This window comes from Microcaecilia unicolor, chromosome 6 (genome assembly GCF_901765095.1).
Source record: "Microcaecilia unicolor chromosome 6, aMicUni1.1, whole genome shotgun sequence".
In the NCBI taxonomy this organism is placed as follows: domain Eukaryota; kingdom Metazoa; phylum Chordata; class Amphibia; order Gymnophiona; family Siphonopidae; genus Microcaecilia; species Microcaecilia unicolor.
This window is the reverse complement of record NC_044036.1, coordinates 93788040-93860128: the sequence shown is the minus strand read 5'-3', so window position 1 is coordinate 93860128 and position 72089 is coordinate 93788040. Positions and strand designations below refer to the sequence as shown.

The 72089-nt window shown below is 43.3% G+C and overlaps 1 protein-coding gene across 4 annotated transcripts; it reads right to left on the bottom strand.

Annotated features, from left to right (window-relative positions):
- Positions 1-19062: 19062 nt before the first annotated feature.
- On the bottom strand, positions 19063-69527 carry RNASEL (ribonuclease L). 4 transcript variants are annotated; one of them, XM_030207098.1, is made up of 7 exons: positions 69336-69526; positions 58660-60226; positions 53489-53583; positions 35770-35978; positions 27217-27346; positions 25214-25344; positions 19063-19606 (listed from the first exon to the last, which is right to left on the bottom strand). In XM_030207098.1, exons 2-7 carry the CDS (start codon positions 60026-60028, stop codon positions 19432-19434), a joined length of 2109 nt encoding a protein of 702 aa, XP_030062958.1. In that variant the 5' UTR covers positions 60029-60226; positions 69336-69526; the 3' UTR covers positions 19063-19431. The 4 variants fall into 4 exon arrangements, with proteins under 4 accessions (XP_030062958.1, XP_030062956.1, XP_030062957.1 ...); XM_030207096.1 differs by having other exon boundaries at positions 27217-27349; positions 69336-69525; XM_030207097.1 differs by having other exon boundaries at positions 27217-27349; positions 58660-60033; positions 69336-69525.
- Positions 69528-72089: the final 2562 nt, after the last annotated feature.

Below are 72089 nucleotides of genomic sequence, written 5' to 3'. Positions count from 1 at the left end.
TTTTGATACATTCCTTCCATTCATCCACATTATGATTCGTCTTAGTCTTCTATTAGGACATGTCCCGAGCCTTGGAAAACTGCAGCAGTGTACCCTAAAATGAAAAATCAATCACAATCATAGGTTGATTTTAATAATTTCCATCCAATAGCAAATCTTCCATTTCTAGCCAAAGTAGTGGAAGCCTTAGTTCATAATCAATTTGCTAGCTTTGTCCTTAAAACTAACGTACTTCTCCCACATCAGTCCAGTTTTCACCAGCAGCATAACACAGAGACTACTCTTTTAGGTATCACTACATATCCATACACAACTCAATAAATCACTCTCTGCTTTTCTCCTATCTTTAGACCTTAGTGCCGCATTTGACTTAATGACCATTCCCTCTTATTGCACCGTCTCCATAGCATCGGTCTCTCAGGTATAGTCTTAAAATGGTTCCGATCTTATCTGGCAAACTGCAAATACTACATCAACTACAACAACTTAGTCTTTGCTCCCTATTCACCCACTTCCAGAGTTCCTCAGGGATCTATACTATTGTCTATTTTATTTAATATATTTCTCTCATCTCTGCTCACGCTAGCTCAATCCTTAGGGTTTAATTTATATGCCTACGTGGATGACATCCAACTCCTTGCAATGGTAGATCATCCAACTCCTACCAATATAAAAAATCTCAATGACAACCTCTGTAACTAACAGATTGGATTCAAGAAAACTGCCTTATTCTTAATCCTGATAAATCTAAAGTTCTATCCTTCACTAACCATTCATCTAATACTCTCCAAACGCCTATTACTCTCTGTAATACCCCAATCCCTCAGCATTCGGCTACTCGAATTCTCGGGATACTTATAGATACTGACCTTTCCTTTCATTCTGAAATAGGACAAGTAGTCAAACACTCTCTTTTCAGATTACGTCTCATTTGTTCCATCCGGTCACTTCTAGGTTATAAAAGGAAACTTCAATGTATATTAAATCATAATTTGTACTGTTTATGTTTGTGTAGTTTATATTATGTACTTAATTCTGTATTTGTGGTGTTTTCCTGTATACTAAATCATGATCTACACTGTTTTTATCTTATGTAGTTCATTTTGGTTTTGCTGTGCTTTCCTGTAATGATTGGAGTTCCATTGTTTGTCTAAACTGTACATATAATGTTGTATTGTTCTTTTTCTATTTTACAAATTGTAAACCGTTCTGTCTTGCAGTTGCAATAAGATACAGTATATAAATTGACGAAAATAAATAAAATAAAAAAATTCTACAACCTTCAGAAATTAAATATCTTGACGCATTCTCTTGTCATATCACAACTCAATTACTGTAATTCACTTTACAAAGGTCTTAGACTTAAAGATCTACATCGCTTACAATTAGTATAGAATACCGCCATTTGAATTATTCACAAAGCCCGGAAATTTGATCATATCACACCCTTTCTGAAGGAATCTCACTGGCTCCCTATCTCTCATCGAATCATTTATAAGCTGCTACTTATAGTTTTCAAGGTCTTGACTTCTAAAGAACCCCTTCAGCTTTACTGACTATTGCTTCTATACTCTCCAATGAGTTCTCTTCACTCTCAAGATCAAAATCTACTTATAGTTCCAACCTATAAACAAATCCAGCACGAACACACTCGAATCTCAATATTCTCAATTCAAGACCCATACTCTGGAATCTCTTACCCACTTCTTTGCGACATAAGACCTCACTCTTAACCTTTAAATCAGACCTCAAAACGTTTCTTTTTCAAGATGCTTTCAGTTAATCTTTAATTGCAGAATGCCCAATTGAATTACCAAAAGCACCCCTATCGTTCTCTCCCTCCCCCACTTTCTCTCAACAAGATGGAGTTCCTTCCCCTCTCCTCACTTTCAATTTTCTGTTGATATACACACTTTGTTACACTCTACTTTTAAATATTGAATACATTGTAAGCCGCCTAGATGGTACTCCTGACTGGCGGATTAGTAAATCTTAACAAAACTTGAAACTTGAAAGGGGATGGGATTTGACATACCGTCTTTCTGTGATTACAATCAAAATGGTTTACATATTATATACTGGTACTTATTATGTCCCTGGGGCAATGGAGGGTTAAGTGACTTGCCCAGAGTCACAAGGAGCTGCAGTGGAAATAAATAAATAAATTATACCTTTAATGAAACCCTAATCAAAATGCAAGGCTAATAATGAGTACTGGGTGCACACTGCAAGCCATGTTATAACCAGCAAAACAACTCCAACTAAAAGCTGTGGATACTTTACCTGCTGGGAGCATCAGGTGGCCAAGCCGCAGCCTGATGCTCATGGGCCACATGTTAAAGGGGCTGACATCCCTAAGAAATCATTGTGTCCTAAGAACACTCCCAAGCAAAAACCTTCTCTAGCACTCCCTCCCCAAATCAATATCTCCTCTTATAGTGCTGCCCTAACCAAAATGCCCCTCATTAGTGGCCATCCCTCAACAGGAAGTGCCCCTCCCCCAACAAGACCCCCTTCCTCTGGGTGGGAGGAGGGAGCCTTGGGGGTCTGCAAGTGGGGGAAGGAGCACTTGGCATTATTTCTGACAGGGAATCTAGCAGAGACATTTTGAAAAGAATAGAGAAGTTACAGATTATAGCACAAAGGTTAGATCCAAGTTTAAATGAAAACAGTTTGAGTCAGAAGGATTTTGATAGGTTCATACTCTGCGCAAGAATCATTTCCTATGTTAAGAATAGAGAAGTTTCAGATTATAGCACAAAGGTTAGATCCAAGTTTAAATGAAAACAGTTTGAGTCAGAAGGATTTTGATAGGTTCATACTCTGCGCAAAAATCATTTCCTATGTTATGCTAGTAACTCTAAACACTGTTACTATACATTTCTATGAGTGATGGCTGAATTCTAATTCTTGAACACAGTCCCATTTTCTGTTTTGTTAATGTTCTGTTAAATACACTAGAAACAAAGCCATGAGAACATGGCTAAAAACATGGAGGCAACAGAGTAGCCAACCAGTGGAAAATAAAGTCACTCTAGTGAAATGCAAAGCTCTGAATAGTTCTTTCTGAGAAAAGTCAGTATAAGTCTTTATGTATTTTTATAGTGCAGTAGCTGAGTGATTTTTCACCCTGTAATTCAGCAAAGGTGGTCTGAAGGTTGCAGCAGAGTGCTCCACAAGTGTGCTGTGTGTGTATATATGTGGATAAGTATGTCTTCATGTCCCTATGTACTTTTCTTCTTCTTTGTGCATTCAGCTATAGAGTGTTCTTTTACTCGCAGTGGAAGAAAATTCTCCAGAAGCAAGAGAGATTTGTACGTTTTGTTCCCTTCCTTTCATTGAAGAAGCAGCTCTGAAGTCATCAGTGGGGTTTACTTTGAGGTGACAGAGATAATACCCCAGCGAGATAGATCACAAGACAAATGTGCAAAAAAAACAGAAGGAAGGGTTTTTTCATTCAGCAAAAGTAATAATATATGACCCTGTACTCAAAACAATTTTAAACAGGCAGAAGCAGTGGCAAAGCCAGACCTACCATTTTGGGTGGGCCCACATTTAGGATAGGTGCCCTTACAAAACTTCCTCTCCCCCATCCTGTATTTCTCTCCCTCTCCTCCAACCTCGGATCCAGCATTAGCCTCCCACTCGTGACCCGGCAGCCTCCCCGGGCTACCTCAGCATCTTCGTCAGCGCAACAGCGATGCACCATCTTTACCTGCCCCAACCTCATAGGCTTCCCTTTGCCGTTTCCAAGAAACAGAATGTGACATCAGCGAGGGTGGGGCATAGCAGAAGGAAGCTTGCAAGACCGATGCTGGCAGTGGAGGTGCTTCACTGCTGCGCCATTGAAGATGCTGAGGTAGATCTGAGAAGGAGGGAGGAGCTGCCAAGCCACAGGAGGGGAATGCCGGATCTGGGGGCAGGAGAGAGCAGAGTGAGGTGGTCACCACTGAACTTTTTTGGTGGGCCATTCAGGGTGGGCCTGTGCCCACCCAGGCCCACCTTTAGCTCTGCCACTGGGCAGGAGAGGCACCTATCTGCTTAAATCATGCTGAGTAGGTCAGAACAGGATATTCAGTGGCACTTACCCAGGCAGTACCACGTAATATCCCCCCTGACCGCCTCGGCACTCCCCAGTTAGTGCTGGGGTAGTCCAGAGGCAGAGACTGGATGGAGCCAGGAGTTACAGTGGTGGAAATAAGTATTTGATCCCTTGCTGAATTTGTAAGTTTGCCCACTGACAAAGACATGAGCAGCCCATAATTGAAGGGTAGGTTATTGGTAAAAGTGAGAGATAGCACATCACAAATTAAATCCGGAAAATCACATTGTGGAAAGTATATGAATTTATTTGCATTCTGCAGAGGGAAATAAGTATTTGATCCCCCACCAACCACTAAGAGATCTGGCCCCTACAGACCAGGTAGATGCTCCAAATCAACTCGTTACCTGCATGACAGACAGCTGTCGGCAATGGTCACCTGTATGAAAGACACCTGTCCACAGACTCAGTGAATCAGTCAGACTCTAACCTCTACAAAATGGCCAAGAGCAAGGAGCTGTCTAAGGATGTCAGGGACAAGATCATACACCTGCACAAGGCTGGAATGGGCTACAAAACCATCAGTAAGACGCTGGGCGAGAAGGAGACAACTGTTGGTGCCATAGTAAGAAAATGGAAGAAGTACAAAATGACTGTCAATCGACAAAGATCTGGGGCTCCACGCAAAATCTCACCTCGTGGGGTATCCTTGATCATGAGGAAGGTTAGAAATCAGCCTACAACTACAAGGGGGGAACTTGTCAATGATCTCAAGGCAGCTGGGACCACTGTCACCACGAAAACCATTGGTAACACATTACGACATAACGGATTGCAATCCTGCAGTGCCCGCAAGGTCCCCCTGCTCCGGAAGGCACATGTGACGGCCCGTCTGAAGTTTGCCAGTGAACACCTGGATGATGCCGAGAGTGATTGGGAGAAGGTGCTGTGGTCAGATGAGACAAAAATTGAGCTCCTTGGCATGAACTCAACTCGCCGTGTTTGGAGGAAGAGAAATGCTGCCTATGACCCAAAGAACACCGTCCCCACTGTCAAGCATGGAGGTGGAAATGTTATGTTTTGGGGTGTTTCTCTGCTAAGGGCACAGGACTACTTCACCGCATCAATGGGAGAATGGATGGGGCCATGTACCGTACAATTCTGAGTGACAACCTCCTTCCCTCCGCCAGGGCCTTAAAAATGGGTCGTGGCTGGGTCTTCCAGCACGACAATGACCCAAAACATACAGCCAAGGCAACAAAGGAGTGGCTCAGGAAGAAGCACATTAGGGTCATGGAGTGGCCTAGCCAGTCACCAGACCTTAATCCCATTGAAAACTTATGGAGGGAGCTGAAGCTGCGAGTTGCCAAGCGACAGCCCAGAACTCTTAATGATTTAGAGATGATCTGCAAAGAGGAGTGGACCAAAATTCCTCCTGACATGTGTGCAAACCTCATCATCAACTACAGAAGACGTCTGACCGCTGTGCTTGCCAACAAGGGTTTTGCCACCAAGTATTAGGTCTTGTTTGCCAGAGGGATTAAATACTTATTTCCCTCTGCAGAATGCAAATAAATTCATATACTTTCCACAATGTGATTTTCCGGATTTAATTTGTGATGTGCTATCTCTCACTGTTACCAATAACCTACCCTTCAATTATGGGCTGCTCATGTCTTTGTCAGTGGGCAAACTTACAAAATCAGCAAGGGATCAAATACTTATTTCCACCACTGTATATGGGCACTGGAAATATTCAGTACCAGTTGAATTTTGACCTAATAAATTATCTTTCATCCCAGGAGTTTTCTGCTGATCCTTCTGGCTTCCAATTTTATGGGAACTGACTTTTTTGAGCTAAAGTGCTATAGTCATTCATTTGCAACTATGTGAGGTTTTTATAGACATGTTGTGCATCAGATGATACCACCTATTGTGGAAGGTCAGTTCATCTGTTTGTATGCAAAGCTTTGCTTGTGCGTGCTCAAGCAAAGATATGAGCATGGAGATCACACGAGAGCAGGAGCCAGCATTGTAGGTAAAGTGAGTAGCATGTTTCAAGCAGGCAGTATGAGCCCAGGACTTGACTGTTGAAGAAGAAGACGAGACAGCAGAGAGTGTTGACAGGAAAAATAGAAGGAACCAGTGGAAGTTTTATGCACCTTCTAGTGAAGAACACCAAGAACCTGGACCAGAACTCTCTGCCACTGCAGAGAAAAGGGTCAGAGAGCAAAGGCAGTGGCATGAACCACCAATCACTATCAGCACAAAAGAAAGGCGAAAGAAAAGGGTAGGAAAAAGAAGGCAAGAGGAAGGGAGGGTAAGAGGGGATGGATAGAGTAGCAGGGAAGTGAATGGAAAAGGGTTAGAGAGAGTGGGGGTGAGGGAAGATGAGTAGAAAAAAGAAAAGGAATGCAAAGAGATGATGGCCTGAATCGAACCTTCACAGTACTCAAACAGCGCACCCCGTACTGTTGAATCACACCCCACCCCTTCCATTCATGCCACACCTGCCAATCATAAGATCCCCATCCACTTACTCTCACAGATCCTTGCCACCCTTACACCTATCCATTCACTTAGCCTCTCTGGCACTCATCTCCTCCTTCACTCATAACCCTTTTTCATCGTCCCTTGAGTTCAGATGGCACTTACTTTTTGCATATTCTTCCACTCTGTAAAATTTACCTCTCTAAGACTTAAATATCTTATACTTTCTTGTGGATTTTATATTGAGATATTCTTATGCAGTTTGTTGCATTGCTATTTTGATCCTGAATAAAAACCATTAAAACTTAAGTAAATATAAATAAATAAATAAATCCTTCCTCACTGGACCCCACCAATGCTCATAACCTCCACATTTACTCAGACCCTGGTACTGATCACCCCATCCATTTTTTTATTACTTCACTGCCCATTCATAACCCCCATCAGCTCACTCGGCCCCACCACCATTCCTTTATTTGGTCCCCAAGCTACTCTTATCCCTCACGTCCAATCATTCACACACATACTCTAACCAAGGAGTGCATGAGCAAAACACGCTTTTCTGCTATGCTTGCAGCATGCACTTTCCAGCTTGTTATACCCTTTTGATACCCCTCTCGTAACTTAGTTGCAAACTTCTTTTGAAGCCCAACTAGATATTGGAGGGAGCCAGAATCATTGATCAGCAGCAATATTCAGTGACACTAGTTAGATAGTGCTGCTGAATATCCATAACCAGCATCGGCAAAGCCATTACTCATGTATTCAGATAATGGTGGCTGCCATCTTGCTAAATGGCTTTGTGTATTAACCTGGTATATTATAGAGCCAGCCTACTGGCAGTGCTGGCTGCTGACATGAGGGTAAGTGTAATGTGTTTGATATACTGCTTTCTTGTGATGCTACCAAAGTGGTTTATATATTATGTACATGAGGGATCTGGTTTCAGTTCCTGGAACAGGATTTTGTTTCCTAGGCCAGCCAGATACAGGGAGCAGGAAAGATAAAGATGCCGAACTTGCAGGCGAGCAGGTGAGGTAGGGAAAGAAACAGAGATGTTTGCTCACGTGGGTGTGGTAGGGTTGGGGTGAGATGCTGGATGTGGTGGTGGAATGGAGAGAACTGAGAGATCAGATGAAGGGTGGGGAGGAGAGCAGAGAGATGCTGGTGCCACTGAGGGAAGGGGGAGAGAGAGAGATTCTGGGATGGTAAGGGGTGAGCAGAGGGAAAGGAGAGAGACTGGATGGTGGGGAGGTAGGGGAAGAGTTGGAGAGACAAAGAGATATGGTGGACTGTGGGGAGGGGCAAGGGGAGAGAGATACTGACACTGGGATGGGAGGTACAGGAGAATGGGGAGAGGCTGGTCACAAGGAGGGATAGGAACACAGATAGGTGATGCTGGACACAGAGGTAGGGGTATGGGGGACAAAGAAGATAGGTGCTGAACATTTATTTATTTAGATTTTGCTCACACCTTTTTCAGTAGTACACTGGATATTTCTCTGTCCCAGGAGAGCTCACAATCTAAGTTTGTACCTGAGGAAATGGAAGGTTAAGTGACTTGCCCAAGATCACAAGGAGCAGCAGTGGGATTTGAATTGGCCACCTCTGGATTGCAAGACTGGTGCTCTAACCACTAGGCCACGCCTCCACTCCACATGGGTGAGGGATAGGGACAGAAAGGAGATGTTAAGACAGGTAGGGACAAAGGGAGAAGATACCGGACCATGGGTGCTTCCTGGAGCTGTGGAGCCCAGGGCAGCAGCCCTTGTCCCCCCCCCCCCCCCCCCACCAACACACACATACACACACAATGCCAGCCCTGATGACCCTGTGAAGTATAGATAGCTCTTCTGGGGACACAGTTGTACTTAATATACTCATAAAGATTATGTACTCATGTGCCATCCTATTCCATTGCAAGCTCATTGCAGTTGACTTTTTGGTTTTTCTAAAATGTTTTCATCAGGTGAAATATTTTTATCTCTTTAGATTTATGTGGAAGGGCATTTTTGATATGATGTCTAAATCCAATTTTGGATGTTTTGTGAAAAACGTCCAAAAATCCAGAAAGAACGTGGCCATTTTCAAACCAGAAAAACATAAGAACATAATAATAGCCTTACTGGGTCAGACCAATGGTCCATCTAGCCCAGTATCCTGCTTCCAACAGTGGCCAATGCAGCTCATAAGTACCTGGCAAAAACACAATTAGTAACAACAATCCATGCTACCAATCCTGGGGCAAGCAGTGGCTTCTCCCATGTCCATCTTAATAACAGACTATGGACCTTTCCTCCAGGAACTTGGCCAAACTTTTTTAAAACCCAGATTTGTTACCACAAGTTCTAGAGCTTAACTATTCTTTGAGTGAAAAAATATTTCCTCCTATTTGTTTTAAAAGTATTTCTATGTAATTTCATTGAGTGTCCCCTGGTCTTTGTACTTTTTGAAAGAGTAAATAATTGATGCACTTCTACCCGTTCTACACCACTCAGGATTTTATAGATCTCAATCATATTCCCCCTCAGCCGTCTCATTTCCAAGCTGAAGACCCTAACCTCTTTAGCCTTTCCTCATATAGGAGGAGTTTCATCCCCTTTACCATTTTGGTCGCTCTTCTTTGAAGCTTTTCTAATTCCACTATCGGGCTCATTTTCGAATGAGGACACCCATCTTTCGACACAAATCGGAACATGGACGTCCTTCTCACAGGGTTGTCCAAATCGGTATAATCGAAAGCTGATTTTGGACGTCCCCCACTGCTTTCTGTCGCAGGGACAGTCAAAGTTAAAGGGGGCATATCGGAGGCATAGCGAAGGCGGGACTTGGGCGTGCCTAACACATGGACGTCCTCGACCCATAATGGAAAAAAAAGGGCGTCCCTGACGAGCACTTGGATGACTTTATCTGGTCGTGTTTTTATTACGACGAAGGCACAAAAAGGTGCCCAAAATGACCAGATGACCACCGGAGAGAATTGGGGATGACCTTCCCTTACTCCCCCAGTGGTCACTAACCCCCTCCCACCCTCAAAAAATATTTAAAAATATTTTTTGCCAGCCTCAGCTGTCATACTTAGGTCCATGTCAGCAATATGCAGGTCCCTGGAGCAATTTTAGTGGGTGCAGTGCACTTCAGACAGGTGGACCCAGGCTCACCCCCCCCCCCCCTATTATGTTTGTGGAGAAAACAGCGAGCCCTCCAAAACCCACCACAAACCCACTGTACCCACATCTAAGTGCCCCCTTCACCCGTAAGGCCTATGGTAGTGGTGTACAGTTGTGGGTAGTGGGTTTGGGGGGCTCAGCACACAAGGTAAGGGAGCTATGTACCTGGGAGCAATTTATGAAGTCCACTGCAGAGCCCCCTTGGGTGCCTGGTTGGTGTCCTGGCATGTCAGGGGGACCAGTGCAGTAGAAATGCTGGGGCCTCCCACGACCAAAGGGCCTGCATTTCTGAGATGGACGTCCTTGGTTTCCATTATCGCCGAAAATCAGAAACGACCAAGTCTAGGGATGAACTAAATTTCAAGATTTGGACATCCCTGACCGTATTATCGAAACGAAAGATGGACGTCCATCTTGTTTTGATAATATGGGTTTCCCCGCTCCTCCATCGGGACGTTTTGTGAGGACGTCCTCAATAAAACTTGGACGTCCCTTTGATTATGCCCCGCCACATCTTTTTTGAGATACTGTGACCAGAATTGACCGCAATACTCAAGTTGAGGTCACACCATGGAGCAATACAGAGATATTATAATTATAATTTCTAGCATCGTATTTGCTTTTTTGGCTGCCAACGAACTCTGGTCAGAAGATTTCAGCATACTGTCTACAATGACACCTATATCTTTTCTTGAGTGCTGACTCCTAAAGTGGACCCTAGCATCAGGTAACTATGATTCGGATTATTCTTCCCAATGTGCATCACTTTGCATTTGTCCACATTAAGTTTAATCTGCCATTTGCCATTTCAGGTTCCTAAGGTCTCCCTGCAATTTTTCACAATCTGCGTGTGTTTTGACAACCATGAATAGTTTTGTGTCATCTGCAAATTTAATCACCTCACTTGTCATTCCATTTTCTAGTTCATTTATAAAATGTTAAATAGCACTGATCCCAGTACAGATCCCTGTGGCACTCCACTATTCACCCTCCTCCATTGAGAAAAATGGTCATTTAACCCTACCCTCTGTTTTCCGTCCAATAACCAATTCCTAATCCACAGAAGGACATTGCCTCCTATCCCATGACTTTTTAATTTTCTCAGGAGTCTCTTATGAGGAACTTTGTCAAACCGGCTCACCTTTATCCACATGTTTATTTATGTCTTTGAAGAAATGAAGCAAATTGGTGAGGTAAGACTTCCCTTGGCTGAACCCATGCTGACTCTGTCGCATTAAACCATGTTTCTATGTGGTTTGTAATTTTATTCTTTATAATAGTTTCCACTATTTTCCCCAGCACTCAAGTCAGGCTTACGAGTCTGTAATTTCCTGGATCACCCCTGGAACCCTTTAAAAAAATTGGCATTACATTGGCCACCCTCCAAACTTCCAGTCTTTCTAAAATGGCCATTTGCTTGACATTTTTGTGTTCATTGCATCTATCTTTCAAGACCATTAAAAAAAAAAGTCCAAGGGAAAAACACACAAAAATAAGCCACTGGGATGTATGGGGAGGTCAGCATTCTTAGAAGATTGGCCACACAGACATCCCAGCAGGGTAGTGGGGCACCCTAGGGGGCACTGCAGTGGATTTCTCCTAAAAGCTCCCAGGTACACATCTCACTGTTACCCCCTTATATTATATGGTGAGCCCTCCAAAATCCACTTAAAACATACTGCACCCAACTGTACACCACTACAATCACCTTTATGCCTTCAGGTGTCACCTATATGTAGTACAGAGGTTTTTGGTGGGTTTTGGAGGGTTCACATGTTCCACTACAAGTGTAACAGAGTGGGATATGGACCTGGGTCCCCTTCTCTACAGTCCACTGCATCAACTACTAGGCTACTCCAGGGACTTGCTTGCTGCTCTAATTGAACTGGCCATAACATCTGAAGCCGTCATAGAGGCTGGTATGTACTGTTTCTTTACATATTTGGGGGGGTGTGAGGGGGGTCAGTGGCCACTGGGGGAGTAAGAGAAGGTCATGCCTTAATCCCTCCAGTGATCATCTCTTCATTTAGAGCACCTTTTTGTGACATAGGCGTGATTGAAACAGGTCTAGACCAAAACGTCTTTTAGCCCTGGATATTTTTGCATTGTTCCATTATGGCAGAGAAACGTCCAAGTTATGGGAACACCCATATCCTGCCCCAACACATCTCCTTGTGATTTGGATGCACTACAGAGAAAAAAGGCTCAAAAGTGAATTTCAAAAATCTGCCTTTATTTATTTACTTATTTTTAATCTTATTTATGTCACTTTTTCCTTATATATGATTTACATTTTATGTTTCTTTCTCTTTTGTAATTTAATTTTAATATTATTTGAATTATGATTTTATTGTCTGTAATATAAATGATATACTTGTATATTTAATGTATATGTGTCTCTGTTTATGTTTTGTATTATTATTAGGTATGGCTTATGTCCCAGAAACTGTGTGTGTGTGTGTGGGGGGGGGGGGGGGTTCTTGCTCCTAGGATGCCAAAATATGTTGGGCTTTTAACATTTATGAGCCTGAACATCATCAATTCACACCTTTGACTGTTTAAAAGTTGCTCTCTTATTTTAATAAAATATTTATTTCAACAGCTGCTGGCATCTCCTGCTGCTTTTTCTCTGGATTAAATTCTGTCAACCAACAATTTTCTCACTTTATTCACGTGTTAAAACCCTTGTTTGCTTCTGTGCCCTGTGGAGGAAAACCAAATGGCATCATGGCCATGCATTTTAATAGACTCTGGGAGTTTTTTTACCAAGCTGTGGTAGCATTTTTAGCTTGTGGTAGAAATCAGCTGGCAGTAATGCTGAGACGCCCATTATATTCCTCTGTGTGCTCATGTGTACTACTGTGCAGAACCTTTTTTGTGCATTGTGTACATATTAATGTGCATGTATAGCTCACAGGAACTGCGTACTTCTGCTTGCGCTAGCTTCCAGCATTGACTTCTCAGAGGGTTACTCAGACAAATCTTTGTTTTTTAAAACCTCCCTCCTGATGACTGCTTAAATTTTGTCTGTCCAATAAAATTTATCTGGTTAAGATAGTACTTGAGTGCCTAGACACTGTTCCCACCAAGTTGAATGGGAGTCCTCCACCAAAAGTCCTGCAGTGGGGGGATGCTGCTCTGCAGGACTCCAGAGAACCTGCCTGTCCCTAGCGATTGAAAACACAATATTGAAACACCACCCCCTACTGACAGCGATGCAGTTGGAGGACTCCAGCTCTGCTTAGAGGGAATAGTGCTGAGGAATGGTTTCAGTTTAGCTCAACAGTAATAATATTCAACATTGTCCAGTTAAACTTAACCTTTTAAATCAAGCCACAAAAATTGCTGTCCTAGTGGTACCTAGATAAGTTTATCTGGATAATTTGAACTGGTTATATTCTGCAGCAGGACTTATCAGTTAAATCTGCTGCATATCCTGTTAAAATTTTCCAAATAACGTTAATGCTGAATGATCACTCCTTGAAGAGTTACCCAATTTCACTGCAAATCACTACTTTCTGGTGCTGGTACAAAATGACCAATGTTAAATATTTTACCACTAGAGGGAAGCATAACCCTATCATTAAAACCGTATGTATTGTAAATGCAAATTAAATCATAGAATTGGATGATTTAATTTACCAATGTGAAAATATATTAGCCATGGTGTAATCTAATACCATTTTAAACTACTTTACAAATCTAAATTAATATGAGAGCTCATTTAAAAGAGGTTCAGTCCAACTAAGTATTATTAACCTTACCAAGTTGTGGAATTTTCTTTCCATGGTTGGATTAAAACCAGAAACAAAGACATTGTTTTTTTGCTGTGAGTCTCAAGATCCAGGGTGGACTAGGGGGTTGAGGTGGGGGGGGGGGGGGGCTCATTTGGCCCTTCTGTATGTTGGAGTGGGAGGGAGGGGAAAGAAATCATTTGCAAATGGCAAAAGCTGGAGTGGATTCATTTAGCACATGACAGTGGAGTGGGCCGGCGTTAGGGCAATTGCCCTGAGTCCCCATGTTAAAGGGGATCCCATACTTGCCTAAAGTTAAAGATAGACAGCCTGCAAGCAAGCTTTGGGGTCCCCTCCCTAGCACCTGCCCTGGGCCCCACCATGTCTAACACTGGCCCTGTTGCCTCAGATGAAACTAAAGAGAGAGAGTTAACTGAAAGTCCACGCACAAACCGGAGCTAAGGGAAGCTGGGCTTCAGCCATAGGAGCCAACTTTTCTAAATGATTAGGGATGCTAAACTCAGTACAAGTTGCCCCTCATTAGACACAGTGAAGGAATTTGTTCAGTATTAGGGGTGCTCAAGTACCTACAGCAGCCACAGAGGGTTTGGACAGATTCCTGAAGGAAAAGTCCATTGAACATTATTGATTTAAATTTTTGTTTTGTTTTGGGGTTTTGCCAGGTTCTTGAGGCCTGGATTGGCCACTGTCGGAGACAGGTTGCTGGGCTTGATGGACCCTTGGTCTTTTCCCAGTAAGGCAGTGCTTATGTACTTATGCTTATGTACTTATGCACCTATTTATTTATTTATGCATTCTTGTATCCCACTATTATCCAAAAACAAGTTTCGGTTCAAAGTGGCTTATAATTTACATTTTGGTAGAGTTACAATAGTGTTGTGCAATATTAAAAGGGCATCTATAGTTTGTGTGATTATTCATAAAGTTTTTGAAGAGATAGATTTGAAATGGAAAAGGTAGTGGTAGCTTTTGTGTTCAGCTGTAGAGTTTTGGTGATATTTATTCATATTTTGAAGAGGTAGATTTGAAAGGAAAGCGACAATATCTTTGGGACTAGCTGTAGAATTTTTTGAAGAGGTAGGTTTTCATTTCTTTTCTGAATTGGAGGAGACTTGTGATGCCTCTATTTGGAACCCAGGCAGCTAAATCCTGCTGTGTAGATAGTTTTGTAAATGGTGTTTTTGCAGTTGGGTAGATGTAGGTGTTGGTAGTTTCTGTTTTCTGGGCTCACATTTGAGGATAGTTCAATCATGTTAAGCATATATTCGGGTGCCATTCCGAATAGTATCTTGATGATTAGGGTGCTCACTTCAGCTATCCAAAACAGGAGCTCCTGATTCCCTAGGACTCAAACCAGCAGGAGGATTTCCACAACAGAGTTGTAGGCTGCCCCAGAACTTCAATACAAGAGAAAGAAAAGGTATTTGCCTTCCCTTCAGTGAAAGACTCTGCTGGGTTTAGAGTTGAACCACGCCCTGCCTGAATACCAGAATCAATATTGAGGGATTTTCAAATAAGGTTACTAGACATCCCCAATTTTGAGGGAACATCCACTAAATTACATACAGGTCCCTAATTGGTCCTCCTTCAATTAGCAGTTATCTGATTGATGAGGTAGTCCCTACTCCTCCCCTTCAGCCTCCAACCAAGCAGCCCAGCCATCACAGCAATGCAGCTGTGCTACACCATGACCCTAGGCAGCACAGGCTATCCTTTACAATCCCAATCTAATATGGATGGACATTTCTATTCCACTTAATCAAAATGCGGCTCAAGCGGATTACAAATATAAGTAGAAATGGACAAATCCCATTTGATTACAATACATTAAAATACAAGAACATTCTAATATTTAAATACCTGTCAGATATTGTCCAAATAAATATGTTTTAACAGGTCTCCTAAGTGCATAATATGAGGTAATTTCTTGAATATCATGCGGTAATTCATTCCATAAATGAGGACCTCTACCTACCAAGTGTAACCCTGTCCTGCTATCCCGTGTTAGAAGGGGCTCGAGAGGCACTGCATAGTATTGTCACTTACTCACTCTGGTCCCGTCAGCTCATCCATTCAGGAACCACACGACAGAGGATCAAAAGACCTGGAACATTTATTAACTCTTAACTGATGGTTTCCACTGCATTGGTCTTCTTACTGTCAATTATAATTCATATTGCTCTCCAAGTGATCATAAGCAATAATACATATCTGAGCTAACATACATGCTTAACCCTTATGTCTGTCCTGCAGCTCAGTCAGAACCCAGAGCGGATTTCACACTCCCGATGTACTTCAATACTTTCAAGGCTGGACTTCCAGTAACTGCATACTCCCTTCAGGCTGCCACCCCGAAGGTTTCGCTATCAGCCAGGGGTACACTACAATTCCACCCAAGCCCCAGTTACGGCCAGACTCCCCAATCCACCAAGTTTCTGGCTCCTATAATGGCTGATGCAATATAACAGCTTACTTCCCAAGTAATTAATCCACTGGTTACAGTGCTACAGGAATTCCTCTTCTCTTGTAATGGATCATCTGGCAGGGGAACTGATGGTAACACCTAATTCCCACATCCAGAGCTGGTTACTTTATCAAGAGGCAGAACCAGAGACATGAAGGATCCTTCCCCCAAGGCTTCCCTTATATACCCTCTGAGCTCCTCCCGAGTCCTCCAGTCACTCCCCTAATGACATGTTACCCGGGGCCCACTCTATCATGATCTTAAAAAAAAAACACGAGTTACACAAGGATCTCAGTCTAATAGTGGATATCCAACAAGCGGAGACTGGCTGTTCTCCCTCCCTTCCCCTATAGGAAAGAAGAAATGACACAACATGAAGCCGCCATACCAGTAGAGGAAATGTGGCTACCTGTGGTATGAGTTCTTCTCCTAGTATGGAGGCTCATCGGTTTCTTGAGTGGAATTGCCTCAACTCTAGGGCACAGTGAGGTGATAAAGCAGCAAGTGTCTCAATCCTTTCTCACTCATCTTCTTCATGGGCGATTTTCCTGGAACATTTAACCAGCTCACAGCTCACTACCATAGAGGACATGAATTGAGGTTGAAGGGAGGCAGACTCAGGAGTAATGTCAGGATGTATTTTTTCATGGAGGGGGTGGTGGATACATGGAATGCCACCCCGCAAGAGGTGGTGGAGATGAAAACAGTAATGGAGTTCAAACATGCGTGGGATAAACCAGTGGCGTAGCCGAAGTCAATTTTGGGTGGGCCAACAGGTTGGATGGGTGGGCACTAGACAGTGGTGTGCTGGTAAATGTTTAACAACAGGCTGTCTCCCTGGTCCACCTCTGCACCCCCCCCCCCCCCCCCCCCCGTCCACCTGTGCACCTCCCCTCAAAATTGCAGAGCTGGCTATAGCTGGGGAGAGAGCCTGGGGAGGGGGGGGCAATGCATTACTCTCTCCAGAAAAAAAAAAATAAATGATCCCAGGTTCCAATTTAATTCATGTTTAATGTGAGATAAAATGCCATAAATAAGTAAATAAATATAAACTTTAATGTTGAGCACCTGATTCTCAAAGTGGACATATTCCAAACACTATAATGAAAATAAAATGATTTTTTTCTACCTTTGTTGTCTGGTGACTGATCATGCTGGCCCAGTATCCGATTCTGCTGCTATCTGTCCTCTTAACTCCGTTTCCAGGGCTTCCTTTCCATTTATTTCTTTACTTTCCTCTTTTCTTCTTCATTTCTTGCTCTATATCCATAAGTAAAAGCTGGGTCCTCCGCAGACTTGACTGTCCAGTGGATCCAGCTTCTGCCTATTTTCTTCATCCTTGTGCAGTTTTTCTCCTCTCTTCCTTTTCCTCATCTCCTTCCTCACTCTTCCATCCCCTCCATCCATGTCCAGCATTTCTTCTCTCTCCTTCCCTCTCTTCCATCCATGTCCAGCAACCCTCCTCTCCCCTGTCCTTCCCTCCATCCATGTCCAGCAACCCTCCTCTCCCCTGCCCTCCCCTTCATACACCCATGTCCAGCAACCTTCCTATCTCCTCTTTCCTCCCCTCCATCCACGCATGTCCAGCAACTTTCCTCTCCCCTCCAGCCATCCATACCTAGCAATTCTTTTCTCTCCCCTGCCTCCCTTTATCCATCCATCCCCAGCAATTCTCTTCTCTCTCCCCTTGTCCCCTCCATCCATCCATCCCCAGCAATTCTCTTCCCTCCCCTGTCCCCCTCCATTCATACATCCCCAGCAATTCTCCTCTCTGCCCTGCCCCTATCCAGCCATACCCAGCAATTCTGTTCTTGCCCCTTCCACCCTCTATCCATCTATACCAGCAATTCTCTTTTCTCCCCTGTCCCCTCCCTCCAGCCATCAGTGATTCTCCTCTCGCCCCTCCCGCTCCCATCCATGTCCATGTGCACAATCACACAATAGCCATACACTTGCTCAATCATAAACATACATTTGCACTTAGTCACACACAGACCTCAGCTATGCATTTGTAGATATGCCCCGGCATTGAATTTTTAATTTCGCCACCAACCAAGGGCGTTAGCTGGGCTCCCTCCTGCAGTCTCAATATCAGCCTCTTGGTGAATAAATGGGAGACACCTCCATGTCCCTCCCATGCTGTGCCACACATACACCCCCTTTGCATTACATACAAAGGCAACTGTGCATGTATGTTATAGAATACTAAGCACGCATCTCGCACTTACGCATGTTAGCATGCATCACAGGGGATATTCTATATGGCGCCTAAAAACTCGGCACGGAAATCAGTGCCGACTAAGCATATTCTATAAGCCGTGCCTAGATTTAGGCGCAGTATGTAAAATACGTTCTTGATATCTCAGTGCCTAAAACTGCACGCCTCCATTTACACCAACAAAAACATGGCATAAATCCCAGTGTGCAGATTTAACTAAACGGGCCACACGGTAGCTGGGCGGTAACTCTGAATTGGTGTGCTTTGGGCATGCATAGGTGCCCACGTGGCTTAGTAAAAGGGCCCCTTAAGCAGTTATGGGTTACCGCATAAAGATAGGACTGTGTTTATGCGTTCCAATTTATGCAGTTAACCTGCCGGTTATGTGCTGAATATTGACACAACCAGCCAAGTGCTGACTCCGCCCTGGAACACCCTCATAATAGCCAGTTTTCACTTAGGGCCCTATTTACTAAGCTGTGCTAAGAGCCCACCAGCATTTTTAGTGCGCATTAAACGTTAAAGTTCCTATGGGCGACTCTTGTGTTTAGCGCGCACTTTTAGCACATTCTAAAAACACTAGCGCACCTTAGTAAACAGGGCCCTTGGCACTAACCACTAATTTGTAGTGGAAATAACAGGTTAAGTGCCACTGAAAATTAGAGGATAGCTCCAAAGAAACAACTTAACCAGTCAGTGGCCATTTCTGGCTGGTTAAATCGCTTTAAATATTGACCCACATTTATTTAATGCCTTGCCTGACGTTAAAAAAAAATTGCAATTACTACTGGGTCTGAATATTGACTCACATATGTTTTAAGGGTGGAGGATCTCCATTTTTCTCTTAGGATCCCTTCCCATATCTTCCTCGCAATCTTTATCTCAGTTTTTCAATACTCCAATACGAAAACAAAACACAGAACTTAATAAAAGCTGATGTTTATTTAAAATTTATAGGAGAGGGGCATTTGTAAAAGAACAGGCAAGCTCAGTAAAGTGCATTTATAAGATTATTTCATAAATTGTAGCAAAATATTTTTAAAATAGAGGGTTAGGTTTGGGTGCATGGGGGATAAAAGATGGAGAGGGGTTTGACTGTGATTAATCACCTTTGCTGCCTGATATTTTTAATGTAGTTCTACTAATTACAAAATCTCTTGAAAGACTGCAAAATAATTTGCAATGAGTAAATATATCTCTAAATAGCTGCTCTGGAGGCTAATGTGATTCTGGAATTCAGGGTCCCTTCACTGGGCTGTTAATGAGACGCTGTGATGGAGGTGCTTAGGCCTCTAAGTCATACCCGAATTGTTGAGCTGCATGCAATTATAGAAGAGAACTACGGGGTTTGGAAAATGCTTAATGTATCCCTTCCCCAAATGTCGCAGAGTTTCATAGACATAAACCGTGAGATCTGGAAACTTCTTGAGAAAATACTGGCAGGGATCTCCAATGATCTCCTTTATTCTGGAAGAAAAGAACAACAGATTGATGTGTAAATGGATGTTTTTGCATTATGGAAAAGGCAACTGCGTCAGTTGTTCTGATGCCAAGTAAATCAATTGAAATATGCAATGTACACACTTATATGCTGGTATTTCTATGTATAAATTTCAAATTAGGGCTTCTAAAGTAATGACCTATATGCATAGGCGGTCGGTGGACCAACTGTTTGGGGAGGCTAAAGGGGGCGGGGTTAGGGGTGGAGCCAGGGGCGGAGCTTATAGCCACAATTAACACAGAAAAAAATAAGTAAAAATAAAATAGTCACAATTAATACCTTTTATTAAATTTAGATATTAGATATGTATCACATGTCAAAGAATAAAGTGGTTGCTCAAAGCATATACTAACCACAATCGCTCAACTGTAAAACACTATGCACAAATTTGTGCAAAAACACACTCAGAACGTTACTGTACCATAACACTAGGTAGACCCTAGTACACCAATATACCACCCATATGGAAAATGCAGACCGTCAACAATATGAATCAAGGGATCATAATATCACAATTATCATGTAGAGCCACAAAACACCCTTTTAGGGTGGATAGTGTTCACAATGAGCTCCTTTTATTAACGACTATATGTAGATCCTTCAAGAGGTAGTGTGTCATGATTTAGGCTCTAAAACCCTTTCCGATGTTTTGGTTCCACCTCAGTAAGGCCAATGCACAATCTCTCCAGTGCAAAACACTATACACAAACTTGTGCAAAAACACACTCATAACCTTAGCAAACCATAACAGCACTAATTCCAAGGACAGGACGAGCTACAACCTTATGCGTGGAAAGGCAGCACTGTAATTACACCGGGCTCTAAAACACCAGTACACAACCTAATGAAACAAAAAAAAAACCCAAAAGGGCTGTAAATACTACACACTAGTAGAATATTGCACCTTGATTACACATGAAAAACACATGACACAACAGATATATTTTTTTTTTGTTACGTTTGTACCCCGCACTTTCCCACTCATGGCAGGCTCAATGTGGCTATGGAGGGTTAAGTGACTTGCCCAGAGTCACAAGGAGCTGCCTGTGCCTGAAGTGGGAATTGAACTCACTTCCGCAGGACCAGAGTCCACCACCCTAACCACTAGGCCACTCCTCCACTGGAAAGTTACCTCAAGAAGTCAGACTCAGCATGCAGCAATACTAGAAAAATTGAAACTTACATGCAAGATATCACAGATGCACATTTCCAAAAGCTGACATATTCCAGTTAATAAATTCTGAATATAATACTTTTTTCTACCTTTGTTGTCTGATCATTTTGTTTTTCTATTCGCTTTGGTCCCAGTGTCTTCTTTCCATTTGATATTTTTTCTCTCAACATGTCCACCATCCTCCTGTGTCCTTATGCGTCCTGTCTACCATCTGTAGCCCTGTCCCTATCCTTTCTCCAGTTTCAGCATCTGCCCTCAAAGTGTTCCAATCCAGCTCTTAAATTCAGCAATTTTCCCTCCATCCATATCCAGCATTTCTCCCCTCCCCTCCATCCATGTGCATGTACTTCCTCTGTCTTCCCTCCCCTCCATCCATGTCCAGCATTTCTCCTCTCTCCCTTCCACTCCATCCGTGTGCATCTCCTTCCTTTGTCTTTCCTTCCCTCCATCCTTATCCAACATTTCTCCTGTCTTCCTGCCCTCCACTCCATCCATGTCCAGATTTCTCCTCTCTTCCTCCCCTCCATCCATCCATGTCCAGCACCTTCCCTCTTCTCTTCTACCCTTCCATCCAGTGTCATCCCTCTTTCTCTCTCCATCCTTCTACCCATTACCCTCTCCCAAGCCTTTTGTCTATTGTCTCCCTCTCCTTCCATCCATTGTCTCCATCTCCCCTTCCTTCTAAACAGTTCTCTCTCTTGACCCTTTTCCATTCAGCATGTCCTCTCTATCCCCATCCTTCCAGTGTCTTTCCTCTTTCACTCCCTACCCTTACGTCCAGTGTCTTCCCTCTTTCTGCCCCCTCCTTCCAGCATTTTCCCTCTTTCTCCCTCCTTTCATTCAGCATTTCTCCGTCTGACAGCTAGAGTTTCCCCCAGTTTCTCCCTAGCAGCTTCTCTCTCTCTCTCCTGCCCATGTCCCCTATTTCTCTCCCCATCTTTCCACTAATCTCTCTCTCTCTGTACCCCTCTTCCATCCAGCATCTTCTCTCTGGCTCTCCCCTGCTCTTTTCCATGGCCCCTCTTTCTCTCCCCATCTCTCTCTGGCTCTTCCCTGCTCTTTTCCATGTCCTTGGCTTTCCCCTGCTCTCTTCCATGTCCCCTTTTTCCTCTCCCCATCTCTCTCTGGCTCTCCCCTGCTCTCTTTCATGTCCCCTCTTTCTCTCCCCCTCTCTCTCTGGCTCTCCCCTGCTCTCTTCCATGTCCCCTCTTTCTCTCTCCATCTCTCTCTGGCTCTCCCCTGCTCTTTTGCATGTCCCTGACTCTCCCCTGCACGTTTCCACTTTCTCTCTCTCTCCCCCAGCATCCTCACGCATCTCTCCTCTCCCTCATGCATCCCACCTTTCTCTTGCCTCCCCTTCTTGCTTCCATCACTCTCACTCCTTTCTCATTGCCATTCCCATGCCCTGCCATTGCTTTCCTTCCTCCCTCTTCCCTTTAGATGTGGCATCTCACATCCTCCTCTCTCTACCCACCCCCCTTTCCCTTTGGTCTGGCAGCTGGCTGGCATCACTTCCCCCCCCCCCCCCCCCCCCCCGGACAGTGCGATCTTTACCCACCCTCCCCCCCACCGTCTAGTGCGGTCTCGCTCTCCCCCTCCGATCCTGTCACGTCGTCTTTCAACTTTGAGGCTTCCTTCCGGTAGCAGCAGCAGCATCAGCAATGATGTAAGCGCTGCTTTCAGCCTGCCCCGGAAGCACTCACTGTACAGCTTCCCGCGTAGGAGGGACACTGTCCAGAGAAGGCTTCCGAGGCAGGCTGAAAGCAGCGCTTACATCATTGCTGATGCTGATGCTGCTACCGGAAGGAAGCCTCAAAGTTGAAAGACAACGTGACAGGACAGGAGCAGAGGGGGAGAAGTGATACCGCACTAGACAGTGGGGGGGAGGGTGGGTAAAGATCGCACTGTCCGCCCACTGCCCCGCCCTTGCTGCACTTCTGGCTGGGGAGGCTTAGCCTCCCCAAGCCTCTTATACCGGCGCCTATGCCTATATGTAATTACTGAGGCTGCTGAATGTGCTACAGCTTCATGGTAAGTTTCCCAGGATCATGAGGGCATCTAGCATGTGGCACCTGCAGTACTGAACACATGGCAAATAACATAGGCTATTTGAAGACTACCAGCACAGGTGTTCTGTCCCCATATTCATGGAGGCAGGTTGTTTAATTTTCATATGTATATGTTGGACATTGTTATATCAGACTGCATTGCCTGTAACAGTTTACATTGCTTATGCCTTTAAAAAAGGCAGGACGTGCCTTTGGACTACAAATGTTGGTCTTCCTGCAGTGCTCTGTAATAGGCTTTTTCTGAGCACATGTCCCAGTTCCCTGTGCCTTGGGACTTTTCTTATTGGCTGGCCTTGCCCCTGTCTATGTGGGCTGGAGCCCACCCATCTTCTCTCCTTTTGGGGTTTGAGAGTGTGACTACAGCATGGTTTTCTAAGGACTGTCAGCTGACTTTGCTGTCCCTGTTGCATTCTCCCCCTCTTTCAAGCTATTGTAAATGACCAGGTTTTAACCATTTAAAGGTATTGACAACATCTACTCATCAGCCAGTGCTGAGATTTCCCGGCTTCCCTGGTGAGCTAGTAGAGGACTGACTCCCAGTTCTGCAAGGCAGAGACATTTGTGCATCACTACAAACTGTAAGTCATATTTGCTTTGTTTGATTGCATTAAAGAAGTTTTGGTTCAAGAGTTCTAAGTCTTGTGGTGTTCTATACTCTGCTTAACTGCATGCTAATCTCCTGAGTAGACAGAGCTTATCAGGAGGCAAAGCAGAACAACAAGGATAATTTATAACAAGTTACCTAAGTTAAGAGGGTAATAGGATGCTTACAGACGAACTCTATTTAGAAAACAGATGGTATAAAACAAAAATAAAAAGTTTAGGACACACTGGAAAGGGCTTCAATAGCAACTTCAGTAACTGGAAATGAGGATAGTGCCGGGCAGTCATTTACGGTCTGGATCCCGCAAATGACAAGACGGATTTGGATAGGCTGGAGTGGGTTTTGACGGCAACTCCAGTAGGACAGAGTTGGGTGGACTTCTAAGGTCTATGTCCCAGAAACACCAAAGAAAGACTCATGATAAAAGTATAAAATATCAAATTCATTGTTGATTTAATCATGAATTGATAATGAGTGTGACTGTAGGGCAGACTGGTCTTAATCTGCCGTCACTTACTATGTTACTATATATATTTTGTAAAGACACATAAGTGCCCTATGACTTTATCAAATTCTAAGAGTAAATGGTACTGGCAGAAACTGAGACTAGATTGAAGTCACAGACATTTACAGCAGCTCAGAAGCTGGTATACATGTACACATGTACAACTGCACAATCACGTGTACTTTGTAAACAGTGCATGTACTTTCTGACTTGTGTCCAAACCCCAGAACGTGCCTACACATGGATGGCAGAAAAGTATATGTGGTCTTGTCACTATACATTCTCCGGTCGATATTCAATGCTACTTAACTGACTATCCATGAATATTCAGCCAGTTATCCCCCGCTATCTTCCGCTAAATATTCACGGTCAGCACATAGTGGCTAACAGGTTATACTGCGCAATATAACCGGATATACGCAAATATTCAGCATATTGCTGGCTAAGCCAAATCGGGCCGACCAAATTGCAGGCCTATCTTTGGCCGCTATTGACTTAGCCAGTGCAGTGGACTTCACATAAAGCGACTCAGGTACAAATCCCATCTTAACACCTTTATTTTATACTGTGATCCCTCCGGGAACACCTAAAAAACTACTGTACCTAACTGTACACCACGGTAAAAGCCCTCTGGTCTGCAGGTGTCTCCTATCTAAAGGTACAGTTGGTGTTTAGTGGGTTTTGGAAGGCTCACAATTTCCACCACAAGTGTACTGGTTAGAGTGGGATATGAACCTGGGTCCCTTTCTCTACAGTCCACTGCACTAGCCTACTCGTGGGACCAGCTTGCTATTAAAATAGGAATGGCCATAATATCTGAAGCTATCACCGAGCCTGGTATGTACTGTCTCTGTCACACCTTTGGTGGGGTAGAAGGAGGTCAGAGACCACTGGGGGATAAAGGAGGGGATTCATGCCTTAATCCCTCCAGTGGTCAGCTTCTCAGTTAGGGCACCTTTTTTGTGACTTAGCTGTGATTGAAACAGGTTCAGATAAAAATGTCCCAATTTTTGCCCTAGAGCTTTTTATCTTGTTCTATTATCCCAGGAAAACATCCAAGCTGGCTCAAATCTGAGTTTTGAAAATTGTAACGTGGACGTTTTCCCATGAAAAACACCCATTTGGCGCTCTGTGCTGCTTTTGAGAACGTTTCTCATTTAAAAAAGAGCACCTTAGTATGCGCTCCTTCATTTGGTAATGAATCTTACAGTTGTTACCTACTCTGTTTTTTTCTCATCGAAGTGAGCACCCAAGTTTCTAATGAACTTCAACAGGTCAGTGACTGTGTCCTGATAATAGATTTTCTTCTTACTGTGGAACCTGTTCATGTCATTCAGGACCTCCTGGTCAACCTGACAGATTAAAAAAATAACAATCAGTTTTGTGGGATAACCAAATGCTACTTCCACAGTTACTGAGGATCAGTGTTAGAGGAAGCTGCTATTTTCTGTCTTCAACTGGATTGCAAAGATTAGTTAGAGGAATGGTTTGTAACCCGCCTTTTGTAAAAAGCCTGCAGGAGTGTATGTGTATTTGCCAGCACATGCCATCTCAAAAATATATACACTGAAAATATGAATGACACGGGCCCAGGAGCTTCCATGTGGACAGCGTATAATTGGACCCTATTCTATGAAGGAATAGATTCTCCCCCCCCCCCCCCCCCCCCACCAAGTGCCAGTGTCTATCCCCCTGTTTACTAAGCCGCGCTAGCGGCTGCTGCGCTGTAATGCCAACAAGCCCATTCAAAGTGAATGGGCTGTCGGCATTAGCGCATGGCAGCTGCTAGTCCAGGCTAGTAAACAGGGGGGTTAGTATTATTACAGTTGGGGGCACCCTGCATCCTCCCTGGTTCATGGCTCTGTCTGGGTGATGATTCCCCACTCTGGAGCCAGCATTATCCAGGGAAGCGCTGTTCTAGAGAGAGAGCCCTTTCTGCCTGTCATGTCACTCTGCCCCCTAGTGGCAGGCTTTCCATCCTTCCAGAAGATTTCTCTTCACCCATTAAAAGACCACACTTTCAAATTTAGACAGGTTGTCAATCTCCTCCTTTCACCTCAGAAGGGTAAATACAAATTTTTCCTACAAAGTTTCTTGGTTCCTTCTGAACAACCACGTTGTGCCTATTTGTTAAGGCTACAGCGGTATATCAAGTTTTATTAAATAAATAAATAAAAATAAATAAACATCCACACAATAAACAGAACTAAACATTCCTCAGGTAAAGTGCCAACAATGAAAGACTAAGAACAATAAAGAACTTCCACAATATACAGAACTGTACGTTTCTCACCTAATGTTTATTTCAAACTTGATAAACCACTTACCTTTTCCAGATCAAAGTGGTTTACAATATAAAATCCATTGTTACAGATTAAGTAAAGAACTCAAGAAAATTAAAGGACAGACCTAAGTTATCATGGAGCAGTAAAAGGTGTGCTTTTACTGTATCTTGATTTAGCACGAGAGCAACCTGTAGTATCTCAGTACCGCAGGTTGCTGACTCCCATGATAAATGAGTTGCTCTGCTTGCGAGCCACCTTACAAGCAGCACTATTCCAGCAGCCCAGGAAAACTGGGCCTCAAAGCCATGACCTGATGTTCCTAGACCAAAGTTTCAAGGGGCCCTGGTACCATTCACCCACCCCCATCACAACCCTCCACTCCCTGATCACACTGCTCTCATCCCCATGATCACATTTGCCCTGATCACAGCCCACCTACCCCCCTCGATCATAGTCCCCCAAATCATAACCTTTATCCTCCAAACTCCCCTGATCACAATAACCTTCACTCCCCTATCACAACCCCCATTGCTTGATTCCACTTCCCACATCCATCACATCCCCCAAAGGACACCCCTCCATCATCTGGAATTACTGGCCCTGTACCTGGTGGTCCAGTGGTCCTAGGGCAGGAGCAATTCCCAGTCACTCCTGTCCTGCTGGTGCCATCTCTAAAATGGTGCACCTAGCAGATATCTCGCATGACTACCACTAGGAGTGGCATTTTGGAGATGGCGCTGACAGGGTGGGACCGACTTACCATATTTCAGGCTGTACTAGAATCCAAATGCTCTCTGGGTTTCTGCTTCACTCTTTGCAATAGACTTCAGGCATGTTACTATATGTTTTATCCTGTCATCACTATGGAAGCCTCATGCACATATTCTATTGAGTTAAGCACATGTTCCCATTTCAAAGGACGATATTAGAAGGGCTTACCTTACAACCCCAGGGGTGGAAGGTTTTTGTCATTGTCACATGAGAATCATTCAGGGTTCTGAAAAGGGCACTGTCCTCTGTGCGCATTTTGACATCATTCTCATTCCCAACATCTTGAAGAAACTTATACCTGCTGTACAGTGAGTCATACAGATTTACATCCAGAGTCCAATGAGGCTGGGATACAATATCATTTTGTTGGTCATCTGAATATTTGACATATGAGGGTAGATATTCAAAGCAATCTAAAAAGCCAGGAGATGGCCCACAATAAAAAGAACTGAGGACGAGGAAGCCATTTTGTTGAAGCAGCCGCTATGGCCAGGAGCAAGTGGGGTTTGCTCCCCCCCCCCCCCCGCATATCCACCAGGGAAGGGGGGTCCCTATCCTTGCCAGGGTAAAGGAGGATCAATAAAGGGGGGGTCTGTTTCAGGGAGGGTAAGAAAGGAATTGGAAGGGGCTATTGCAGGGGGAATGGTAGGAGGAATCAGAAGGGGGAGCATTCAAGGGGGTGGGAGGGGAATTGGAGGGGTTTGAATGTTATGCGCTTCCTGGCAGATATTCAACAGGGGACTGCATAACTGTCTTTTTGTAAGCCCTGGCTGAATATCGGGAGGAACCCACATAAGCTCTAGTGGCCTGCAGGGGTCTGGTGAGCACTGATATTCAATGCCAATGCTTGGATTTGGCCCAGCATTGAATATCGGGGCCTAATTAGCTGATGACATTCAGCATTTTTTAAAAAACACTGACCGCTGCTGGCCAGAAGGAGTCCAGTGAGGTCTGGGACTACTTTACATGTTCCTTCCCTTCTACTTCCTGATTCTCGCCTTACTCTGCTAATTTAATATTTAATGTTGTAAACTATTTTGATTTGAATTGCAGTATATCAAAATTCTGAATAAACAATACCACAATACCACAGAGCCCCTTCTAAAATACCACCAGAATTAAGCATGTCCCGACCTTGATGTCTGAATTTCTGTCTCTATACAAAATCCCAACATAAATCACCCAGTTCTGTAGATACATTCATATAAAATGCCTAAAATGCCAACATGTGAAGAAATCTTTGTGGATCTCTCAACCATGGCATTTTCAAGTCAGTCTTCAGTTTAGAAGAGATACTCACACACCATCCCCCAAGTTCTATAAATGATGCTCAAAATTGCACTTGCAAGTTAATTGCATAATAAGCCAGTTAGCACCAATAATTGGGGGCTAATAATCAATTATTGGAGCTAATTGGCAACAATTTGTATTTATGCCTGGCCAGGACGAACAGACGGATGCGGAAATGTTAAAGGAAATCAGGGACGCAAACAAACTGGGCAACACAATAATAATGGGGGATTTCAATTACCCGCATATAGACTGGGTTAATGTAACATCTGTACACGCAAGGGACATAAGATTTCTTGATGAAATCAAGGACAGCTTCATGGAACAGCTAGTTCAGGAGCCGACAAGAGAAGGAAAAATACTAGACTTAGTCCTTAGTGGTGCTCATGATCTAGTACAGGGGGTAACGATACGAGGGCCGCTTGATAACAGTGATCATAATATGATCGGTTTTGATATTGGCATTGAAGGAAGTGAAACTAGGAAATCAAGTACGCTAGCGTTTAACTATAGAAAAGGTGATTACGACAAAATGAGAAAAATGGTGAAAAAAAGACTGAAAGGAGCAGCTCGCAGAGTAAAAAACTTGCATCAGGCGTGGATGCTGTTTAAAAACACCATCCTGGAGGTTCAGGACAAATATATTCCACGTATTAGAAAAAAGGGAAAAAAGACTAAACGTCAGCCGGCGTGGCTAAACAGTAAGATAAAGGAAATCATTAGAGCCAAAAAACAATCCTTCAGAAAGTGGAGAAGAGAACCAACTGAAAGTAACAGGATAGATCATAAGGAATGCCAAGCCAAATGCAAAGCGGAGATAAGGAGGGCAAAAAAGGACTTTGAGAAGAAATTAGCGTTGGAAGCAAAAATACATAGTAAAAACTTTTTAGATACATTAAAAGCAGGAAACCGGCCAAAGAGTCGGTTGGGCCACTGGACGAAAATGGTGTTAAAGGGGCGATCAAGGAGGACAAAGCCGTAGCGGAGAAATTAAATGAATTCTTTGCTTCGGTCTTCACCGAGGAGGATTTGGGGGGGACACCGGTGCCGGAAAGAATATTTGAAGCGGGGGAGTCGGAGAAACTAAACAAATTCTTTGTAACCTTGGAGGATGTAATGGGTCAGTTCAGCAAGCTGAAGAGTAGTAAATCACCGGGACCTGATGGTATTCATCCCAGAGTATTAATAGAACTAAAAAATGAACTTGCGGAGCTACTGTTAGAAATATGCAATCTGTCCCTAAAATCGAGTGTAATACCGGAAGACTGGAGGGTAGCCAATGTTACTCCGATTTTTAAGAAAGGTTCCAGAGGAGATCCGGGAAATTATAGACCGGTGAGTCTGACGTCGGTGCCGGGCAAGATGGTGGAGGCTATTATTAAGAATAAAATTGCAGAGCATATACAAAAACATGGACTGATGAGACAAAGTCAGCACGGATTTAGTGAAGGGAAGTCTTGCCTCACCAATCTAATGCATTTTTTTGAGGGGGTAAGCAAACATGTGGACAATGGGGAGCCGGTTGATATTGTATATCTGGATTTTCAGAAGGCGTTTGACAAAGTGCCGCACGAAAGACTCCTGAAGAAATTGCAGAGTCATGGAATCGGAGGTAGGGTATTATTATGGATTAAGAACTGGTTGAAAGATAGGAAGCAGAGAGTAGGATTGCGTGGCCAGTATTCTCAGTGGAGGAGGGTAGTTAGTGGGGTCCCGCAGGGGTCTGTGCTGGGTCCGTTGCTTTTTAATGTATTTATAAATGACCTAGAGATGGGAATAACTAGTGAGGTAATTAAATTCGCCGATGACACAAAATTATTCAGGGTCGTCAAGGCGCAGGAGGAATGTGAACGATTACAGGAGGACCTTGCGAGACTGGGAGAATGGGCGTGCAAGTGGCAGATGAAGTTCAATGTTGACAAGTGCAAAGTGATGCATGTGGGTAAGAGGAACCCGAATTATAGCTACGTCTTGCAAGGTTCCGCGTTAGGAGTTACGGATCAAGAAAGGGATCTGGGTGTCGTCGTCGATGATACGCTGAAACCTTCTGCTCAGTGTGCTGCTGCGGCTAGGAAAGCGAATAGAATGTTGGGTGTTATTAGGAAGGGTATGGAGTCCAGGTGTGCGGATGTTATAATGCCGTTGTATCGCTCCATGGTGCGACCGCACCTGGAGTATTGTGTTCAGTACTGGTCTCCGTATCTCAAAAAAGATATAGTAGAATTGGAAAAGGTACAGCGAAGGGCGACGAAAATGATAGTGGGGATGGGACGACTTTCCTATGAAGAGAGGCTGAGAAGGCTAGGGCTTTTCAGCTTGGAGAAGAGACGGCTGAGGGGAGATATGATAGAAGTGTATAAAATAATGAGTGGAATGGATCGGGTGGATGTGAAGCGACTGTTCACGCTATCCAAAAATACTAGGACTAGAGGGCATGAGTTGAAGCTACAGTGTGGTAAATTTAAAACGAATCGGAGAAAATTTTTCTTCACCCAACGTGTAATTAGACTCTGGAATTCATTGCCGGAGAACGTGGTACGGGCGGTTAGCTTGACGGAGTTTAAAAAGGGGTTAGATAGATTCCTAAAGGACAAGTCCATAGACCGCTATTAAATGGACTGGAAAAATTCCTCATTTTTAGGTATAACTTGTCTGGAATGTTTTTACGTTTGGGGAGCGTGCCAGGTGCCCTTGACCTGGATTGGCCACTGTCGGTGACAGGATGCTGGGCTAGATGGACCTTTGGTCTTTCCCAGTATGGCACTACTTATGTACTTATGTACTTATGCACACATCTTCCTAGGCGGTATTCTATAAAGATGCATGCATACATTTTTTAGTGTGCAACGGAAAAGGAGGCATGGCCATTGAAAAGGCATGGGTGGATCAAGGGCATTCACTAAAGATGTGCGCACTGGTGGGGGGATGTGTCTAATTTAGGCACAGGTATTTATACCAGGTTTCAGTTGGTGTAAATCCTTGTGCCTAAAATTGGGCGTAGATCTTGACGCCGAGTGCCATTCTTAAAGGTTGTCCAACTCAAAGCGCCGTTTATAGAATGGTGATCAGCGCATGTTTTAGCAATCAGCATTTAAATAGCACTTATCTCAATCAGACCAGTTTCTTGTGAGGGATTTTTAGGTAATTCCTATTATGTCAACTTAACCTGGCTACCCCAATCTATTTTTTACTAGTCTACTGTCCACCTAATCTGTTCTCAGACATTTGGAATTTGATGCATCAACTTATTTTAGAAGTGTCAGCAAAATATTCTGATCTTTGCATCTTAGTTCATTTTAATGTACACTGTGATTTGCCTGAATCAGTGACAAGGAGTTTGTGTCATTTATGGAAGGACTGAATTTCTGCTTGCATTCAAAAGGACCAACTCATACAAAAGGCCACCTATTAGATCTTATCTTCCTTATCCCGTTCTTTTCACAGATTAGAGGTAACTGAAGTACCCTGGTCTGACCAGTTTCTACTCAGACTGACTATTCCCACATACCATCTTCCCACTCTTCCAATAATAGACATTCCAGAGCGTTTATAAAAGTTGACTGGGACAGATTTGTGACAGATTTCTCCTTTCCTGAGGATTTTAATAATATGTCATTATCAGATCAAGCTGAGCCATGGGATAGTATTATTTGGCAAGTAGTTGATCAACATGCCCCTATGAAGAAGAAAACAGTTCATCAAAAGTCAACCCAGCCTTGGTACCATTCGGGGTTCTCTCTCTTAAAATCCCAATTCAGGAGAGCTGAAATAATTTGGAGAAAACAATCAGATGAGTCCCACTCTCATTATATTCTAAAGCAAGGGTTCTCAACCCAGTCCTTGGGACACACCAAAACAATCAGGTTTTCATGATATCCACATATGCACGAGAGAGACTGGCTTGCAGTGGCTCCATTGTATGCAAATCTCTCTCATATTCATTGTGGATATCCTGAAAACTTGACTGGCCTGTTGTGTCCAGAGGACTGGGTTGAGAACCCCTGTTCTAAAGTGATAAAATTAGCTAAGAAGGATTATTATTCACGTAAAATACAAGATTGTGACTGTCCTCAAAAAATAATCTTTCAGATAACTCAAGAATTGAATGGGCAGTTAGATAACAATTGTTCTGTGATCTCAACTGACTGTTTGGCTAATTTCTTGTTTCCAAAGTTAAAAATTTAAGAGACTTTAGTAACATTCAAGCTTCTATGGAGCAGCACCCCAAAGCTAACAGGGTGCACCATAACATGGCCAAAGCCAGCACTAGTTCTAGATTGTGTCAACTTAGTAGGAGTTAAACTTTAAAGTTAGTTTGAGAAGAGTTAGTAAACAAGACTGATAGCTGATCAGTGGAGTTGGACTTAGACCGACTGGTGCTCTCATTTACTTTTCAGCCAATGAGCGATTGTCAAAAATCAAACCTAAGTAAGTGGGAACTTCTGATGAGAAAACATTCTTTTGCTGGTTTTTCAAGCGAGAGAATTGTTATTGCCCTCTCACCTGCCCTTTGGTAGGCTGGTTGCTTTGGTAAATTTGAGGAAATAATAGAGGAGGTTTTTTTTGTCATATCTGGGGTAGCTACAGAAGGCATCTCTATAATGTTTGGCCTGAATAAGGTGAATGTAATAAGTATTCCATATTCTTTGGAGATGCATTGGGGTCCATGTATGTCACTGTCATGGACATAAGGGTGGGACTTATGCCTGGTCTGGCAGTACCGCATTCCAGGTGGGGTGAGAATATCCACAAAGGGAAATTGGTCTCCATCATCTTGGTTAATTCATCACTGACTAGGTGGATTATTTTTATGGATGGGGTTTGGGATTAAATATGAACAAGTTTGTTAAGTTGTGTGTGATATGATATTTGAACAGGCCATGTTTTGAGATGTAAGCGTTATTACAAGAGTTCTATTAATTTGAATAAAGCTGTGGCTGATTATGCCACACTTAATTGTTTGGGTTTTGATTTAAGTTTGAGAGTGTGATGTATGAGTGCCTATGTTATGCCCCAACAGAGGTTAATTTAGCTGTGGATTAAGGTCAGGCAGCTCTGGTACTTTCCTTAGACCTGGTATCCGCTTTCAATCTTTTGGATCATCAGTTGTTGCTAAAAAGATTGAAGGATATAGGGTTAGGGGGCCGGGTATTGGGATGGTTTCAATCATTTTTAGCTGACATATTTTGTGAAGGATCTTTTTATGCAGTCTTCTGATTATAAGCTGGAGTGTGGAGTACCTCAAGGGTCTGCACTCTCTCTGATATTATTTAATCTGTTCGTGGCCCCTTTGATACGGTTAATTGAGAATGACTCCATTAAAGTATACATCTATGTAGATGATATTCTTTTGGTGGGTCTTTATCCAGTGGTTACCCCGGATATAACACCAATGAATGACTGTTTATTGTTGATAGCGGATGGGATTCAACAACATATACTGATTTTGAATGTTGACAAGACAAAGGTCTGTTGGCTATCAGGGCACTTGCAGCGGCCGGGGTAATTCTACATTTTTGCAAGGAGTCATATTGGATTCCAAACTTAGATTTGAAGAGCAAATTTCAAGGGTGATAAGGGAAGGTTTCGCTGTATTACGAATGCTTAGGCTGGCAAGATCTCATTTTGATGTAGATACCATGCACATGTTATTACATTCTCTGGTAATTTCCAGATTGGACTATGGAAATATTATTTACTTGGGTTTCCCATATAGTTTGAAAAGGCGGTTCAGAACTTTACAGAACTCAGATAACAGGCTATCATCAGGAGGTGTGGGGATAACAGAACATGTAACTCCCTTATACCTAAGCTATCACTGGTTACCAGTAGATTATCGGGCAGAGTATAAAGTTTTGACATTAATGCATAAGATACTATATCCCTTCTTATTTGACACCTATAATTCAATTTTATATCCCGGGTAAGGAGTTGAGATCAGGTTCTGGTCAGCTTCTAAAAGTGCCAAGTAATAAACAGGCACGTTTAACAGGGAGTGTGTTTTTTATTATTATTATTTTTTTTTTTTTGGAAGGCTCCTATTTTATGGAATCAACTCCCCACAGAGTTAAGGACAGAAGTCTCCCCCAAATTATTTTGGAGGGGATTAAAAACTTGTAAGTTTTTAAGTAGCACTGAGGAAAGTTGGAATTTGGTAGCTGTAGGTATTGACATTTTACTCTGTGGATTTTGGAAGTGTGGAAGATGATTGTTGTAGAATGAATGTGTCTCTCCTGTTATTGATGGTGTTCTTTTCCACATATATTTGTATTTTTTTTAATTGTAAACCACTTTGACTGACTATATAAGAAAGGTGGTATATCAAGTATTTTAAACTATTAAGCTAGAAATTGAATAGATATTGAGAGAATTGTAATTTCCTGAATGAAAAGGACTTAGAGAAATTGTTAGGGTCTCTCCATCCTACTACCTCACTAAGAAAATGGCCATGCAGTAAGATAACTCTTACAGCGTGGCCATGCGGAGGGGAGCACTTAACACCACCCACTAAGATGGTAACGGCTCCTGAAGAACCCGGCGGTAACCGGGCATTGCAAGGCGATGCCCAATTACCACCGGGTTAGCGCTACACTACAAAAAAAATTTACAGCACGTCGGAAACAGCACGCACTCAAACCAGAACTGCCGCCAGCGGCCACATTGGAACGATAGTAGTTTTGGGACAGTGTGCAGCAAGCCCACGTTGGGCTTACCACCACTTTGTAAAAGGGCCCCTAAATCAAGTGTGGAAAGGGGCCAATTTTAAATATTTTGAGGAGTTGCGAAGACAGTATAATTTGCTTACCCATACTAATATGTTTATTTACAGCTTGAGAAATGTGTCCAGTAAGGAAGAACGTGACAGACATCTAAGATCACAAACGAATGTGGAGAAGATAATAACGAGACCACGCCTTGTGCATAAATTGATTACAGTAGTAAGTTAAACATTGCCCAATGTGTTGGGAGCAAAGAATTAGATATGGCCCCTAAATTGACTAAATGTTGGAAACTTGATCTTACTTTAGAATACGATGAGATGGACTGGCAGCATATCTGGCTCAAAAGCAGGAACTTATGTATAAACTTCTCCACTGTTCATATTGCTGCCCTGTTTTTTTCTTCCGATTTCTATTGGCTGCTCCCAGGTGCTGGAAGGGATACAGGGAGCTATGGGATTGTTTACTTATATGATGGGGAGGGGTCAAAGTTCAGCATTTTTGGAAGATAATAGGAGAGATATCCCTGATGTTGAACTTCCAGGTTGCTCTTACATCAAGGTTATGTCTCCTGGAGAGATGGGAGGATTAAAATGCATCCATTTTGGGCAGTCATTTTTCACAGACAGAGAGACAGAGATTCTTGACCCTTTTGTATAATTCCTCACAACTTCTGTTGGGTTGGAGAGAATAAAAAGTGAAAATCCCTCACCTTGTGTGACTCCAGAAGAAGGGATGGTTAAGGAAATCAATCACAGATGAATACTCTGTATCTGGAGACATTAATTTATTTACTAGATCCCTTGCTTCTATAAAATCTTCCACTGAATCTGGACAAGCTTCCGTCACATCCCTTTCTCTATCTGGTTGGAAGCAGGCCGTTCCTCTTGTTACTACATACAAGACAAGGTTTCCCAATGCCTGGAAGAGATAATAAAATAATTTAATTCATGAGGAATATCAGACTTTCCATATAATAAGCTATTCCTGTTATGTGTCCAGGATGCTATCTGGTAAAGATGCAGAATGTGCAAAGAATATGGAAGGAAGTTGCTTCTACCTGTCCACACTCAATGCCTGATGCTCTGATTCTTGTGTCATCCCACTGGGATTTTCTTTTCAATTTTGTGATTCTATTTTCACATTTGCACAAACTGTGTGCTCTGTCTGGTCAATATTCTGCTGGCAGTGATCAACGTTTTTATGTCTGCCGCTAGCTGTATTCCCAGATATTCAATGCTGGGCCATGTCCAGGCACTGGCATTGAATATCTGATTTTAGGTAGGTGCAATGTCTTTGTTTAGAAGAACAGAGTGGTTAGATGCTCCTGGGCCACATCTTAAAGGGACCATGATGCTGTCCCTCACCCGTAATCAACATTCCCCCCCCCCCCACACACACACACACAAGACTAGATCCCCTGATCAACACCCACACTCTCTCACACAAGGCCCCAACCCACCCATAAGCACCTGCACAAAACCTCAATTCCCCCAATCAGCACCCACACCACTCTACACAAAACTTTATCTCCTTCATCAGCATCTGCACCCTCCTGCTTAAGTCCTCGGCCTCCCCATATGCACCCGCACAGGACCCAACCCTTCCATCACCACCTGCTCAAAGACCCCCCCCCCCTCCCATTAATATCTGTAGAAGACTTCAACTTCCTATCCAGTTTCCATCTGGTTACTTTCAGGAATAGTTTCCATCTGATTATAACACAAATGCAACTGACATCATCACACTCTCTAGTGTGTACTCATCAATTTACATCATAGGCATAGATTAATGGGACAAAAATAATATGGATTTAGGCAAGGGAGACCTTGCTTCACCATTCTCCTACATTTCTTTGAATAGGTAAGTAAACATGTGCAAACAGGTGAGTTGGTCGATATTGTTATATCTGGATTTTGAGAAGGTATTTGACAAAGTACCCTATGAATGACTCCTGAAGGAATTAGAAAGTCATAGGATAACAGGCAGTGTCCTATTGTGGGTTAAGAACTGATTAAATAGGCTTCTTAGCATTAAGTGCAAGCTAATTTTGTTAGTGCATTATATGCTTTAGTAAAAGGCCCCCTGAGAGGGAGTCTATAGGATGCTGCCACTTTCCCTTAAGGATACTCCCTCCCAGTGTCAAAACCACCTTAAAATCCATAGTCCTGCCCAAGGGGGAAGTGGCATGGGAAGGATGGAGTCAGAAGAGCAGAAACTAGGAAATATAAAAGCTCAAGGCACTGCTAGGTTGAGGAGGCCCAGCGGGAAGCAGCGATACCCAATCGCATTTGCCTTCACTGCCTACGTGTGAACTGCAGCCGTGACAGTTAGGCAGGCCCAGTGCCACTGGGGACCTTGAAGAACTATTACACAGATGCTCAAAACTCTGGTGCTGTTCTGAACTGCGGCAGAAAAATACCACTGGATCAGCGCGGTGAAGGAACTCCCTAATGCTCAACGCTAATGAGACGCAAATTTAGGTGCGGTCATAGCGTTAAGAACTTCTGTGGGAGGATTGTGCCTGGGCATGCGCCCGAGAGCTGTGCATTAAGAACAGTTCTTGAGTACATGCCCAGAACACCAGAGGAGGAGGAAGAAGTGCATCCTGATAAGGAAAAGGATGGAAAGGAGAGCAGGCAAAGGAGGTAAGGGGAAGTCAGAAAGGAAGACAAGATTGCAGGGTGGACTTACATGCTGGTAAACATCTACACTCCTAACCAAGCTCAAGGGGAGTTCTATGACCAACTGACCTTAAAACTATCTAAACACATACAGGGTGACCTTCTAGTGGGGGGGGGGGGGTGGATTTTAACTTAACTCTAGATCTTGTACTAGATAACTCCTCTAGGGTAGCCACATACGCTAGAGTGGAGAGAGGCAAATTAATGAGGTTTATCAATGACTGGGGATTGGATGACATTTGGAGGGTTATGCACGGTCAAGAAAGAGATTATACCTGCTACTCGGCACCACATGACTCTCATTCCCAAATAGATCTTTGGTTGGGCAGTACTATCAGGCACACAAGCTACCGTTATTCACATACGCACGTGGTCGGATCATACCCCTATAACCATCATGTTTAGAGGACAAGGGATACTGTCGGATGCGGGAAGTTGGAGATTTCCAGACACTTTATTGGATGACCCTATATATGTTAAGCATATAGAGGAGGACATACAGGAGTTTATCCACCATAATGATACACCTGAGGTTACACCTGATATTCTTTGGGAAAGCCTTAAAGTAGTACTGAGGGGGAAATTGACCTCGATACAAGCACATATATACAAATCTGGTAGGCAAAAGGAATAGGATCTTAGACAGAATATACAGCGGTTGGACACCCTCACTAAACATCATCAGGCTACTCCCGAACAAGTGGAAGCACTACATAAAAAGTTGGATACAGCTAGCGGCCTTAGAACTTAACACCATACAAGAGCAATTACAGCGGACACAACAAGAATATTATGAATTTAATAATAAGGCTAGTAAGCTGTTGGCCTATAAGTTGAAACAACTGTCCTATCGTAACGCTATAGGCTCAGTAAGGGATGAAAAGGGGAAGATCTGTGATCAACTAGCTGATATCCAGAGAGTGTTTTTTACAGTTTTAAGAGCACTTATATAAACCAGAATGCCTCCCCCCCTTGGGAGATTTTCAGTCATTCCTGGAGAGGGTAGATATCCCCAACTTAACGGGGGTGGAGCAGGAACAGTTATCAGCCCCCATCGAGCTCAAGGAAATTTTAGTGACAATTAAAAGCTTACCTAATGGGAAAACTCCAGGTTTAGATGGATATGGCAATCGCTTCTATAAATGTTATAGGTCTTTATTGGCCCCACTACTACTTAAAGTTTTTAATTGGATTTCCACTAACACTACTCCACTGCTATCTTGCAGACTGGCAAATATTACTTTATTACTTAAACCTCATAAGGATCCTCACAGCTGTGGATCATACCGCCCGATATCACTATTAGGGACTGACTATAAGATTTTCACGAAAATCTTAGCCACACGACTGCAAGGGGTACTACCGCGACTGATTCAGGCTGACCAGGCAGGCTTTATTCAAAATAGACAAACTTTTGATAACACTAGACAAGCACTCCATTTATTGGAGAAAGATCAGGGTGAACCTGCGGTTTTCCTGTCATTGGATGCAGAGAAGGTCTTTGATAGGGTGCTTTGGCCCTATCTTTTCATACTCATGGAAAAGCTGCGATTCTCAGGGAAGTTTTTACAGTGGGTTCAGGCACTATATAGACATCCAATGGCGCAACTGAAAATTAATAATACCAATACCGCGCCCTTTGAATTATACCGAGGTACATGACAGGGTTGTGCTCTCTCGCCCCTATTATTTGCTCTATCTATAGAGCCATTGGCCGCCCTTATACGAGAAACCCCAGTGGTGCAGGGGAAATGGGTGGGCCGTCAGGATACTAGAATCATGTTGTTTGCTGATGATGTGCTCCTCACTTTAACTAAGCCTCAGACCTCACTGCCTGTGGTAATGGATATCTTAACGGCATATAGTGAAATCTCTGGCTTTAAAATTAATGTACAGAAATCAGAGCTCATGCCTATCAATGTTCCCTGGAAGTTGCAGCTCTCATTAAAGACAATCTTTCCATTTAAATGGGCCCACAGTTTTATTCAATACCTGGGGGTTAATCTGCCAGCAAAGGTTAGCGACATATTTCGAGAGAACTTTCCCTCTAAATTGAAGGAGTTAATTATGGAGTTGGAAAGATGGGGAGGTCAGAGATTATCATGGGTGGGTAGAATAGCAGCGGTGAAGATGACACTACTGCCTAAATTGCTTTATCTGTTTACTACTACTACTACTACTTAACATTTCTAGAGCGCTACTAGGGTTACGCAGCGCTGTACAATTTAACAAAGAGAGACAGTCCCTGCTCAAAGAGCTTACAATCTAATAGACAAGTGATTAGTATGGAAAACTATTTCATGACTCAACACTGACAAGTACGTGCTTGCTTAAATTAACAATATTACATTAAGTATTTTGCACAGGACCGATCCAGAACAAAACTGTTCATTCAAAGGTATCAGTAAGAGCAGTGGTATTTACTTCCAGTCTTTGAGACCTGCAAATTTTTTTTTTCAGAATCTTCCTAATGAATATATGCATGAGAGAATCTGCAAACCTGTTTGCAGCCCTTGAGGACCATCAGTGAATATCAGTGAGCTAGAGGCTAGTTTCCCAGCCTACAATTAGACATTGTGCTTTTAAGGAAGAGATTAGGCACATGGCAGATGCCAATGTAAATGTGACATAAAAGTACATTACTTTGTAAGCATCTCAAAATTCCTGAACTCAGGAATGGGAGAAAACAGATAAGGAAAAAGAGTTCACACGCTTTTACCAACTTTCTTTTATTTTTTTTTTGAGGCAAGTTGGGACCTGTACACAATCAGTTTTAACACAGGACTACTGACAGCGAGCATTCATACCCATATAAGAAATGAACAGAGATATTAACAAAACGTCCTACATGATCAAGATGCATCAGGTGTAGGCAATACCCAATATAAAACTAGAAACAAGCGAGAAGGCAAGTGTGGATTTTTACAGCTCAAGTTTATTGAACACAGTATAGTACAAGGTTGCTTCAAACACCTCCCCTTGATATACCATTTTCATTTTTTAAGTCACTCAATAGAAAAGTGTTTGCGTTCATCTGGCACAAGAGGCCTCCAAGAGTAAATAGGAATATCTTCTATCAGACCAGAAAGGATGGTGGCATGGGGGTTCCAAACTTTATACTGTATCATAGGGCAGCACTACTTCACACAGTGGCTATATGGCAGAAGGGGCTTTTTAAACCATGGGCATGCATTAGTCAACAGATGTTGGGAGATACCCCCCTCTGGGCAGTTCCCTGGCTCCCCTTGTCAACTTTACGGGGGCTCCTTCCCCGGATAGCAGGGCAGATGGGTGCGGTGTTCCCTGATCGGAGGTACCATTTAACAACTCCTATCATGTATGCAATGGGATTCCCCCTAGGAAAAACTGACTTGACCTATCACAGGTGGACAGTAGCATCCCTCCGGGAATTGGGTCAGATCTGGGAAGAGGGAGAATATTGCATTTGATGCATTGAAAGAGGAATATGGTCTGTTAAACAGAGATAGTTTTTGGTATCTACAAATTAAAGATTTTATTCAGCGTAGAGCTAAGATAGATTTAATGTTGGCAGAAACTGAGCTGGAAAGTGCTATGCGTTCTGGTACTGGCAGGGGAGGAATCTCTAGGATATACCCTGCCTTGCTTCACAGAACCCAGCCTCTGCTAACGTGTCAAAATAAATGGGAATCAATGCTATCTCTTAGTTATTACCCCACAAAATGGACAAAGACATTTAAGTACTTGTTGAGACTTTCTGTGGCAACCCCCTTGGTGGAAAATGGCTACAAGATGTTATACCAATGGTACTTTATGCCATACAAGCTGTCTCGAATATTTGGGTCAGGGTCAGCAGCATGCTGGTGCCAATGTGGGGAAACTGGTACTTTCTGGCATATCTGGTGGTCCTGCCCTACTATTCAAGGTTTCTGGTCAGACTTTCACTCCCAACTGTTGAAGGGGTTTCCAGGGCTTCCAAACCCGGCGCCCGGCGCTTGCCTCCTGAATGTACAGCCACCGGGCATCAAGAATCCCACGTCTACACAGCAGCCCGGATAGTGATTGCGAAATACTGGATGCAGCACCTTCAGTTACACAAGTCTTCAACAAGGTAGACTATTGCTGTCTTATGGCAAAGCTCACTGCTAAAAAGCGGGGTCACATTGTTCAATTCACAAAAATGTGGGCTCCTTATATGAAATGGCGAGACATATCAGTTTGAATGTATAGGGTTGGCAGAATGATGGGTTTAGTTGGAGTCACTATATCTGAATTTAATGTTGGGTTTGGTTATGCAAGTAAGGGTAGGGTAGAGGGAAGGTTTTCAACGGGAGGGAGGACTTTGGGTGTGTTAATATGACAATATGTAATGGATATGAAGAATGGTGTGGTTTTCTTTTTTTGAATCCACTAAAACACTATGATCGTGGAGTGGAGTTACAGAAACATCAACCAAATACTCAAAGATCCACTTATTCACAAATGACTTAGTTTGAAGGAAAAAGGCCTCACAGAGCTCCAAGACCAGATGTGATCTTACGGAGCTTAAACAGACCTATAAGGTCTTCTCTTCATCATAGGCCAAAAAACCTTCTAATGCCACAGATACAAACTTCTTACAGTATCTGTGGTCAAAAAATATATGAAGCGACTTGCATACTTTAATATTTAACATGCAGGTGTAAATCACTTCTATGCGATATCCACTGTACACTATTGCACTTATCTTTTTAGAAGTGGTGTATAATGGAAGTTGCTCGTTCTGGTGTTGCGCTGTGTAGTCCTTCACTTCCCGCTCCGAGCTGACAGTGGCCAGCGTTTCGCTGCTTCTTCAGGGTCTCGGGCCGAAAATGGGACACTCGCACAGCTCTCCAGGGCCTTTGAAGAGAAATTCGTATACACGTCTGCGCTATATAAAGATATCTGTATGTGGGTAAGGTATATTGATGATATTTTCCTATTGTGGACTGGAAATGACCAGGGGCTGAATCAGTTTGTATCAACATTGAATAGTTGCCATCCACGTATCCGGTTTACGCTACACTGGCACAAGTATGAAATATCATATCTGGATGTACTGATCAAAAACATAGGCGTCTATTTCGCTACTACTGTATTTCACAAAACTATAGATAGAAATACTTTCCTCAACTATGAGAGCTGCCATCCATTAGCCCTGAAGAACAGCTTACCATTTTCGCAGTTCTTGAGGCATCACCGGATCTGTTCCAGTGACCAAGAATTCAAAAGCCAATCTACAATTCTATCTAATAAATTGTTGGCCCGAGGGTACCCTAGACCAGTGGTATGCAAGGCTTATTGCCGAACACGATGTAATCACCGTGACCTTTTATTGATGCCTAAACCATTGAGCACAGTGGTTGATGACCTGATGCTTGCATATGTGATGCAATTTAACCTGGTCTCGCCACGAGTGACGTCGATTCTGAGGAAGCACTGTTCTTTAATACAGACCTTCCCACAGTTTAAAGATGCGCAGATACGGTTCTCATTCAGCAAAAGTAGAAATCTGAAGGAGATGTTAAGCCCTGCGATGTTACCGAAGCTCACTCATGTGTCCGGTGAGATGAGGAGATCTGCTGGCCACACTAAATGCAGTAACTGTACTTTTTGCCCTATAATGAAAGAGGCATCTGTTTTTGTTAATCCTGCTGACCATAAGAGTTATGTACTCCATGCAAACACTACATGTAAATCTAGTTCCGTCATTTATTGCCTAAGATGTCCCTGAGACAAAATCTATGTGGGTCAGACATCAAGAATCTTGGCTACACGTTTGACGGAACATAAGAGTTCAATAAACTTTCAGAAGATAGGACTGCCGTTGGTAGCGCATTGCATCCAGCACTCTCACACTTTTGAAGAACTCAGATGTATAGTCTTGCAGGATCTGTTTTTGTCCCTGCGAGGGGGGTGACCATCGGAGAATGCTGTTGCAACAGGAGCAAAGGAGGATTTTTAGATTGCATTCATTAGAACCTGCTGGTTTGAATTCCTGGGTCGAATGGTGTCATTGTTTCTGAGCATCTGATTGGTGGCCGATCCATTGGCGTCTTACGTCATAACGGCTATAGTATACTGCAGAATCGCAGTCCCTTGGAAAAGATGCCCTGGAGAGATGTGCGAGTGTCCCATTTTCGGCCTGAGACCATGAAGAAGCAGCGAAACACTGGCCACCGTCAGCTCAGAGCGGGAAGTGAAGGACTACACAGCGCAACACCAGAATGAGCAACTTCAATTATACACCACTTCTAAAAAGATAAGTGCAATAGTGTATAGTGGATATCGCATAGAAGTGATTTACACCTGCATGTTAAATATTAAAGTATGCAAGTCGCTTCATATATTTTTTGACCACAGATACTGTAAGAAGTTTGTATCTGTGGCATTAGAAGGTTTTTTGGCCTATGATGAAGAGAAGACCTTATAGGTCTGTTTAAGCTCCGTAAGATCACATCTGGTCTTGGAGCTCTTTGAGGCCTTTTTCCTTCAAACTAAGTCATTTGTGAATAAGTGGATCTTTGAGTTTTCTTTTTTTGTACATATAACTTTAATCTTTGAAAATAAAAGAGTATTAAAAAAAAAAAAGAAAGGAAGACAGCGGTGGGGGGTGGAGAGAAAAGACAGTCACTCCCCCTACCCCTGAAAATACTCTGTGCCTTTTCTCTGGCCTGGCCAACAGTTCTAGTATCCCAAGAGAGAAAATGTGGTATGATTTGTGCAATGTGTTTATCATGAGCTATAAATATATCTGAATAGCAAAGGACAACAGTATCCTGCAGTCACGCCAACAGGAGAATATATGTGCCTCCTTCATCAATCTGCATGCAGGGATACCTATACAAATCAACCTATGCATCCAGCTTCTTCTATATAAGCACACAACTATGGAACGCATTACCAAACGCCGTGAAAACAATGCATGATCCATCAAACTTCCGGAAATCATTAAAAACTAACTTGTTCAAAATGAACAACTTAAATGCCTGAACCCTGCAACACAACAAAACTAATACTCGAACTGGACATAACTTAACTCTTCCTCCTTGATTCCCTAATGTGTCTGTCACACATGATCTTTACCATAATATCACTCTGTATTTGTCTTACTGGAATTGGCGATCACCATCACAGTTCTCTGTAAGCCACATTGAGCCTGCAAATAGGTGGGAAAATGTGGGATACAAATGCAACAAATAAATATGAAGCAAAGACAATGACACAGCATTCCCATGGATGACTGCTGTCCCTGCTCAAGTCCAGCAGTCAGGTCACTTCCATCTAAGACACAGTTCCTAACCTTCCCAGTCTCCCCATTCCCCTCCATGTCTCGGCACAACCCAACACCAGTCCAGAGCTCGCATAGGGTTGACAGCAGAAAGAGCACCCATGTTTGGCGCGCTGTCCAATGAGCTTTGGGGAGGAATAGGGAATTGGCCCATCTGAATGCATTTGCATGCTCATTGCATTGGGAGCCGGAGAGCTTATTGGTTCACGCGCTTGCTGGCTCTCAGCATTTGGCTGTAGCCAATGCGGGCACTAGTCTGGCACTAATGACCTCTAGCGCCTGCATTTCCTTCTGAGCTTCAGGGCTTATGCTTGATCCAGTCAGAGGTCGGCTGGTGAATGTCATTGACTGGAGGCCAATGTTCCCTCTAAACGGAGTACATGCGTGATTGCTCATACATTTTAGGAGTGTTGCTCACAAGAATGTTTTTTGGGCTATATACAGAAATGCATTGCTAATACTGGCGCTCAAAAATTGTTATTTTTAAAAACTTGTTCCTCATACGAGGACTTTTGCTTATACCTAAGGACTAATTTTTGTTATTTCTCCCTTTCCTGTGACGCTAACAGGGCCCATCCCTAGCACCTTTAATAAAGTATTTATATTTTGCTGACCTTCACCGCTGTATGGCTCCAATTTATCCTGGCTCCAGGGCCTGCCCTTGCTCATGTTACCACAGACCTTTAATGTGAGCAAGTGCAAAGTGATGCATGAAGGGAAGAGGAACCCAAACCATGGCTACATGATGCAAGGTTCCATATTAGGAGTCACCGTATAGGAAAAAGATTTAGGTGTCATCACTGATGATATGTTGAAACCCTCTGCTCAGTGTGCAGTGGCGGCTAAGAAAGCAAGTAGGATGTTAGGAACTATCAGAAAAGGAATGGAAAACTAAAATGACAATGTTATAATACCTTCATATCGCTCCATGTGGTGATTGCACAGCTGAGAAGAGATAAGACAGAAGTCTATAAAATACTGAGTGGAGTGGAACAAGTAGACATGAATCATTTGTTTACTCTTTCCAACAATACAAGCACTAGGGGGCACGCAATGAAGCTACTAAGCAGTAAATTTAAAACAAATCTGAGAAAATATTTCATCATTCAATGTTTAATGAACTCTGGAATTCCCTGTCAGAGAATGTGATAAAAGCAGTTAGCTTAGCAAGGTTTAAAAAAAAGGTTTAGATAATTTCCTAACAGAAAAGTCCATAAACCATTATTAAGATGGACTTTGAAAAATCCACTGTTTATTTCTAGGATAAGTAACATAAAATCTGTTTCATTCTTTTGGGATTCTGCCAGGGACTTGGACCTGGACTGACTACTGTTAGGAACAATATACTGGGCTTGATGGACCTTCGGTTTGTCCAGGTATGGCAGTACTTATGTTCTTATGCTCCAAGTTAGATTGTAAATGTTTAAACCTATCTCAGTTTAAATCCTTAACCTAATATAATTTTGCATATTCAGGTTAGTATGATGTGTTGTTGTTCAAAAAGTGTTTCTGCTTCCTGTGGAATTTAAAATGTAGTATGGTATCCATAGAAACTTTTATTGGAGCAAGCTTGACAGACCATTGCAAATTATGATTATCTGTTTTAGTACGTGAAGGCACAGTGTACCACCTCAAAGCAGGTTGTTGAAACTTTATGCTTCTACTGAAATACAGTCGTAACCTTGGTCTCACTCCAAATAGTCCAAAGTGTTGACTAAGCTCTTCTGAGTAGGCATGCTGACCGGGGTTTACAAAAATACAAGTAAAGTGGTAATAGTGCACAGGCCAGGGCCAGGTTCAACCTGGTAAACTGGAGGGTAGTTCCCTCTCGTTAAATAGCATCCAATGAGAGTCCACACAGTCTGAGGGTAGCTTTGCAAATATTTTTTTTTTACTGGAACAAACTTAATAACTATTTACATTTCTCCACTCCCATCGGACAATTCCTTCAGTAAAATGAACTCACAAACAGTCCTCCCTAGTCCCGGACTAGGTGACCAGTATGTTAGTTCAAGTCTTGTTCTCAGAGCCCCCTGTTATCTTTCCCATCCAGAGCTCTCTCTCTCAGGCTATCCCAGGCAGGCAGCTGACCTTACATACTCCAGCAAGGCTTCCCTTCCCTTGCTCCAGCTCCTCCAGGAGGTCAATCCTTCATCTTTTTCTCCCTGGAGAGTCATATTTGCACAGCTCGAGCCCCCCCCTCCCCCCCGGACTGCCTCCTTATCACCCTGTATCCCTCCTGCTCTGTGGCAGAGGAGTTTCCCTTTCTTCCCAAAATCACAATTAGCATGGCCCAGGACCACCCCCTCCTTGATCCTCTGGGTCCCCACAGGGGAATGGATAACTGAGAACCCCGATCCTTCCTGTGTACTCCCTTTTATGTTCCCTCTCCCCACCTCCTTGGGCGGAACATTCAAATTCTCCCCCTGGTGGGTTCCTCCTGCCCACCAGACCATAGTGACACCCCAGCTTTATCCTCTGATGCAGGCAGTTTGCCAAACTGTGGCTGCATCAGTTTCCTTCGACTACTTGCTCCAATAAAACTTTCTGTGGTTGCCATACTGCCTATCTTGTGTTGTGAGTGCTGGCTCTCCTATCAGTGTACCTTGGTAGAATTTTGCCTTTTTTTATTGTTTCTGCTACAAGGCGACAATGGTGCTTGGCCACCCTAGCCATTATACCAGATGGAACAGATAAATAGTTAACTCCTCAGCACTTCTCTGAACCTGTGCCCTGATTATCTGTACCAGAGAACTGTTACTAGAGATCAGGAGAGAGAAATTATGTATCTGTAGAGTACAAGAGAGTAGTGCGGAGCCACTGTTTCTGGACAAGGAGAGGATACCACAGATAATCCTTGGATTTGGACAAGGAGGGCCAGGCAGCCAAACGAAACTGCATGTGTTACCACATCTGCGCTCAGTCCAGCTCTGAAAGGTATTCAATAGAAAAGTGTGAAAGAGGAGTATCCTGGAGACTGAAATATTTTGCCGTCTGCCTTTAGAATTGTTGTGAATCTGTCCTTGCTGCTAGAAGACTTTTAGTAAACTTTTGGTTCAGAACCCCATTTCTGGCCTGGACTGAGTAATTAAGTGCTGATGAAGAGTGGAGCATATGGACTAATTTGTCAGAGGCCTCCTAGTTAAACTGGCCCCAAGCTGGATCCAAAATGTACTCTGCAAGTCACTTTTACCTCCCTGAAGCTGTGGCCCCAGTCAGCTAAGCAGCATATAATAACTATGTGAGGAACACACTGACCCAGGGTTACATCAAAATAAACTGTTTAGATAAGAACACAAAACATTTCTACACGGAACTGGGGAAGAGCATTAGTACAGTGAAAAACACCATCAACTAAAGCTGAAACAGAAACATTCTGGAGAAACTTGTATGAGGACCTTATGGAGTACAAACAATAAGCAGAATGGCTACCCTGAATTTGGGGAGAATTTGGAAAAATCAAACATCAAAGTTATGAATTGCCTGAAATAACAACAAAAGAGTTGGAAAGCAGGTTAAAAAGAGACCCAAACGGGAAGAACCCTGGCCCAGATGGAGAGACCAATTTTTGGCTTAAACAGTTAGCATCACTCCACCAAGACCTAGCAGACTGCAAAAATCAATCAGTCAAGCAGCCAGACTTAACACCAGAGTAGCTAATAACAGGAAGAACACTTAGCAGGGAAGCAGTGTTAGGGTTCTAGATCGTGTTATTTGCCTCTTCATGCATGTAAAAGGGCACTAACATGACTCAAATTACTGTAATGCAGTGATTACTATGTCACCGTGGTCTACATAGTAAGGACACTTGCAGTGAATACCACAAGTCTCTTTCAGCTGGAAAAATAACCCCAGCAAAAAGCTGGAGTTATTTTACCATCTTGGGCGCATCAGGCCTAAGGCTCCTGGGCCATATCTGTTCCCCCCTCCTAATCAGCACCCACACTTCCCCCGCATCAGCACTCACACAAGACCCAAACCCTTATCAGCACCTGTACCCCCCCTCCCCGCACAAGACTCTATCCCCCTGATCTGAAGCCCCCTCAAGATGCTCAGAAGCCCTACCCCTTCTCCTAAAATGGCACCTCTAGTGATAGTATCATGGTACTTATAGGGAAACATGACCCCCTAGTGGTAGTATCATGAGACTATCGCTAGGGGGTGCCATTTGGTAGATGGTGCCAGTAAAAGCAGGACAGACTGGGGATCACTGCTTCCTGGGGACATCTTAGCCCTCCAGAGACTAATAAAGATAGGTCCACAAGGGTCAGGGAGGGGATTCATTTGGTGGGTGGGGCTTTTGAGCACAGGAATGGAGCTTCAGAGACTTCTGATTGGAGGTTGGGGTCATGTGTGGTGGGTGCAGGTGCTGATAGAGACGTTAGGGTCTTACTGATGGAGGGTTGAGGTTTATGCACGTGAGATGCGAGTGGCGAGGTCGGGTTCTTGTCTAGGTGGTGTGGGTACTGATGGTGGCGTCGCGATCTTGTACAGGGGGTGCAGGTGCTGAAAGGAGGTCAGGGTCTTGTGTGGGTGCTGATGGGGGAGGTTTGGGCCTTGTGTAGTGGGGTACGAGTGCTGATGAGATGATGTTTCATCAAAGGTTTTTTGAGACATCACTCTTCGGTAATTTATTATATTTTCACTGCATAGGAAGCTTGCATAGCTCTTCTTTTAGAATCATGGACTCCTGATGCAAGCGTTAATGCCGAAACACAGCTCGTGTCAAGTCCAGATGCATTACACCTTCCAAGATTCATGTGTTTTACTATAATAAAGGACATTTCTGTACCAGATCATCCTTTCTTGTTTGTTTGGCCATTCCCACTGTTTGTTTCCTGGTTATTCAGCAAGATAGCCATGTATCTCTGATCTGCTGAATATCATGGCTGTAATATATCTTATCCAGATATCTTAGACCTGCTATATCTGTGGCCAAGATTTGATAAAGTTGGATGCCTAGCAGGGCTTTTCAGTAAACTCTCACCCTGGACAACTCCTCTTTAGGGAAAGGGAATGGGACTTGATATACCGCCTTTCTGTGTAGTTTACATGGAGGGGCATAATTGAACAAAAACGTCTATCTCCATGGGCGTTTATCTCCGAGAAAGGGTCCGTGAAGGGGCGGACCGAACCGTATTTTTGAAAAAAATAGACGTCCATGTTTTATTCAACAATTTGTGAGCTGGGCGTTTTTGTTTTTCAGTGATAATGGAAAATGAAAGCGCCCAGCTCCAAAACGAATAAATCCAAGGCATTTGTTCGTGGGAGGGGCCAGGAGTCGTAGTGCACTGGTCCCCCTCACATGCCAGGACACCAACCAGGCACCCTAGGGGGCACTTTTACAAAAACAAAAAAAAGGTAAAAGAGCTCCCAGGTGTAAAGCACCCTTCCCTTGGGTGTTGAGCCCCCCAAATCCCCCTCAAAACCCACCGCCCACAAGTCTACACCATTACTATAGCCCTAAGGGGTGAAGGGGGGCACCTACATGTGGGTACAGTGGGTTTGAGGGGCAGTTTGGAGGGCTCCCATTTACCAGCACAAGTGTAACAGGTGGGGGGGGGGGATGGGCCTGGGTCTACCTGCCTGAAGTCCACTGCACCCCCTAATAACTGCTCCAGTGACCTGCATACTGCTGCCAGGGAGGTGGGTATGACATTTGAGGGTGAACATAAAAAGTTGTGAAACGGCATATTTTTGTGGTGGGAGGGGGTTTGTGACCACTGGGGGAGTCAGGGGAGGTCATCCCCGACTCCCTCCAGTGGTCATCTGGTCATTTAGGGCACTTTTTGGGGCCCTATTCGTGGAAAAACAGGGTCCAGGAAAAGTGTCCTAAATTCTCGCTAAAAACGCATATTTTTTTTCCATTATCGGCGAAAGGCACCTATCTCTGATCGGCCGATAACCACGCCCCAGTTCCGCCTTCACCACGCCCCCATCCGCAATGGAGTGCAGTTGAAAACGTCCAAATTCGGCTTTCGATTATACCGCTTTATTCGTTTTTGTGAGATAAACGTCTATCTCCCGATTTTGGTCACAATATAGGCGTTTTACTATTTTGATTATAAGCTGGATAGTATATACAGGTACTTATTTGTACCTGGGGCAATGGAGGGTTAAGGACTTGCCCAGAGTCACAAGGAGCTGCAGTGGGAATTGAACCCAGTTCCCCAGAATCTAAGCCCGCTGCACTAACCACTACACTACTCCTGTCTGAATAAATTTTGTATAATACAACACATGAGAAATCTCACTATTTCAAATTCAAACAATCTGGGGTTTTTTTCAGGGCCATCAAAAGGTGGGTACTTTCAAACATTTGACTTTTATTTCATACCATATGTGTGTATTTCCTCACCATTTATCCTCATCTGTCCTTATTTTTGTTGTTTCTTAAAAAATAACTCTCTTATTTCTTATCTTCATAATATCTTATTTGTTATTTCATTATAATCTTCATCAATCCATTAGTAGAAAAGATAAAGTAGTACTTATCTCAAACTTTTCTTTTCTTTTTACTACTTTGAGGCATCCACCTTCACAGAAACCCATCCGACATAGAGGGGCATAATCGAACGCCAGCGATCTATTTTGGCGGCGGCGCAATAGCTGGCCGGAACCGTATTATCGAAAAAGATGGCCAGCCATCTTTTTTTTCAATAATACGGTTTAGCCCAGCCAAATGCCAGAGTTCGCCGGGTTTCAGATCGCCAGTTTTGTTTTTCAGCGATAATGGAAAAAAATGCCGGCCATCTCAAACCAGGCGAAATCCAAGGCATTTGGTCGTGGGAGGAGCCAGCATTTGTAGTGCACTGGTCCCCCTGACATGCCAGGACACTAACCGGGCACCCTAGGGGGCACTTCTAAAAATGTTTTAAAAATACACAAATAGCTCCCAGGTGCATAGCTCTCTTCCCTTGGGTGCTGAGCCCCCCAAATCCCCCCAAACCCACTCCCTAAATCTCTACACCACTACCATAGTCCTTATGGGTGAAGGGGGCACCTACATGTGGGTACAGTGGGGTTTGGAGGGGTTGGAGGGCTCAACACTTAGCACCACAAATGTAACAGGTAGGGGGGGGATGGACCTGGGTCTGCCTGCCTGAAGTGCACTGCACCCATTAACAACTGCTCCAGGGACTTGCATACTGCTGTCAGGGAGCTGGGTATGACATTTGAGACTGGCATTTTTTTAGCGTGGGAGGGGGTTGGTGACCACTGGGGGAGTATGGGGAGGTCATCCCCCATTCCGGTGGTCATCCCCCATTCCGGTGGTCATCTGGTGAGTTGGGGCACCTTTTTTAGGCTTGGTCGTGAAAATAAAAGGACCAAGTAAACCCGGCGAAATACTGATGAACACCGCTTTTTTTTCCATTATCCGCGAAAGCCGGCCATCTGGTAGCCACGCCCATGTCCCGCCTTCGCTTCGCCACCAACACACCCCCTTGAACTTTCACCGGCGCGGTGACGGGAAAGCGGCGATGCTGTCAAAAATGCCGCTTTCGATTATACCAATTTCGCCGCTTTTGCGAGATTGCCGGCCATCTCCCGATTTATGTCGGAAGATGGCCGGCGATCACTTTCGAAAATAAGCCTGAGTGTGCTATGTTTAGCTATTACTGCTGCATCACAGATAATCAGTTTCTTCTCATAAAGATTTTTCAGCACATCTCATAGTAACAAGCCAGTCCTCAAAATTTAGGCCAGACATAAACTAGACCAGCCAAAACTTTGGCTGGCCCAGAAATTGATTATTCCAATATCCATTGGCCATCTTAGAAATGTCAAAAGAAAGGTCTTAGCTGGTAACATCTAAACACTGTTCCCTCTAAGCTGAGTGGGAGTCCTCCATCTACAGTCTTGCCAGAGGGAGCTGCTCTTTCACTATCACATTTTCAATAGTGACGGGCAGGCAAGATCTATAGAACTCCAGGGAATCTGCTTTTCCCTAGCGATTGAAAACACAATATTGAAGCACCATCCATACTGACAGCAATGCACTTGGAGCAATCCTGCTCTGCTTAGAGGAAACGATGCTCCTAAAGTTATCAAATAAATCATTTTGAATATAGCCCCATGAATTATTTTTACTTAAAGCTGATAGTTGAGTACTTTTTTCAGTAGAAAGACCATGAAAGATCTTTTGACTAATACTCTCTAGCTTGTCTGAACTTTGACAGTACGTACTGTATTCCTTCTCAATACGATTTGTTCAAAGGCTGTGTGATACACATTTTATTGTGTTTGTTGTAGATTTTGATAACACTTGAACTTCTGATGGCATAATTAGGCAGAAAATATGTGGAAAAAAATGTGTATTTCCTTTTTCTGAAATTGTTGGATTTGAATCTTAATCACACAACAGAGAATCTGACTAATGTCTTTTCAGACATTTGTATCTTTTAAGTAGATATTGGCATAATAATAATAATAAAAGGATTGATTGTAACCAGATGCACCTTCATGTCACTCTTGATCAACCCTTCCTTGTCTTCAGAATCTTCCAACTTCAGACTCCCGCTGAAATCTGCCAGGTAAGCTTTACCCTCATGATCTGGAAAGAGAATGCAACAATATGAGTGTGAGCAGATGAATGACTCACTTAGATAGGTAAGTAATCAATGTAAGCCATGGTACAGGTGTGTCTTGTGCGAGTAAGCATTGTGTGACAAGCTGCAAGTGCCTGTTGAAATTTTAATTGGAACAAGTCCATCAGATATTCATATGCTACTCACAAAGAAAAGAAAGGTAGCACACACCTTAGAATTACAGTATTTGTGAGTGTTTGGGGAAACTGGGGGAGCGACTTCTGAGATGTTCATTTGCAGGCAAAATTCTTTGAAGACAAGGTCTCACAGCTATGAACGTCTTTTGCAACATCTATACTGTCAGCTTCTGCTGTTCAGTCTTTGCCGACATCAACAATCCAGGCCACCGCCGCATCTACATCCTCTAACAAATTGTCTTCTTTCAGCCTATCATCCCAGCCAGAGCTTGGTAGGCTTGTTCAATCTATGAAGCCCACTACAGCACAACACAACCCTCTCCCTTCTAGTCTGGTCAAGCGCTTCTTACCAACATTTCTCCATTACTGTCATGACTCTTGGAGCTTGGTAATTAGAAGCCCAAATATCATGGAGCATAACCCTGGCGCAGCAATCACCTGAAGTCTCTATTATTTTATAAAGTCTCTTTTATTGAATAAATCACAGATAATTTACTCACAGATAGATGTTCAGGATACAGAGACTTCTTAATCTGGAGGCTGTGGGAGGTGGAGATCTGAAGAGAGGTAGTTGTATTGCAAGGGGAGGAGAAGGTAGTTGAACAGGTAGAAATAGTCCAAAGCTGGGTGACTGCAATGTGCAATATCTCATTTGGAAGAAGATATTTACAGGGTAAAAAATCCAGGTTCGTTACAGGGAGTGCGAGGGCTTAGACGTTACAGGGATTTTCAGCAGGACAGCTGTCTGGAGTGAGATGGTGTTGGCTCCATGTCCCTGGCTATAATGGAGGAAGAAGCCCCACGTGGCTGAAAGGACAAAGAAGTGGTGGGGCTTCACACAGGGAGGAGCAGATAGAGACCAATGGGGGACAGAGCCTGCTATCGGATAGCAAGGGGTAGTCCTAGAGATAGGAGGGAAAGGTCATACCTGGCTGACCTCTGATAGTAAGACTGAACAGGAAGACAAAAGAGCCAAGCTTGGCAGAGGGAGAGGGAGAGAGAGAAGGTCTGAGCAGCCTCACAACCAGTGATAGCAGTTCTTACACAGCCAAACAAGTGTGGTTGCACTGCCTGTGAACTACATTACCCACAGTGCATTGCTCATGTATTTTTCCAGTGGGGAAACTGCAGCAATGATAGTCCTTGGGGCTGAGAATAACAGTAAAGGCATTACACACATTTTAGGATCACGTTATAAACTAGTGCGAGGCTGTCGGAGGACAGAACAATTACATTTACTCCATAGTTTCCCTCAGCCTTAGTATGGGAACAGTACCGGATGGATGGAAAACTGCTTACGTCTGCCCCAAAATAAAAGACTGCACCCATTCCCCCATGGATCCAGCCAATTATTATCCCATCGCTAACCTCCCATTCTTGGCCAAACTCACTGAGATGATAGCACATCAACAAACCACAGAGCTTGTTTCCCAAAACCGGATGCTACATCCCCACCAAACTGGCTTCCGTCCTCACCACAACACCAAAACTACTGTTCTTGGTCTAGTAACCTACATCCTTTCCCATCTTGATAAGTTTCATTCAGTTCTCCTCCTTTCACTCGATCTTTCAGCAGCGTTCGACTTTGTAGATCACTCCCTCTTACTGCGTTGCCTCCACCAGGCAGGGCTCCGTGACACAGCCTATGCCTGGTTCAGCTCCTACTTAGCCCAACACTCTTACATTGTACAGTCTTCTCACTCTAAATCAGCCCCATTTTGCCACAGCTTTGGCGTACCACAAGGCTCTATTCTATCTCCCTTACTCTTCAATATTTTCCTAGCACCCTTTTTGACTCTAACACACTCCCTTGGGTTCACCACCTTTGTCTATGCTGATGACATCCAACTCCTGTATCCTCTTAATCCTCGGAATTTACATGAAATTTCACTCCTTAATTCCAAGCTCATTCAGATTACTGACTGGTTTCTAGAAAATAAACTGGTTGTTATGATTCTACTGAGACAGGCAGAGGAATGACTGGGACTCGCTTCTGATTGGCCTGTCAAGGATTGAGCTAACGTCTGAGGCAGCAGATGTCAGACCTTATTTAAACTTACCTCTCCCTACAGTGAACGCTCTAGTGTTAATTCCTTTCAGCTGAGCTCTGGTTCTTTTACTTGGTCTATGCTCGTGGCACAATGTGTATTATGAGGAGTTTGCTTGCTCTCCTTTTTGTTTGTGGTCACTGTGTGTGTGTACTGGTTGTAACCAGCGTTTCCTTGATTGCTTCTCTGCAGTGCAGCTGGGTCTGTCCTCTGCCTCGTTTCTCCCTGCCTGACTGTGGTGTTGTTCTGTCCGTGGTAAGATCGTTCCTGCTTTGTTTGTTTAGTTTCCCTTTACTCAGTGTTAACCCTTTATGTGCAAAGCTTGGTATTTGCCTTCTGTGAGTCCTGCCTATGTTAGGCAGCCTTTCTGTAAGCTCGTTCCTGCTTTGTTTGTTAGTTTCCCTGTACTCAGTATTAACCCTTTATGTGCAGTGCTTGGTATTTGCCTTCTGTGAGCCATGCCTCTTTTAGGCAGCCTTTCCCTGGTGTCTGCTTTATCCCTTTCTTTACTCTTGTGAGCCCTGCTTCTTTCCTGTCCTTATATTTGAAAGCAGCCTTACCTTCAGTCTGTTTTTCCCTGTTCAGCCATTTCTGTGAAGCTTCGTTCTTTTAGGTTTTGAGTCTACAGTGTCCCATTCTGACCCTGGCTTTCCCTTTTCCCTGAGCTTTGCCCTCCGCTACCTGAGTTACTGTGTAGCCTTTGTTTGTATTCTCTCACTCTGGTCGTAGTCTATATCCACCAGTTTTGTCTATCACCCTTCCCTTTGTGTCACTGCCTGGTGCTGTGTGTGCTGCTTGAGCTCCAGTCCCTTCGGAGACCCCTCGTTGGTTCTTTTTCCCTTCCCTAGTGTATGATTCGGTTCCAGTTTGGCCTTGCGGCCCGTAAGCTTGGACTCTGTACGAGTGGGTTCCGGATCGGCCTTGCAGCCCACCTGAGTGATCTATTCCCCTTTTCTGATGGTGCTTGTTGATTGTCCTGAGTGTGCGTGGCTCTGTAGCACCTGTTTGGTCTACCCTAGGCCTTGGCCAAGGTCCTTCCTAAGCCTCGGCCTAGGCACAAGGGCTCACGATCAGATTAACACTGGTCCTTTAATCCTAAGAAGTCTAAACTCTTTCATGGACATGAGAATGCTCTTCTGGCCTCGCCTATACTCCTTTCCGATACCCCGATCCCTCAAGTCTCCCATATGCGAATTCTTGGAATCAGCAGCAACTCTCTGCTGGCTCTCACTGGTCATTCTACAACCTAAAACTGATATGTTCCATTCACTGCCTATTTCAACCATCTGCGCTCACAGTCCTTGTTCACTCTTTAGTCCTCAGTCAACTTGATTTCTGTAACTCACTATACAAATCCCTCATGTCCAAGGAGCTCTACCATTTACAACTTAGTCAGAACACAGTCATTAAATTACTATATGATGCAAAGAAGTATGACCATGTAACACCCCTTCTGATATCCTCACAATGGTTACCTCTTCCTCAACACATCATCTATAAGCTTTTACTCCTAGTCTTCAAAATTAAATCTACAGGAGATCCTGCTTTTCTAGCATTTCTACTCTCCACCTATGTCCTGACTCGTGCTTCAAGAACAAACAAAAGCTCTTTATTCAAGATAAGAATGCAAACACAACATAGAGCCAGCCCCACCTTCTCGGCTCTGGAATACTTGGCAGGGTCTTGAAGACTTCCCTCAACGCTTCCCAGGGCCTTCCTGACAGGCTTTGTCCTTCCTGATCTTGGCCAAGCCTGTCTGACTAGGTTTCCCTATCCTAGCTCTGCTAAGTTGGTCCACATAGATTGTCTCTTAAGGTTCACCTAGCCACTTCTTCACAGTACCCCTTCCAGTCTGTATGTCCCTTTATTCTTCTCTCTCATATCTTGCTATATCTAATCCTTTTTGCTCTCTCTTTTCCCTTTTTCTGTGACAAGGCAACTGATGGAGGACATCAGCAGGGCCACCATTCATCTGTGCAGCAGAGGAAGGAGATATCCTTGCATGTCTGCCTTGACTCGTAAAAGGGAAATGATTCTTCCAAGATTCTTCTACTGTCTCTTTTTCACTACAGTACAGCTAGACTGAAAGGAAGGATATGCCATTGTGGTTCAAACTGAAATATTGTCCTTTGTTATAAAATATTTAAGTCCTTTTAAGCAATAAGGAGCAATTCTATAACTTTGCACCTATAATTAAGTGCTCCTGAGAGCACCTGGTAGAAGCCTATTCTACAAAGGAACACAGGTATCTACTTTCCTTTATAGACTAGTAGTGTAACTGAAAAAATATGTGCCTATCATTTAGGCACAAGCACTTATGCCAGCCATAGAACTGGTTTAAGGGGAAAAGGGAAATGGGGCTTGATATACTGCCTTTCTGAGGTCTTTGCAACCACATTCAAAGTGGCTTACATATATTCAGGTACTTGTTTTGTACCAGGGGCAGTGGAGGGTTAAGCAACTTACACAGAGTCACAAGGAGCTGCAGTGGGAATCAAACTCAGTTCCCCAGGATCAAAGTCCACTGCACTAACCACTAGGCCACTCAGTTCTTGCACCTAAGTCCTGGAGATGGGCACATAACTTATAGTAGCTAAGTTACATGCATAAATATGAGCATTACCATGCCCTGCCCACTCTGCCTATGTTTACGCTTACCTGTAAAATATGCACTATGTAAGACATATGTGTATTTACAGAATAAGGTTTAACTGTAATTTTGGCATTTGTGCACATATGTGCAAACATATGCACATATATGCCATTATTCTAGTAATTTATGTGCACAATCAACACATAAATTGTAGCATATATTTTATAGAATTAGCCCCTTAGGATGTAAAGAATAAGTACTCACCAATTAAAATATTGGATGGATGAAGGTCCCGATGGCAAAATCCTATCTCATGTAGCTCATGCAAGCCCAGGAATATAGACTGAAGCATGTCTTGGATCTCAGTTACATCTTTAATATTACTAATGTGTTCTTCAAGGTTTCTCTCATACAGAAAAAGACATAGATATGAACATGAGCTATCTTCTTCATATCCACAGTAACGTACTAAATGATTATTCTTCCGTAATTGCTCCAGACAGACCAGCTCTTTATTATTACCTTTTGGAACCCTCTTCACAGCTACTTCTTTCCCTTTATAGAAACCTAGGTAGATGCCACCATGGGAGGTTTCTTGAATTTTATATTCTTTGTCAATGAAAATTTTCAGTCTTCCAATCAAGGGTCGATGAGTCTCATTCAGTCTTTTTAGCTTCTCTCCCCAGTGCTCACTGTGAGGCTTCCAGTTGTCAGGAATTCTGTCTCCAGTTGGTGTACCACCATACTGACAAAGTAGTTCAACTAACTTTTGGTTATATTTTCTTTCAGCTTCCTTAACATGTTCACATTCTGGCTTTGCGCCTTTTTCCAACAATAATTTGGCTATTTCATAGTTATTGTTTTCCACAGCTTTCAACAATGCAGTTTTTCCAGCGTTGTCTATGGTGTTGATTTCAATTCCATTTTGCTCTAGCAAGCACATCACAAGGTCTAATTGATTCATCTTCACTGCATGGATGAGGGAGGTTTTCCCATCCTGATCTTTCACATTCACCTCAGCACCAGAATTCAGGAGGAATCGGATAACAGAAACCTTGGTGTTCATAGGTTGACTAAATGCATGAAGTAAAGCACTTCTACCCTGATTGTCACAATCATTCACATTAGCTTTGTGATTGATCAGGATCTGTACAATATTCTCATGGCCACGTTTGGCAGCATCCATGAGAGCTGTTGCCCCTCCTTTATGCAATGATTTTTGTTCTTTGTTAACCACCCTCTTTAGATTTGCATCAGCTCCGTTTTCTAATAAGTAGGTCAGGGCATTTTCATTGCCATACCAAGCAGCTTCCATTAAGGCCGTGAAGCCATTGTTATCCATCTCATTTATGTCTGCCCCTTTTTCAAGGAATAGTGCTAAAAGGTTCGTATTTCCCACAATTGCCGCTAAGATGAATGGAGAGCAGCCATTGTCTTTTCTGAGGTGTGGATCAGCTCCCTGCTCCAGCAGAAGCTGAACAATGGCTTCCTTTTTTGAACCTATAGCTGTAAGCAGTGGAGTCCATCCAGATGAGCCCTTTATGTTGACACTGGTGCCTTGTTCCAGCAGACGTTGAACTTTCTGTTTATCATTTTCTTTGATAAAACCGTTTATTTCTTCTGCATTGCTCATTTCTCCTGCAATATTGGGGAAAATTTGTTATCTTCTATTGGCAAACAAATTTTGAAGGCGTGACTTCTCTCTGTTTCTTTTAACACTGTTTTATGGTTCACATACCAAAAATAATCATCAAAACAGGGTCATACGTATCTATGTAAGGTATTATGTATTTGAAGCAGATGCAGAGTATGTTGTGCAGCGGAAATTATCCTGGTGAAGAGAAACAAGATTTATAATTTGTGGGAAAACACAACAAATAATATTCCTTTCTTAAACGTGGTTAGCTTCTAGCAGTTGGCAAGTCACAAAAATCCCCTTACTGCAATGGATTATATTATAAAGACAACTCAGATTCACTTCATTTTCCCTCAAGTCAGAGCTTTCAAATGTTGACATATATGACTTTCCTAATAGACAATTTTTGTTGTACAGTGGAACCCCAATAAACACTATGATTGGGATCCATAAAATATCATTGCATTAAGAGCTTCTTTTACAAAGCCATGCTAGTGATTCCCGCGCAGTAAATGAGAGGAAGCCATTCAATCCCTATGGGCTTCTTCTCATTTGCTGCCCAGGAATCGCTAGTGCATCTTCGTAAAAGAAGCCTTAAATGTGGGGTCACATTTTAGTGGGGTCAATCAGTGGCGTAGCTAGGGTAGTTGACACCCGGGGCCAGTCATTTTTTAACACCCCCCCCCCCCCTCCAAAATCTAGTACTAGGCATGCCGAGAATACAAAACACTCAGGACCTATAGAGCAATTCTACCATACCATAAGCAGTCATTTCTACGAATCACACAAGAAAAAGAAAAGAATCTTAAACACTACAGTGAGCACTAGAACATCAATTCACTTATTGTAAAACAAAACCAGACAGAATAGTACAGATGTTGACCCTGCACAGTCAATGCCAACTGAAAGCCATGTCTTTTTCACAAACACAGATACACCCTTGTGCTAACAGCTGGTTTAAACAACTGACTGCTTGATTCTTCCTCTGATGCTATGTGGCAAGATCAGCAATTTACTTTACAAGCCTAACTGCTGCATACCTGAACATTTGAAATGAATGTGGAAACAGAATGCTAGTGATTTCTTAGCAGCATAGGTTCAGATACTCTAAGCTGTGTGAACTGGTGATTGAAGAAGTTTGTTACACTAAAAACTGCTAGCAGGAATCTGAATATTTGGCATTGTTGTTATCAAACTGCTGAAGATTATGAGACTCTGCAGGAGTTGCAACCTAGAATTGTTGTAGAAACAGCATTTATTCACAATAAAGCAGAGAGATTTTTAAAAATGCAAAGCTTCAATAAGTGAAATACAGCTTGCATTTATCAGAAACAAAGTTTAAAAGCTTTTGTGACTGCATGTGAAAGTGAGAAGTTCTATTCACTTGCCTAAGTTGTAAATCTTGAATGACTGTTTTATTGTTGTCCAGGAAACAGAGCTGCAAAGGTGTGTGTGTGTGGGGGGGAGGGGGGGGGAAAGGGGAAAGTACACCCGTTCCTCAGCTCAGGGTTTTACCTTTTACATTTAATTGCAGGAAGGCACCCCCAACCCCCATCTGGGCTCCGCTCCCGCTGCTCCCACCCTACCTTTAAATAAAGATCAACTTGTTGAGCCTTCCCTCACTCTGTCCCGCCCTCCTCTAACTTCCTATTTCTGCAAGGGCGGGGCGGGACAGAGTGAGGGAAGGCTGGACGAGATGATCTACTTCGTTTACAAGCAGGGCAGACGGAGGTGCTGCCTGCCTGCCACCGCTTCACTGATTTTTATTTAAAGGTAGGGTGGGAGCAGCGGGAGCGGAGCACCCCCCACCTGCTGACACCAGGGGCGGACCGCCCCCACCGCCCCATCCTTGCTAAGGCCACTGGGGTCAATAGAAAATGAACATAATTGCAACAAAATTGATCTGTTGCAAAAGGAGGTGTATGTAAAAAAAAGGGGAGCCAAGACATGATCACGTTATATATGGATTCATGTTATTGTGGGGAGTGTTATATTGGGGTTCCACTGTATATATATATATATATATATATATATATATATATATATATATACACTAGTTGATAGGAACAAGGCCGCTGAGAGGGTGGGGCAGGGGGAGGCAAAATTCCCCGGGACCAGCCTCCAAGGGGGGCCCGGTGCTGGGTTTTCTCTCTCTCTCCTGCTCCTGACAGGACCCGGTGATTGCGTCCTAACAGGAGCAAAAGAGAGAAAACTCTGGTGCTGGGCCCCCCTTGGAGGCTGGGAAGGAGCAGGGCTTCGGGCAAGGGCCTCTGGTTTGGCTGGCAGGGGTCCCCCCAGGGCCCTGCCAACAGAAGAGGTCTTCCTCCAGCGCTGCTCTTCACTCTGCTGCATTGCCTGCCAAGCAGCTGCTTTTCCCCTCAGGCCACATGTGCTCGGTTTTGAAACCGAGCATGCGCGACGTGAAAGAAAAAGCAGCCGCAGGGGCTGGGCAGGCAATGTAGAAGAGTGAAAAGCAGCGCTGGAGGAAAACGTCGTTTGCTGGCAGGGCCTCGGGATCCTTGCCAGCCAAGGTATTTGGCGTTGCTATGGAGGGGGGAGCTGCAGCGGCCACAATCCTGGAGGTGCGGTGGTGAGGATCCTGGTGGGGCGGCGAGGATCCTGGGGGAGGGGGGCAGTGGTGCTGACCCAGCAGCGGCAGCCCTGCCCCAGGCCCAGCTCAGTCTCTTGGCGGCCCTGGATAGGAAACCACAAAGTTCATAGTTAAGGACCTGCAAAACACCACTGTAGAGATTGAATATTATATATGGAAAGTAATCCTTATAGGAGGCACTAACATTTATGTGCAGGCTGCCAGCATAAATTATGAGAATAATAGCCTTTGCACATGTATTATATGTGCACATATGCACATAAAGGCCAAAAGTGTGCCTAATCACTATTCTGAGACTACATGCATATCTCCAATAGTATGTAGTTTGCAGGTGGGTGTACACATGGAGGGAGTCTGGGCAGAACATGGGTAGGGTGCACACTTACAGAATACTATAATTACCTCCATAATGCTGTACAGATTAATACCAGGACAGCCAACGGAAGATAGAAGTTACTCTCACCCAAATCAGTAGTATACAAGATTCTCTAAGGATTTGTATGGGAGACAGTAAGGGAGACAAAGGAAACACTAACAAGGAAGAGAATGTCATAGTGAATTGAGGATAGTAAGATCTGAGCTTTAGCACCTAGTTATTCTTAGGTGTTTGTGTGGTGTGATACTTTTGTATTGGATCAACAAGAAAATTATACAAAAACTGTGTACATGAACTTTGAGACCACATACATCCCTTCTCTAGATGTGGTCTCAAAACCTCATGTACAACACTGCATATCTTTTGAGTCCAGTAGAAGGTACTGGTGATATCCAGACCGGTACCCAGATAACTTACTTTCCTTTATAGATTGCTAGTGTAACCAAGTATATACACACATATGCATTCAAGTGAGAATTTCACTGGCCACAGAGTTCCTGTAAATGCTTGTGCCTAGTTTTGGAAGATTCATGCATAACTTATAGTATTCTAAATATGTGCTCCTTCCCACCCTCTGCCCAGATGCCACACGTGTACACCCACCATCAAACTACGTGCTATCACAGAATGAGCATAATTACGGAATAGTGGGTAATTACAAAATAGCGCATATTGCATATAATTACAGAGCAGCCCTTAGGTGGCATATTGGCACTTATGTGCATATACGCCATAATGCTACCCATGTAAACATGTAATTGGTCACCCCACTTGTTGGTGTACATTTCAGCTGATTTGGGAACCCTTGTGGAGATGGATTTTGAACTGTTGATTGTTCTGCTCTTCCTGGCACTCTGACTTCAATTATTCTATGCTTCCGAACTTGGATAAAGAGACCACCAAGTCCGGAGGTCTTTTGTGTGTAGTTTGGTGAGGAGGGGAAGGGGAGGTTTGGAGTGTTAGGAGTATGTATAAAAGAAATGTTGTGCGTTTTGTTATTGAAATGTTTATTCTTGCTGTGTTTTTTAAATAAAAATTATATTGCAAGCCTGGACAATGTAATAGAGTAAACTGATAAAATAAAGAGTAGCAAATTACCTGGACCAGATGGTATACACCCCAAAGTGCTAAAAATAAAACTGCAGACTTACTGTTAGTAACTTATAACCTATTATTAAAATCATATATGGTACCTGAAAACTGAAAGCTAGTCAGTGTAATGCTAATTTTTTAAAAGGGTTCCAGGGATGATTTTGGAAACAACAGGCTGATGAGCCTGATATTGATGCCAGGCAAAATGGTAGAAACTATTATAAAGTACAAAATTATCAAACATGGTTTAAAGGAACAAAATCAAAGGAAAGGAGAATACAAAGAGCAACTTGCCTCAGAGACAAAAACTCATAGTAAGTAGGGCTGCATTTTGAATAAGAATTTTAATCTTGAATAATTGTGCAATTAAAAATTTTAATCTAACGATTAATTGCACAATTAAGGGTGGGGCATAGTCAGCAGTCCATTTGGAGGGGGCACAAAAGGGGAAGGGGGAACAGGGATGGCTGGGAGGGGACATACATTTCTCCCTTCCCCCCCCCCCCCCCCCAACATTAGCTATCATAACTTTGCTGCAGATATTCTACAGATGATCCGCTTACTCTTGTTGAGTGGGATGAAGCTGTGGTGGCTTCTTCTGCCAGGTATTGTTTTCACAGTTGCAAATTGATTTTCCAGTTGAACAGATCATCAAGAGTCAAACTATGTTGACTGGTAGCATGTTGTAGACTGTTTCTTGTGGCAAGATGCTACACAAAGTTCTTGTAATTCTTGTACTGAGCTACAGTACAAGCACTGAAGTATTTAATGTGTGTAATATTAGGCAGCACCTCTTTCAAATGTGGAATGAATGTCTTCTGAAATGCATACACACACACGTGGATGCATTCCAGGACCTTATTCGACAAGTGATAAATAGCAACAGGATGGAGTGTTGCTTGCCCATTTTCCCAGTAAAAGCCCTGAATGGAATCCTGGACTATAAATGAGTAGTTCTCAGCTAGGTGTATCAGAATGAAGGCTGTATCTGCTTTCACATTTTTGTTTTACTGCTCTTGAGAAACGCAGCTTGAGCTGCAGCCATGTAGTGATTTATTTATTTATTTATTTATTGCATTTATATCCCACATTATCCCACCTCGTTGCAGGCTCAATGTGGCTTACAATTCATTGTGAATATTGGAAATAGAAAGTTGAAAATGTACATTTGGTTTATAGAAGGTTTGGGTTATATGGTGGTGAAGTACATGGTTGTATTACAACAAAAGATGCACAATGAGATCATCAATCTGGTTGCAGAGTACGTCGATGACGTTCTCAACAGACTCTTCTCTTGTGAATATTGTTGTCTGATCTGTGTGGCCCTACTGTTTGAATGATATTTCCTCACCTTCTTCCAAGTCAAAGAACTGTGCAACTTGAAGTACATAACTGTGGAGAGCTGCTTTGCCTGGACAGTTCTGGCACAGATGAATCATACAGTCTTGTTATTCTATATCACATACGACAAAGACATCAGTGCTTTGTAGTCTAACTTTGCTTTACTGATGGCTGACAACAGTAGTTTGACTGAATTTGTTGCCGGAGAACGTGGTGAAGGCGGTTAGCTTGGCAGAGTTTAAAAAGGGGTTAGACGGTTTCCTAAAGGACAAGTCCATAAACCACTACTAAATGGACTTGGGAAAAATCCACAATTCCAGGAATAACATGTATAGAATGTTTGTACGTTTGGGAAGCTTGCCAGGTGCCCTTGGCCTGAATTGGCCGATGTCGTGTACAGGATGCTGGGCTCAATGGACCCTTGGTCTTTTCCCAGTGTGGCATTACTTATGTACTTATTTTGGTGAATCTGGCAAACACACACTGAATGAGCTCCTTTAGCACTAACAGTCATGCACCAAAGTGGTCGTAATTCACAGAATTTAGAAATTCCAATCTTATACCTTCCATTCATCTTCTCTGTTTAAATATTTTATACAATCATGAAGATTCGCTAGGAGCAGTCTTTTCTGCTCATGGATGTGCTCACCATTGAACTTCACAGAGATGAAGTCTTTCTTTCTAGGGCAGATTTGGGAAATATCGTCCTCCTCATAATATTCTGCCACTTTAGACAACACTTCAAATGACAGTTCTTTACCTTTACTGCATTCGGGCTCAGCCACAAAACCAGCAGTTTTCCATAACTTTCAAGTTTTCTTAACTACATGTTTCAAAACTCCAAATTCTTCAGCAGTTTGCTCTATTGTCCAGCTTGAAGGTACCATAATCACTATCTGAACCTGTTTTTACAGAACTTAGCAACTGTATCCTTCATGTTTGTAATTATTTCATCCAGATCAGAATATTTTGTGCAGTTTCGTACCTCTCTGGTTGTAGATCCTCTGTTTCAATTTCCAGTGCACGAGCAAAGTTTCTTTTGTTCGCTCACGTTTTCTTTTGTCGTAGCCAACACAATCTCTTCTGCTTACCTTTGCAGGCTTCATCAGGTGCATCACAAGAGCATTTAGACTCGTGTTAGCATCAGCCTCTTCAAATTTACTCAGTTTCTTCTTCATATTCTGATACAGCAGCACTGGCACCCAAAGAACTTGCTGCAGAAGCTAATGTTAAACACTTGGGACAAAGTTTCTACTGCTGTAAGAAACTTTCCTAGCATGATCCATGGATATTACTCTCTGAGCTCCCTTTACTGCAGTAGAATTAAGTGAAAATGGATCAGCACATGACTTTTGCCTGAATCCATACTTGTCCAAGTATGCATCTGAAGATGAAACTGTGCCATCTAGTCCACTCTTGCAAATAGTAGATCCTTCTCATTCTCAGTTAAAGATGACAGATTCAACAGACCAGCCTTCCTAAAGTAAGTTTTCTGGTGACAACGGTCCTCAGAGTGAATTCCAACAGAGCAAGGCCCTAATTTCTCAGCCACATTGTCACTACAGATCCGAATCACTGAACCAAATACAAGGAGAATGTCAGCTCTTAGGCTTGACATTGTACTATTTACTCTAGCTAGTACCCTATAAGTTCTCCTAGAGTCCTGAGGCTTAAATACTAGACTAGAACTGCTCAATGTAAATTTTAATGTCACTCCAAGAAGTGCAACCAACACAAAAGGGCAAGCAAGGAGCTTGACAAGGTGCTGAAATCCTGAGCTCTCACAAAGTAAGAGAATAAAGTGGAACCACATGGAGGTCTTGAGAAGAAAACAACACTGAAGCAACAAAAACAAGCCCAGAGGTGGGGCAGAAATGCTCAAGCAGCAAATATGATCCAAGGAATGTCACTGCCATTCTTCACTGAACTCCTTTGGCATATGCACTGCTCAAAGACAATTGTAAACAGTGCAAGGAACTTACAGAGGAGATGATAGTGTCTCCTTTGCATTGCATCAATCCAACAATGTGCAATCGCAGCGCATGTAAAATTAATTTATTTTTATTTCTAATTATTTTTATTAATATGTGCTTGTAGACCCCTGATGAAGGCAAATTTTAAATTTGGCTAAGTTGGGTCCCTCCTCAATAAATCTGTCTTGATGAACTCTCATCTATTCCTCATTCCTTGGATCACTGTTGATGTTTTTGCTACTTGTGTATTGCTGCGGAAGTTTTCTCGTGATTGTTTTTGTAGAAATGCTCAAGCCTGCCCTACGCTAATCCCTGCTGGGTCAATCAGAAAACAGGAACTATAAAAGTACTGTAAAAGGAACACCAGTCTAGCCACTCACTGTTTCATGATTTTAGAAGCAGCATCTCTCTTAAAATTCAGTCAAGCTTTCAATTTAATATACTATTGTGATATTGGAAACTTGACTTTTAATGTTACTACTAGCAGCAAAATATCTTTTTGTAAAGTGTACACAGCCGTGTCATAGCATGTTGACTAGAGTTGGGTTTATTAGGTATGTGCCTATGTAAACCTGCCTTGTAGAAGACACTGCTGTATGCTGAAGTCACCTGCTCTGTCCACAGACTCCTATGTTCATTGCTGCTGCTCAGCTGACTGTATGGACACTTGGGCAGAGGACACAATGAAGATCCAACCAAATCCACATTACCTGAAGGTCCCTTCACCACTCCCCTGACTTCTGTCCCTTGCACTTACTACTACTACTACTTAACATTTCTCTCCTCTTCTTCCCAGGTAGGCCTAGGGAGGGCCTTCAGATGGTACTTGGGCAGAGGAGTTAGAGTCAGATGGCCAGCCAGTCTGGGAGGACCTGCCCTTTTCTGGTGGGAGGCGGGTGGTGATGGCAGAGTGATGGGGTGGGGTGGAAACTTTCAGTTTTGGCTGAAAATACATGAGAATTTTCAGCAGAAATCCAAATTTCGGGTCAGTTTTGGTGCCAAATCTGAAACTGAAATTCAGTTGACCTCTAAGTGCGGTGCCCGGCATTGAATATCTTGGGCTGATTTAGCCAGCCAGGGTTTTTAAAAAATGCCTAGGCATTCTGCCATGGAAAGTCAGCAAACAACCCAAGGCACTGAACTCCTTCTTCCTCCTCTTCCTCCTCCACCCCATCCCCCACCCTGGGGTTAAGTATAACTCAGTTTTCCACTTAATCCGCATAGATAACAGGGAGGGGGAATCTAAAGACATGTCCAAAACAATAATAGGTTCAATAATAATGTAATTAGTAATTCATACATTTACAAAAAAACAACCGATATTCTTCGACATACATTCAGTGTGGTGCATGGTGTTCAGTCAAGTTAACCAAAATTATTTGTTCAAAGTTAGTCTTCCTATTTGCCCCCCCCCCCCCCCCCCCCCCCCCCCCGCGCTACCTGGGTAACGTTTGACAGCCAATGCTGACTAAACGAAGTGGAATTATATTTCTAAGTAGGAACTGAAGGTGGGAAAAAGAGGTGGAAGTTCGGATGCACCCTGTTATAAAATTTTTGCAGCGACATCATATCCACAGAGGTTCTTTTCTTTGCACTGTCAGTAACAGGCCTGTTTCCACTATTTATTGGGATTTACTACTGCAGTTCTTTGAGTTTAGCATCAAGTGAAAAAAAAAGTGTTAAAAATTAGACATCTATATTGAAAAGAAATGACTACATTTTAACAGCTAAATAATTGCAGAATTCGTTTATAATAGAATTCTTAACAAAAATAAGTACAAGCTTTTTAAAGAAATATTACTCTGGAGCAAAAAAACCATTAAAAATTATAACTGTCATTCATTAAACGCCAGTTTACAAAGATCTGTCAGTGCAGTCAGAGCAAGTAAAGAAACGTTACAATTGTATTACCTTCTGTAGTGAAAAAGGAATCTCTATAAAAAAAGAAGGGCTTCCGTAGTCATGCTCCAGAGCTCCGGGGTATCTGACTCTGTTGTGCTTCCTCCTTTCGATTTTCTACATTACGCCCCCTCAGTTGCTCCGCAAGTCTCAGGCGTCTACGTTTCAATTGAAAAATGAGTTATTTCCTGGAAAGGGACAGAACAAAAAGGGCCCGGGGTGTGTAAGTAAGCGGGGCTGATGATCTGAGGACTGAAAGTGAAAGCATTTGTCTATTAAACGGTTGGGGCCTTGGGATATATTTTCAAAGGGTTCTTTAGTCAGGTTGTACTCAATTAAGTTTAGGAGTTACAGGACATAGGATCCACCTTTTCACAATGATTGGGGGTGGTAAACCCAATGGAAATTATCCCTCCTGGACACAATAAAAGAGTTTGCTGAATATGCCGGTTCCTATATACAGGGATACAGATCAGTAACCCCCTCCCTCCCCCCCCCCCCCCCCCCCCCCCCCCCCGTAGCTGCTGAAAAGTACACCCTCATTTCACTGTGTGTAGATTTTTACCACATGAAAAAATAAAGCATTTCTGCAGGCATGTTTCAAAGGTGTGTGCAGAAGATTCGTTTGGGGTCCTTTTACTAAAAGGGCAATACCGGGGGACATGCTGAGGCATCCTGTGGTAGTTTGACCATCAGCATGCACTACATCTGATGTAAAAAATATATATATTTTGCCACAGGAGGCATGTCTGGGGACAGAGAGTAGGAATGCCTATGCTAATCGGGTAATGCGGACACATTACTGCACGCTACCTGATTCGCAGAGGAGTGGCATGGGATCCCTTTCTGCCTCCTAAATAGGTGGTGGTGAGGGCTCCTGGCGGTAATGGCCACTCGCTAATGGGGAAATTAGTGCATGGTCATTTTTTAGCCATGCTAGAAAGTGTCCGCAGCATGTGGCAAACCCATGTGCTAATCGCAGCGCCGGCCGCTTTCTAGCACGGCTTCGTAAAAGGACCCCTTAGTTTGTTGGGGAATTAATGTCATTTTATTTTGTGGAATTTTTATTTAACAAACCAAATCTATCAACGTTAAAAACCTAGGGTCTTCCTCCATTCAACTGTGAAGGTGCCAGCCAATCAATTTTATCCTTTATTTATTTATAACATTTGTATCCCACATTTTCCCATCTATTTGCAGGCTCAATGTGTCTTACATAATTCCGCAAGTGGTGATTACCAGTTCCGGATAGGAGAAATACATAATTGGGGCAAAGGGACAGATTAGGTTAGGTTACAAGAGGAAAGTTCGTCCTATGATAAGAGCTAAAGGTAATAGGTTAAACTTCAATCATGACAAAAAAAAATTGCTTGAACAATTAGGATCATTAAACTGGAAATCAAGATAATTAGCAAATCAGTTGAGATATAGAGAATACATGTTGTATAATTGCGTTTTGTAAATTTGAATTTATGAGGAGTTGTTATAGGGGTGTTAGTTATGTGCACAACTGCTAATCACTGTTCCCTCTAAGCTGAGTGGGAGTCCTCCAACTACAGTCCTACAGTGGTGCTGTTTTGCTATCACATTTTCAATAGTGAGGGTCAGGCAAGCTCTGCAGCACTTTAGGGAACCTTCCTGTCCCTAGCAATTGAAAGCACAATATTGTAGCACCCCTCCCCCCCCTTAGGTAATATAGTTAGAGGACTCCCGCTCAGCTTAGAGGGAACAGTGTTGCTAATTAGTGCCAATTAGTGCTTGTTATGGCCAATTATTGGTACTTATCTCCAATTAAACACCAACTAGCTAATTATATTACGTGCTGGGTGGTACATGTGTGCGCCCAACTTTAGTTGCCAGTTATAGAATTTGGGGGATTGTGTTATATATCCATTCCCTAATATTAGCTTACTAGGAAGGAGGTTTCTTGTACAATCTCAATTTCAGGCATTCATTGGCCTCAAACATGTATCACCAAGGCTGGAGCTAGGGGGGTAAAAACAGGACAGTTGCTCTGTGCCCCCATGCTACAGGAGGCCTCAAACCTGCCTTAATCTGAAGAAAATACAATCTGCTGGTGGGCTTTGAAGCCCCCTTTAAAATCTCCGCCCTGGGCCCAGCATGTTTAACACCGACCGCTGTTTATCACTTATACTTCTCTGTATTTCCTTATCAGATACCAAACTTTAATACACTGTTCAAGATCCCCCTTTTCCTCAACTACATCCATCTCATACTATAGGTGAGACATGCCAAATTCCACCAAAATTATGTACTTAGTAGCAGGGGCGTAGCCAGACAACAGATTTTGGGTGGGCCTAGGAAAGAAGTGGGTGGGCACCAAGTGTTCTCCCCCCCCCCCCCCCCCCCCCCCAACCACCACCCAAAAAATATCTCAGCTGGTGAGAAAATGCTTCTTTCCATCTTGGCAGGCATGCACTGAAAACTGAGCATGCTCAGGTGCCATTATTGTGGAGAGTAGCATTTTCGTTACCATCAGGGGGAAATCTTGAGCTGGCCGAGCTTGGGATCCCCACCAGCTACCGCTAAACGTGTGCTACTGTTGGGCGGGCCTGAGCCCTAAGTGGGTGGGCCCTGGCCCACCCAGGCCCACCTGTGGCTACGCCACTGCTTAGTAGTAACAAATTCACCAGTCTTTTTTCCCCTTTGTTAACCTTTATGTATGGGATGCAGATTTAAGCACTACAGTCACATGGGCCAAGGGTGTTTGACTGCACAATATTTCCTTGATTTTGATCCATACTG

Coding starts and splice junctions, on each gene's coding strand:
- RNASEL (XM_030207096.1), bottom strand. CDS start 60,028: ATGAGCAATGCAGAAGAAATAAACGGTTTTATCAAAGAAAATGATAAA. Junction 27,350..35,769: donor TTCTTCTGGAGTCACACAAG/GTGAGGGATTTT, acceptor CTCACTGTACAG/CAGGTATAAGTTTCTTCAAG. Junction 25,345..27,216: donor TCCACCCCTGGGGTTGTAAG/GTAAGCCCTTCT, acceptor TTAATCTGTCAG/GTTGACCAGGAGGTCCTGAA.